At 34.2% G+C, this 72089-nt stretch overlaps 4 protein-coding genes across 17 annotated transcripts in view; 1 reads left to right on the top strand and 3 right to left on the bottom strand.

The window, feature by feature from the left end:
• Positions 1–4662, bottom strand: part of LOC106671088 (protein wingless-like) — a 72698-nt gene extending 68036 nt beyond the window's left edge. Inside the window, exon 1 of one of the 2 annotated variants that reach the window (XM_014401901.2) lies at positions 4578–4662. In XM_014401901.2, the coding sequence (XP_014257387.1) occupies positions 4578–4645 (68 nt within the window). In that variant the 5' untranslated portion in view covers positions 4646–4662. The remainder of the gene's footprint in view (positions 1–4577) is intronic. The other variant, XM_024229502.1, reaches the window with a different exon arrangement.
• A 13891-nt stretch (positions 4663–18553) lies between these two features.
• LOC106671089 lies at positions 18554–46746 on the bottom strand. Of its 7 annotated transcripts, XM_014401904.2 has the most exons (14): positions 46426–46745; positions 37246–37397; positions 35089–35200; positions 28240–28401; positions 27800–27866; positions 26962–27141; positions 26631–26765; positions 25038–25238; positions 24647–24865; positions 24129–24284; positions 23859–24057; positions 23645–23745; positions 22512–22602; positions 18554–22064 (listed from the first exon to the last, which is right to left on the bottom strand). In XM_014401904.2, exons 5-14 carry the CDS (start codon positions 27833–27835, stop codon positions 21814–21816), a joined length of 1569 nt encoding a protein of 522 aa, XP_014257390.1. In that variant the 5' UTR covers positions 27836–27866; positions 28240–28401; positions 35089–35200; positions 37246–37397; positions 46426–46745; the 3' UTR covers positions 18554–21813. The 7 variants fall into 7 exon arrangements, with proteins under 7 accessions (XP_014257390.1, XP_014257394.1, XP_014257392.1 ...); XM_014401908.2 differs by lacking the exon at positions 37246–37397 and having other exon boundaries at positions 23645–23736; positions 46426–46746; XM_014401906.2 differs by lacking the exon at positions 35089–35200.
• Positions 39123–57710, top strand: LOC106671091. Of its 5 annotated transcripts, XR_001341167.2 has the most exons (3): positions 50076–50499; positions 55926–57168; positions 57342–57710. XR_001341167.2 is itself a non-coding variant. In XM_014401909.2 (2 exons), exons 1-2 carry the CDS (start codon positions 39147–39149, stop codon positions 56691–56693), a joined length of 888 nt encoding a protein of 295 aa, XP_014257395.2. In that variant the 5' UTR covers positions 39123–39146; the 3' UTR covers positions 56694–57710. The 5 variants fall into 5 exon arrangements, 1 of the variants encoding a protein (XP_014257395.2); XM_014401909.2 differs by lacking the exon at positions 50076–50499 and adding an exon at positions 39123–39266 and having other exon boundaries at positions 55926–57710; XR_002910777.1 differs by lacking the exon at positions 50076–50499 and adding an exon at positions 49941–50042 and having other exon boundaries at positions 55926–57710.
• An 876-nt stretch (positions 57711–58586) lies between these two features.
• Positions 58587–69638, bottom strand: LOC106671096. 3 transcript variants are annotated; one of them, XM_014401916.2, is made up of 6 exons: positions 69417–69636; positions 60446–60637; positions 60266–60349; positions 59989–60165; positions 59362–59476; positions 58587–58738 (listed from the first exon to the last, which is right to left on the bottom strand). In XM_014401916.2, the coding sequence occupies exons 3-6, from the start codon at positions 60327–60329 to the stop codon at positions 58600–58602; spliced, it is 495 nt and encodes a 164-aa protein (XP_014257402.1). In that variant the 5' UTR covers positions 60330–60349; positions 60446–60637; positions 69417–69636; the 3' UTR covers positions 58587–58599. The 3 variants fall into 3 exon arrangements, with proteins under 3 accessions (XP_014257402.1, XP_024085265.1, XP_024085266.1); XM_024229497.1 differs by lacking the exon at positions 69417–69636 and adding an exon at positions 67717–68221; XM_024229498.1 differs by lacking the exon at positions 58587–58738 and adding an exon at positions 58746–59219 and having other exon boundaries at positions 69417–69638.
• Between the last annotated feature and the right edge of the window lie 2451 nt (positions 69639–72089).

Genomic DNA, 72089 nt, shown 5'->3' with positions numbered 1-72089 from the left:
TACGATAGTTGAAAAGTGGCTGTAATGTTCGTCGTGCAGACCCAGAAAATTTCCCGATCGTCTCGAGTGAACCAGAAAACATTTATTTAGTCGCGGATCCATCGAGAAACCGGTAATTTCGTCAAGGTTCTGTAGATTTTATGGTATGTTTTCAAAAATCCAAACTCCTCTGTCCAAAATACAGGACTTTGTGGACTTCATGCAGACCTGTGATTCTATTAAGAAAACGTCGCTTTACATATCAATAGACAGGCTGGGCATTCCAAGAATAGTGACCGGCCAATTGCGAATCCCTAACAGACAGTGTCGAGTAAAAGTGGAAAATGGACTCTCGAGAGACTTCGTAGTAAGTCAGGGACCTCAGATTAGGGGATGCGCTGTCCACAACCCTGTTCAATTTGACTCTCGAAACGGTGATGAGAAAGGAGGATCACAGTAACCCAGGAGTGACTTTAATAATCCGAACCACTCCAAACCTGGCATATGCAGGTGATATTGACCTGGTTGCCAAGAAACTTAGAGAGCTTGGGGAAGTTGAAGCTGGACGCGGGTAGATTGGGTTTGGCCATTAGCCGTACCAAGACGATTTACGTGCATTCAACAGAAGGTCAAGGACAAGCCAATTCCGTTCCATTGCACTGAACGGCGAAGCTTATTAACGCTGTAGGATCTTTAAATATCTGGAAGTCCTGCTTACCAGGATAACAATATGGAGAGGATAACAGTATGAAAGAAGAAATCCCGGCAAGAGTTGCCGCAGTAAACAGGTGCTATTTTGCCTTGGGGAAGATCTTCAAGTCCCGATCTCTAGCCACAACTTGAAATTGAGAGTCTATCGAACGGTAGTGAGGACAATGGTACTTTATGATTCTGAAACGTGGACCATGATGAGCGCGCAAGAAGATTTTTTGAAACGTTCCTGAAGATCTTCGGCGCAGTTCGCCTGGGAGGACACTGCCAAATTCGTACAAACATGGAGTTGAAAGCTTTGTACAAGACTGTAAACAAAGTTTACTCGGATAAGCGAGGTGTTAGACGGCAGCTAGGAAGCGTAAAAAAAGATAATTGGTCGAAGTCGAGGACGACCTCAGAAAGATGCAGATCGGACGATGGAGGAGACGCACAGAGAAGACAAGATAAGAAAAGACTGGGCCTGCATTGCAAAAGAGGACAGTGCCCTTCAAGGGCTGTAGCGCCGAGGAGTAGTAGTTCAAGTACTCACAGTTTTTGGGTTTTTCGAGGAACGAAATTAAAGGTGTACTCCTTACAATTTTAAGACGTATCTCTCTCCTCTGCCCCATGGTATTCGGGGGTCTATGCGTTTCGTAAATGTCGATTTGGAGCACAGAAGAAAAAATTCTACACCACTGTGGACTAGAAATCAAAGTTTTTAAACGTATACTGGATAGGAATTTTCGAACGTGGGCAGAGGAAAATCACCGAATTGCATACGAAGCGGTACAAAGCATCAACGTTTTGGACTTCTAGGAAATAAATTAGTTGGTTCTTATTTTTACCGAAATAATTTCAATTTTCATGAGAGAAGATTTACCTACTTTACTAGAGGAAGTTTCTATGCAACAACGACGAAGACAACTTCAACTTCAGCTTGATGGGTGCTCCATAAGGATAAAGAGAGCCAATCTTTGAGCCTTAAGCCTGGGGAGGCAGTGCGAACATGAAATGTATGTTGGTAGTGGTTGACAAACTTAAATTTTGATAAAAGACTGCGGCATTGATTTCAGCGTATAAAATCTTTTATGTGTCGGAAGGTCGAATTTGAAATTTAAAAGTTGTACTGATCACTAACACTTGATGTCAACGCGGGACCCCGAAGTACACATGCCATAAGAAATCAGCCAATGCTGGCATACAGTGTGAGGGGCAAGGAGGTCTCGAGGATATCGGTGCTCAGGATGGGAATGTATAGAGAGTGCTCGAGCAGTATGATTTGTATGTATCGAGAGGTTGGCGTTAAACCTTACGAATCGAGGAACGGTCGGTTCCTTGACAAAAGGAATGTTGAGGTAGTTGTGGATAGTGAGGTTGGTGACTTAGAACGATTTGTCTGAGGTCTTTCGATTGGAAGGTTGCTGGATGTTGGATGTCTTGGCAGAACCATTTCGGTTCCATTCCGTATGTCCAAAGTGGTCACAGTAAATTCTTGGTTAGTTTACTGTTGACGGTTAAGATTGATTTCTACAAGTCTTCGCAGTTGTGAATTCCACCTCTGTCTGCTGTTTAGGTATAGTCTTAAGTATTTGACTTGAATGGAATCTATATCTCTTTGTTGTTGATGTACAGTGGAGTGCAAGACTGTTCTTTTTTTCGATATGAACACTGAGCATATTTTTCTTGATTCAGTGTCTTCCACTATTTGTACCAGTCTTCGATTAACTCAAGGTGTTCTTCGATGTTGGAGGTATGTTGGAGGATAAGCTTCGAGTCAGAGGATAAAATTGCGTTATCGTCGTAGGTGGTCAAGATGGTATTGGGTGTACAGATAGGTCAGTAGTATATGTCATATAAAGGTTGAGCCAGGAAGTCGTCTAGTATCCGTCTGATTTCCGAGAACTAATACCGCACCTCACTCTGAAGCAGCGGTCTTTCAAGATAAAATAATAAACAGTGGGCAGGAATATATAGTAGGCGTTTCAGTTTATAAATCATGACCGGGCACCAATAAAAAGCCTGTGCTACATCTAGGAATACACCCAAGACAAACTTTTTGTTCTATAGAGCTGAGGAGAATGTGTATATAGTGTAAAGGATAGGTCCAAGAATGTTCCCTTGTGGGACGCATACCCATGTCAATACGTACATTATTGTAATTTATAAGTATATTCCAACTCACTCATTCAATCCACTATTCGGCCGAGTGAGACCAGACTCAGACTCCGGTCATTAATATATAAATTTTTAAATATTAAAAAGAATATGAGAACCTCGAATCATTCACCATAATTCACCAAAAAAATTAATAAAAGAACCCCACGATTCGATAACAAGACGTCCATTCCACTTTGAATAAGTCGCGTTTGTGCATATAATTAATATAAATAAAATTTTATGTATAAAAACAGTGAAAATAGTATTTTAGGTGATTATTTTCGAAAACGGCAGTAGATATCAGGCCAGTTATATGCATCTTATGCCAGTCCAAGCTGAATGGACTGGATAAGCTTACTCCCGCCTCCTTAAAAACGGTTCGTCGTAATTTCCATTTCCATTAATATATAACGAACCCATTTAATATCCATCATATCCATCCAGGATATTTACAAAAAAAAACGCGCGCCCATAAAAAGGAATCAAGTTTGAAAACCGGTGTACAATTTTCCCGATAGGGAGGTAAGCCCAACGTTGAAATCTCCCGGTCGGTTTTATAGCCCCATTTTACAGCCCTTTCTCCCCTCAAAACTGAATCCATTCACAAAATTAAAATGATTCCAACTGTAACTCGTTCAAACGTGGAGGGAGGGAAATTAATTTAAAAGAGTGGAGAGAGAGAGAGAGAGAGAGAGAAACTGAGAAATGCAGTGATATTGGCAAACAATTGGGCCAATTTTGTATAAATGTTGACAAGGAACCGGTGACGGTACACAAATGGCCAAACGTTTGTTTGACTGAGGAAGGCGGAAAGGTTTACTAATAATTAAATTACTTTAGCCAGATTATGTTTGGTCAGGGCCCAAACTGTTCAATCGGTATTTCACTCGATTCAAAACCACTACATCGTCGAGTGTCAGTCAGTCAGTCATACACCGGTCGAATTTCTTTTTTCTTTGTATGGTTATGATTTTCAATTATTTAGTTATAATTCGATTTTTCCAAATGTGGAATAGTTTGTCCCTTTTGTAAAAATAAAGCAACAATGAAGCCAAAAACGAGGAGGGGAAAAAAGACATCTTGAGGACATGACAATTCTCCGCCTATTGACTTTAAAAGGCGTAAATAAACAAGTTTAAAATTTAAAGTGACTGTTTAAATATTTGTCGCCGGCTAACCTTTCTTTGGTGGGCGATGCTTTGTACCTCGATAGAGATAACATCTGCCCCTTTTAATGCGAGGATGTGAGAATTTCAAATAAGTCCGAATAACGGCCATTTTTAAGCTCGTCCCATCTTTCAAAAGGGCCCAATTTGCGATGATACGCCGAGTGACGGATTGGAGCTTTGTGCTCGTCCGACCCCCGATCATAAAACTGTCACCCGGTCCCTTAAATATATTTTTTCCCCTTTTTTTGTCTTTTATTGTGTTTTTGAGCCGGCAGAACATCGTCATTTCACACCTACGTGCCATCAGTCGAAATTTTAGAAAGGCAGGAGGTAAATTTTGAAAACTGTCAACTATGGGGGTGTGACGTATGTAATTAAACCCAACCTTCTATTAAAAAAAAATTGTGCCCCACTAGAAAGCCTATTGCAATTTTTCATATTACAAAAAAAAATCAAATTTTTTTTGAAAAATGCAAAAGACGCAATAATTAACAACAAAAAGAAGAAAAAAGTCTCATCATTGCAGCTGTCGAAAAGGAAAAATAAATTGAAATAGTTTGTAAAAGCTCGTCGACTCACCACCAGTTGGCTTGAACGATGTGTAGAGGGAAAAGAAAAATAATGAAAGCTCTCCTGTTGGGCTTCATGTCTTCCGACTCCCGTGCTTAGGGCACGACTGAACCCGTGTCAGCCCCTCCAAGCATCCAAGCACAACCCCCTTCCCGCATCCCCTCCTCGCCATCAAGACTTTATTACTCCACAGCTTTATTATACGTACCAATGGTGAGCTTTTTGCTTTATTGCAGCCAACTGGCTAGACGCTTTATAAGAAAATTTCACAGTAAAACTGAAGCCCCTCTTCCCCAACGATTTTTGATTAAATCTGCACCCTTCTTGCCAAAACTGCAACAGACTTTACAACCCTCTTCTCTTCCTCTTTATCTCTCTTGTTAAAGCCCCTTCGATCTTTTTCAACTATATTTATTTTAATTTTTGTGTGTTCATGTGCCGATAGTTGGCCCTAGGAGGATCTGAATAATAGAAGAAGGGTCATCCTCAACCGAATTCCTGTGAAGGTCCACCAGATGTTCTCGCTGTGCCTTTCGTCAGGACAGATACCACGAGCTGAAGCGTCTCGGCAAAAATGTTGGATGTATGGAGGGTGACGAAAAGGCGGATGAAGCGTGTAAGGTTGGGACGTCTCAACCTCCTGACTTAACCACCGCGATCCGGCCCCCTGACGCTAAAAATGGAATAAAAATATGATTAAAAGCAAGTGGCAGGCGTCAGTTGGCTGGATCGGCAGACAAGCTCCCGCGTATCAAGCGCACTGTGATAAGTGGCCCTCTGAAGACCTAACTCGAAGGTCACTGTCGCCCGATTAAGAATAGGCCATGCGAGGTTGATACAAAACCCGATGTGCCCCACGTAATTGTAGGGTGCAATTGGCTCCATATAGAGAGCGCGTAGGTATGCCGCCCGATATGAGAATTGTACTTAAGCAGGCAGCATATGACCACGTTTAAGATCTGTTTTTCCTATAGGTTGTTCACTTAGGTTTAATTGAAAAATTAAACCATCTCAGGTCAACGTATCAATAATTTAAAAAACAGTAAGGTATTGTTAATAATTGATGTTTAAAAAAAGTAGGTAATCAGATGCCATCATCGAGATGAACACTCAAAAATCGTGATATGCAAGGTGACTTTTTTACCAACTAGTTAGACCTATTCTTGATGATGGCACTCTCGGAAGTCGGTGTTTTAAGTTCCCCAAGCACAGCCTTCTGGCTTAATGTACGGTTCCTTCCTTAGGTCAGTTTGTCTCGATCCTTCTTTTACGATGATATGGTTGGCTGTTTCCTCCTCCTCATTGAAAAACCTGCAATGGGTCTTTATGTGGGTCACCCATCGTTTTGTTGGTGTTTACCCAAATGATAGTCACTGACCCAGAAAATATTGGTTACAGTTTCTTCCGCCTCATTACATACCTATAAATGAGGTCATCAGTGAATACAACCACGTGTGTAGGTCTTTGCCCAGATGCTCGTGACCGGTATATATGCCTATCGCTCCCCTGAATCATCACAGTAGCCTAGGTAATGTCTCCGTTGACCTATATTCGCATTCAAATATGAGTTGTGGTTTCTTCCTCCTCATAGCTAGGTCGTTTAACCCTTTCAGCCCGATGTTGACTCAGAGCCACACCAACTTAGTAGATGCAAATAACTCATCATGACCAATTCTTCACAAACGTGGCTCTTTATCAACAGACTTCAGAATCAGAATTCAGATCATCAGACCACCAATCTCTTTTTATGTGGGCTGATGTTGATGATTATAGTGGTGTGAGAACGATAAGAAGCAGGTGGTATCCCCCAAGCACTGAAACTTTTTGGCTTATTGTACTTTTCCTAGTTCCTGAGTTCAGTTCAGTAACTCGTTCATTCTTTTAAGAAGTAGTAGGCCGTTGACTGTCAATGCAATTCTTTTTGCCGGTTCTTTTTGGTCTCTAGGTTATGTCTCTAATCGAGAAAATATGGTTGTCACTTTCTTCCTTTTTATTGGATAACCTACAAATGGGGTCATCATTGAGCATGTTAAATTTTTCTCAGATGCCAGTGACCGGTATAATAGCATTATAACTCGGTTAGTTTTATCCTGTCTAACTGTAGCAATGTGCCAGTTTTGGTGAGGGTTCTTTCTTTAATCATGAGTTGACAGTGTCTGTAACGTCTGGAATTCGTCCACTTCTTTTATATTTTCTGGAACCATTCTGAGATGGAGGCGTCTGTTTGATCTTGCTATCCCAAGTATAGGTTCAGGGCCTACATTTGGTCTTGCAGATCCTTCTCTGACCTGACCTCTTCATTACCTAGCCTTTGTGCCTTGGCACCTAAAATATCATCAGGTTTACCAGATTTTAGATGCATTCACTGATTATTGTAAGTATGACCGTTTTACAAGTGTGCTTTAATAGGTGTTTCATTGCTGATTTCACCCCTACAGTTTATCTACTTCTCTGGGATTCTGAAATGGATGATTCTATATTTGTTTTTGTCATCCTATAATATATGGTCTTATATATCCTCCTCTGGCCAGTTTGTCTTCCTTTTCTTTACCCAAAAGCCCTTTGGGTCCTGGTTCCCAAGATATCATCAGGTTGTTGCGTTTTCCCAGGTTTTAAAGATTTTGGATGCATTCGCTGGCTATTTTTGATGAGATTGTTTTACTTTAACAGCTGCTTGGCTCTGATCTCGTGAAGATTGTTTTTTGTCAGTGTAACTTCCTTTTAGGTTTTCTAAAGCACAAGCATTGATGTAATGTACATCAGCTTGAAAAACCGAGTTGTACTTCCCTAATGAGTTGGATTGCTCATATTTTGTGCTTGTACAAAACACAACTGATCCGGTTCCTTCATTTGTTTTGGAGCCATCTATATACCATACCAATGTACATAATGTTCTCCTCAATTCTTCTCTTATGTAGGCAGTTGAGACTTTATAAGATGATGTAAAGAATGTGTAGGTTTAATTACACTAATACGTTGCACGCAAATTATAAATTCAAAATAATATTTAATCACTGACAATCACACTCGTATATCGTAAGCCTAACTGACAGATAATTTGTTTTTACAGCTGTTAAATTAGATATTTAAAGTGGATTTTTAAGAAGATCCAACAGTTGCTGGGTCTAGTGGACACGTGCTACAATACTCTCCCCCTTTTCAAGAAAGGAATTTAGCCGGGGTGCGTACTCTTCGTCAGGTAGGGAAGGTGGTGGCTGCTGGAGTTGCGATGATGGAGGTTTTAGGAGATGCTAGAGCTGTTGTTTCTACGGCTGGCGAACATTGAGGACCAGGTTCGGTACTGCTATTAGGATGAAGATGAGTCGCTTGAAGACTGTGGCAAGCATTAATACAATCCACAGAAACAGTAACCGATCTTCCCCGTACTTCAAGGGTATAAGTTCCTCTGACCTGCTTAGAATCTTGAATCCTTCATAGGGTGGAGTGAGAGGTGGTCGAACAGTACCTACTCGTAAGAAAGCTGTTTTTAATCCTTTATCCACAAAACAATTCTTTCAGCTGGCCGCTCGTGATGGGATTGGACGGCAAAAGGAAAAGAAATTGCGGAGGTGGTTGGCTGTTTCTATGAAGAATTCTCCTGGTAGCCGCAATGTTTGTCCGTAAACTAGTTCACAGGGAGCCATAGTGTACTTATCAATTATTGTCAAAAGGTAACGCCTACCTTGCGAAGGCAGAAAAGGTCCAACAATATCAATATGTCTAAATCTATTCGGGTTGCGAAAACTGCCCAAAGGAGTTGTATTAAGCCGTGAAACCTTCTACGCTGGCAAGATATACATCTCTTCGACAATAAACGAACGCCTCTCCTCAGTGATGGCCAAATATATTTAGCGGCCACTGACTGTAGACCTGATGCTAGGATACGCGCGATCGTACAACTACCGTAAAATGTCCTTTCGCAAAGTAGGAGAGGTGTGGACGGTCGGCCGGAGTAGATCTGTCACACCAAAGGGTGAGCGATGTCCAAAGGGACCTACTATAATATCAGGGTGATAAGATTAGTTGTTTAAGCTCAGCGTCTTTTCTTGTGATGTCGTGAGTTCTTGGACAGAGATTCAGCAGCAAGTCGGGAAAGTGTGTCTGCCACTACATTCTGTTCATCCGGTTCGTATCTAATGGCGGTTGTATATTGCGATATGAAATCGAGATGGCGATATGTTGCTTAAAACTATTTACAAGTAGTCAGTCGTTGATCCGTAAAGATTTTGAATTGCCGTCCTTCCAACATTAAGCAAAAATATTTCTCTTCTGAGTAAGTTGACAGCAACTCTCTATCATATGTTGAAATATTTTTGTCGTGTATGTGTGAGTGCTTTTGAATAAAATCCTAACGGAACGACGGCTGAGTCTTGCTTTTGTTGTAATGCTGCCTCGATCTCGGTTTGCGATGCGTCTACTGTAAGAAAGAATGGAAGGGTGATGTGGGTGTGCGAGGAGCGTTGCGTTTTCTAACGATATTTGAAGTGAAGTTTCATCTGACCATACTATTTCTCCGTTGTTTTTCTTAATATTGTCAGGATTTAAGACGAACAAAACGTTGTGGGTCTCGGCGGAAATGGGCAAACATCGTCGATAGAAATTCACTAGGCCCAAAAAACGACACAGCTCCTGTCGGGTAAGGGGAAATCTTCAATGGCCTTAACTCTGACTACCCGTGAACGGATTCTTTCTGGTGAAACGGTGTAGCCAAGGAAATCTATTTCTTTAACTCTGAACTCTGATTTGTATGCGTTTACGTTAGGGTTGAATCATCCATGACCAAATATTCTTCACGTATGTGTAACCGATGAGACTTTTCGTCTTCTGATCCTATCAAAACATCATCGAGGTATGACAAAGCAAAAGAAAACCAAAATGTAGTCGCATGAATTCAAAATAGCCAAACGATGAAGTAATAACCGTTTTAGATATATCATCTTCTGCCACCAGTATGTTTTAGTAGGCCTTACCAAATCAATTTTAGAGAAAATTCGTTTCCGTGCCAATTCCGAGTGAAAATCCGAGAGATGTCGAATTGGGTAGCGATCTGGTACTATATTTACTATATTGGAGTTAAGAGAGCGGTTGTTTTACCAGGACGCCATCTTTCTTTGTAACGATGTGTAATGGTGAAGACCATGGGCTGCTAGAAGATCGGCAGATCCCTAAGTTGAAGAATAGTTTGAATTCCGTACGTGCTGCACCTAACTTTTCAGGTGGCAGACTAGGTTTTGCAAAGACTGGAGCTCCGCGGCTAACTACGCTGTGGGTCACAGATGATTCCTTGAACAGGTTGGGAAATTCTTACAATATGCCACTGAATTTGTTTTTCGGTGGAATGACACTAGCTGAACCTATCGCCATTTCAAGAACAATACCACCATAAGATGTGAATCCAATGGTCCTGTCGATGAGCCAGTGATTTTTAGGTCTACTATTATATTAAAAGCTTTTAAAAAATCGGCCCCCAAGGTTGGAGAAGTGATGTCGGCCACTATAAAAAAAAACCATGTCATGTTTCTTCGCAATCCAATTGCCATTCGTGAGCCAGTAGTAATCGGAGAACCAGTTGCGGCGTAGAGAAGTTGTTGAGCCTGGTCACGTCTAGCATCACACTAAACGGTAATACAGACACGGCTGCACCTGGGTCGACAAAGTAAGGTATGCTGGATGAACGGTCTGTAACATATAACCGTTACCGCCCTTATTGATGGAGATGAGAGTTTTCCGTCTGCTAAGTGGAAGTATAGGAGCAAGGCGTAAAGCATTTGCGTTCAGTCTCTCCGTATCGCCAGTGGTATCAACATAAACTGTGTTCCTCCGGCTTATACGAGAGTCAGAGCGGGTTTATGAGCGATTCTTAGGGCTGTTAGTATCTCCAGTGACGATCGTACTTGAGGCAGTGCTGCGATTGACATATGCATCTCGTTTAGTTAACGTTGTATATCGGATTTTGTGATTATTTTGTCAGAGTCCACTTGTTGGACGCTGCAAACTATAGGAGGTGACTTACAAAACATGCCTGGCCAACAGAGCCAAGTGCGGTAGTATATGTCGCTGTCTGCTAAAACCGCTTGACCGTTGGTGGGTAACCGCTGAAGCCATAAACTTAAGCGTCCTCTGAAAGTGCTCCTTTTGTCAAATCCGTCATGGTACGTAACAAATCGGACGGTTTTTTGTCCCCTACATGCTTATCCATCAAGAAGGCTCGAAGTTTCTTTCTTGTCCCTACTGTCGGATAAACGCTGGATCAAAGTTGTTTTTAGGGTCTTATCGGTTCGGTACCGGGGACCGTTTCCAGAACGTTGTATATTAATACCACGTGTCCATATCCAAAGCCGTAATGACATAATTGAATTTTACTAGTTCCTGATTCATTCCTTTCATGAAGAATATGACTTACACTCTTCGGAACCATTTTAAAAGTGAGGGTTAATTCGACTCATGCTCGCAAGGTCTCGGAAAAAGAAGGGACATTACCCGGGATTTTAGGGTCTTCTCGTCATCCTTTCTGCATTATGTAAGTCGAACTTATTTATTCACTATGTATGTAGAACTTAATAACTGGTCAAATATTATATAAAATTAAACTATTACAATTAAATGAGTTACAATAATTCTAAGTAAGTTACTAACTCAAAATATGGAATAAAAATGAATCGAAAACAAAACAATCATGGACTTAACTAATAACAAGAGTTAATATAATATAAAAATTTAATATTTATATGTATAAGCTTAAATTTGTTTGAATAAAGAAAGTAACATACAAAGGTGTAAATTACAATGCAATGCATGCTAAAGGTGCAAAATAAACGACGAAATGTCTTAATCTTAAAGACCTAATCTTAAAATTATAAAAGAAAAATTCTTACAATAGAGGTCACCAATGTACGTTTAACTACACTAATAAGTTTCACACAAATTATCATTGCAAAGTAATATTTAATCTCGTACATCGTAAGCCTAACTGTTTTTACATGCTTTTCCTAGTTTTTGAAAAGTGGAAACAAAGTATAGTAACTATCATCCTCTTTCTATTCTTTCTCAAATTCCTAAACTTTTTGAAAAAATCATTACTTATAACATATCATCTACTTTCTAAAATTTCTTACATCACTCTCCACATGCTTATCTAAACATCGCTCCACTTTAACATATCTTCTCATTTTTACTAGTTTCTTATCAACACAACTTGAACATGGTAATCAGGTAGATGTCATCTGCACAGATTTTTCTAAAGAATTTGGTAGAGTTGGCCATAACCAGTTATTGTTAAAACCGGAATCTGTTGGGATTTCAGGACTATTTTTATCCTGGATTTCTTGTTATCTAATTAACCATGAACAAAACACTAGGCAGCTACCAATCTCAATAAAGTTTCTTCTGGTGTTCCCCAATGGGCTCATCTTTCTCCACTCTTATTTAATATTTTCATCAACAATCTTCCTTCTATTTAAAATACTCAACTCCCCAACTGCTGATGAGTTAAAATTTTCCATGCCTATTACCTCTAAGGATAACCACTTACTACTTTAAGCTATCTTGAATGATCTTCATCACTGGTCTTTAAAGAACCACCCATTTCTTAATCTCATAACATTTATACATGCTATTCTATGAGCTTTTACCGGGCTGAACTAATTACGTCTTCACTTACTTTATTGATAATACTGTTCTCCCTTTTAAAACTACTTCTAAAGACCTCGGTGTATATTTTTTACTACAAATTAAATTTTACTACCCACATTAATCATATTAAATCCTCTAGTTTAAAAAATGTAAGAAATTCCTTCTAGAAAATGAGGAAAGACTTGACAAACCGGGATTTACCTATCAGGCTTCGTACTCGAATACTTCGATCCTATGTATTCAGTATACTTCTCTATGGGGTTGAAACTTGGACCCTTACAGACACATTATGCCGGAAGCTGGAAGCATTTACAGACAAATTCTGAAGATACCTTGGACAGCCAGAATCACTCATTTGGCTGTATTACAGCACATGAATAAAAAGCTAGAAATCCTCAATACCATAAAGGGGAGAAAATTACAATATTTTGGACACAATGCACAATGAGAAATATCATCTGCTGCAGGTTATCCTTCAAGGAAAAATAGATGGGAAGCGTGGCCCAGGGCATAGAAGAGCATTCTGGCTTAAGAACTTAAGCCAATGGTCCGCAGTGAACACAGTTGATCTATTTAGAATAGCTTTTGATCGAAATCAGTTCAGGCTACTGATCGCCAACATTCTACGAGTACATGGCACTTGAAGAAGAAGAAGAAGTTTAAAATGCTCAGTTTCTTATTTTCATTGTTCTTCTGATCTCAACCTAAATGCCTCAATAATTATTTTCATTTCACTTGTAAGATCAGTACTTGAATACTGTTTCCTGTTTGGAATTCCTACACGCAAAATAGATTTACGAACTTCAAACTGTACAATTTAAAGTTCTCAGAATTCTTGCTTATAAAATAGGAGTAAATATTACTACACTTTGAACAGTACTTAAATTTACTTCGCCTAGAGACATATAGACTTTGCTCTAATTTACTTACTCTTTTCAAAATAATTAACTATTATATTGACTGTCCTTTTTTACTTAATATTAACTTTTTTGTACCGAGCTACTTGACCAGGCATAATAAACTTTTTCATATTTCCTACCATTCTACTAACTATAGTAAAAATACTCCTATTGACAGAATGATGCATTCTGCCAATAACTTTCCACTTTTATTAGTTTTAATTGTACTGTTTTTTTCCCATTCTACTATCAAGTATGCAGACATGATAAATCTTGAATTATTATGTACATTTTAATTTAAATTATCTTTCATTACTTTTATAACAATAAAATATATTTCATGTAAATTATTTAAGATGCACTTCTGTATATTTCCATAATTATCTTTATATTATTTCTAAATAAAAATTTTAACTGAATATAATTCAACTAAGTATGTACAAAATACTCCTACTTTTACTCACTAGATATTTAAATAGGATACTTAGGAGGCTCCAACAGTTGCTGCATCTAATGGACAGGTAGTGTTGTAGTTTTAGATTGACGCTACAAATGTTTCTAGGACAATGTAGCCAATTGACATTTCTAGGAATGGATATCCCAATTTGTCATCCAATCTATTCCTGAGTATTGTTCTTCTTTTGTAGTAGTCTCTTGAGTAATTTAACTATCTTTTGAGGTGAATATGGGGTTTTCAATGTGAAGTTCCAATTAGTGGACATTGGTTGCTCAGAGAGGAAGACTCTATTCAAGAAAGTTTGGTTAGTTTCTTCCACTTCATTGCATAACCTATACATGGAGTCATCATTGAATATAACCACATTTTAGGTCTTTGCCCAGATGCCTGTGACTCGTATATAGCCCTGTCCCTCCCCTGAGTCATCACAGTACCCTAAGTTATGATTCCATATAGCCATATTTTCGCATTCAAAGATATGAGTGGCAGTTTATTTAAATGGGGGTATAATTTAACCGTATTGGTTAGCCCTTCATTTTAAATAACCACTGCAAGTCACCCAAATTCAGCAGAAGAAAAAAGCAAAACAGTCTGAAAGCAGTCTCTAGCACCCAAGAAAACACCTACACAAGGGCAGATTCAATGACCCCCATTTATAGGTTATGCAATGAGGAGCAGAATACTCCCCACATAACTTCAAATGCAAAGCAACTGCTCAATGGAGACATAACCTGGGCTACAAAGAAAGCCTTAGGAAAGGAATTGCAGCAACGACACTCAATGATCTAATACTTCTTAAAAGAAGGCGGCAGTGTTTGGGGAACATAAAATAAGCAATCAAGCTCTAATTAAAGCATTAGCATGAGAAAAAAAATCATATCAAAAATAGTAAGTGAATGCATCCAAAATCTCCAAAACCTGGGGAAATGCAATAAGCTGATATCTTGAGTGCCAGGACATAAAGGGCATGGGTAAAGAAATGGGATACAAACTGGCCAGAGGAGGATCTCCAAGACCAAATGTAGGCCCTGAACTTAGGATAACAAGACGAAACTGACTTCTCCGTCTCAGATGGTTCCAGAAAATACAAAAGAAGTGTATGAATTCCAGAAGTTACTAACAGTAAACTGAAAATTGAATGGCTAAAGAAAGAACTTTATTTACAAGAAAATACAATATAATAATAAATAAAAAGTTCTTAATACAGCATTAATTGTAAACTGTCTGCTGGAAGTGGTCGGGGAATTCACTTGAAAGCAAGGATATATACATACAAAAAATCAATATAAAACTAAGACAAATAAAACAAAAGAAAAAAAGTAAGAGAAAAAGGAAATCCTGGTAGTGCGCACTACATAGAATGAAAATAGGGCTCCTCAATGTAAAACTAAAATTAAAATAAATTAATAATTAAATTGTTCCCGAGCAGTATCCAAATGCAACCTTAGTAAAACCAATCAGGTCTGTACAATTTGGAGAGGAGGTTTTCGATGAGAAAGGTCTTCTCGAAACTGTTAGTACCCAAAAAGAGAATCCAGAACTCAGCGAGGATGGGACACTCAATACTCAGGCAATAGAAAGAGTTTGTTAAGGTGATCAAACAAGCAGAATCGAAATGGCTATTCTCTAACTCAAGGAAGGGAATTAGGAGGCTGACAGGTATCCTGGCGGGCCACTGCCCACTGAGAAGACACCTCTCCGTAATGGGTATTCTACCAGATCCCTTTTGCCGTTTTTGCGAAATAAAAGAAGAAACATCAAGTGCAGAGTGTGATAGGTATGCTAGGTCTAGATTTGAAATCTTTGAAGGAGAGGTCATCACTAAATTAAATGGTCCAAAACCTTGGGGTTTGTGAATAGGTCCAAGAGATTTATGCAGGAGGACACGTGAGCCGACCAAGTCCTGGACCTTTTAGGGATGGGGTCTACCCAGGCATTTAACCCCTCAGGTCTTGGTCGCCCACCCTGCATAATACATATGGAACACTCAATCAGAAAATGAAAAAGGTCTTCCCTTGCGAACAAGTTGCAAACTGAAGAGCGATTTACAGAATCATCTCTCAATGAGAGGAAATTAAATTAGATCAGCTAGCACCTAAGCTTGAAGAACACCATATAGTACTTGTGGACATTAGGTTTTTATTGTTTAAGTTAAAAAAAGGGCTTTTGTACGGTTGCGTTCCTTGAATAGCAGAAATTACAGAGCCACTTCTGAACAACCTTCAACACATCTGGAAAACAAAAAATGGAAAATGTTTAAAAAACTGGGAATTTTGAAAACCCTTCTTCATGGTCACTTACAGTAAAAACAAAGTCCAGATTACAATCATGGGCACGAGAATTAAGCATTTTGAACGAGGACAAGTTGGCATTAATCACTTCGACCACAGTAATTTTAGGTAGTCTGTGATCAGGTCCTTCCTAAATAGGAGAAGTGAAGCTTTAGGGTATACAAAAAGAGAGGGTCTGTTGATGTTTCCAAGTAGAGCATGTACTTTGGAGTAAAAGTTGTGAGGTGAAACACTTTTCTATTAAAGAGAATCTAATAAAGAAATGTTGAAAGGATTTAATTAAATCAAAACGTTGTTATCCCCAACCCCAAAGCACGCCACTGACCGGCATATTGCCTTAAATACCATAAACTATAAATTTGGTAGGAATAGAAGGGTTTGAGAGCAGGCTGGACCAAACTGAATTAATCGTAAATTTATACATGTGAACATTATTTTTAAGATCAGGAGTCAAAGAGAGTTTTGGTGTGAAGATGAACCCCACATTAATACTCCTTCACAACTTCAATTCGTTTACCCTGGAAGGACCAGTGATCCCTACATGCCAGCCTTCCTCCCCTACAAAAAACCATGTTTCTTTTTATTTACATAAATTGACAGAAAGGTTCCATTGACAGCAATAATTTTCCAATGCAACAATGTTACTCTGTAAAGCAGCAGAACTAGCCAGGATGGCTACATTATCGGCAAAGAGAAGATATTTAATTAATAAATTAGAGCAGAGAATACCAAAACTCACGATTAAAGAATCCTCACCACAACGGGCCACAGTTAGACAGGGTAGAACTGTAGTTGACCTCAGTTGTAGGTTATGCTGTTAGGAGGAAGAAACTGCCACTCATATCTTAGAATGTGAAGTTACAACTCTATGGAGATATAACCCAGAGTACTACTTTGAGTGAATAGAAATACTTTGATTGAATACAAAAATATTTTTTTTTAATTCACTTTTTTCCTTGAATTCCTTCCTACATGTATTAGAATCATAATGAATTGTTAAATTAAAACAATGTTTGTAAATCCCAGGCCCTCAAGATGGTCTCAATAAAGATCGAAACGTTGGCACGATAAAGAAAATGTTTTTCTGAAACCTACATCACACCAGACAGCATCTCACAATTTCTGAATAATCACTAGAGTACTATGATGACTTAAGGAAGAGATAGGGCTATGTATGGGTCACTGGTATCTGAGAAAACATCTACATAACACAGGTTTATTCAATGATGACCCCATTTATAGGTTATGCAATGAGGAGTTAACAGCCACCCATATCATCTTCGAATACACACAACCTGGGTTGCAAAGAAAACCAGGGAAATAGAAATGATGAATGATAGAGTGAGTGCGGTGTTCAATCCTTTTTTAAAAAAGATAGTTCCTACTCACAGTAAGTTGCTTTCCAACGATCCGGATTCCGAGCCCCTTAGCTCATCATCAGGTTGAAGGAGTTCTACAATCACATCTCTCGACTAAGGACTCTAAACTACGGAATTAAGAAAAGTACATTAAACCAGAAGGCTGCAGTATTTGGAAAACATCAACTCCCACTTCCTAGTCTCCATATTCATCATCATTTTATAATTGTTAAAGTAATTCAATAAATACCAACCAAAATTACCCAATACCCATAAGACATTTCGACAACCGAGAAAAATAATTTAATAGAAAAAGCATGGGATTGATCATTGTTTACAATATTAGAAAATTTATTTCTTGCAGATTGTTCTCTCATAATTTATCTTTGGGAACAGTCCGCAGAAATTTCTTGCAATTGGCAGTTATGCTTGACCGACATGATAAACATTTCATTGAAGGTACTGCATGAGTCAAAACCTGGAAAAGACAACACGATAAACGAACGATTCATTGAACTGCTGTATGTGTCATAAGCCTGGAAAAACCAAAGCAATAAATATTTTGGTCAAAACCATTATGTACGTCATTGGCCTTAGTGTTGTGAAAGGGTAAAAATAATAATAAAAACATTATAATTTATATATAAACTATGTATGGACAAACAATTAGATATAAAATAAATTTAAAAAATGTTTTATTCAACATAAACAAAACTAAATGTTTCATTTGAAAACGTCTACAGAAAATCCTTGTCCATGCACAGAAAACGAAATTGGGTATTTCAGTCTATATCTTACATGCATTATTATTATTATAAATAAAGACTCAATTCTGAAAATGTTTTTTGTGTTTTTATTTTATCTTGTAGTTTTATAGAAAAAATTCACATTAAAATCTTCATTCACAATATAGTATCGAATAATTAACTTTACAATGCTTACAGTCATTTTTTTTTTTTTTTTGTCAAACATATCGTACTAAAAACAAAATTTATACACAAATATGTACATATTATATGCATATAAATATATATACTATTTAATCTAGTTTTCATGGAAAACATTGATTTGTAAAAGTCGGAGAGTACAACGTACTGACAGAAATATCACTAAAGTAAATAGTTCTTCAACATCAGTACCAGTCAGCGAGTTTTTCGTATGCACATTTTAATAAATGCATTAAAATGATATACCATAGTATAATTTAGTCGAGAAATTTAATTTTTTTTCTTACAAAAATTTAATATATAATATACAAAGGATACAGAAGTTTCAGTCATTTGAAATTAAACTGACTAACTATTTAACCATATATTTCGTGCAGTGCAATCACAACTTTTCTATACTGTTGTTTATTTATTTTTTTTTTTTTACAATAATTCTGATGAAGAGTTTCAAAAGTTAATGAAAACATGAAATAACATATAATTTTAAATTGAAATTTGTATCCTTGCCCATATTCTGTACAAATTTATACACATAACTTAAGGCACCATTGCTATTGCTATAAAAAACAGTAATTTGTACCAAATCTATAATTTTTTACTATTAATTTTTAACATTTGTAATATTGTTTTTAAATGTAAACATTTAAAGTCGTGTGAGATGTTTGTACTCTATCCACTATCCGTCCTTAGTAACTTAAAAAGTAACCAAATCAAATATGGTTTTTTTTTTTCTTCTGTTTCGTTCGTTTATATTTAACTAATTTCTAAACATTATAAATAAATAATAAATACACAAATAAAAGGATATACATTATTCAGATGACGGAAATGTGTAATAATCAATTTGTTTCAAAATAATGTATGCACAATTGAATAAAATATAGAATTGTTAACCAATAGTAAAAATACTAACATACCTTAAGCCAATTTGTCATTAATTCAATTTGCTGAACATAGTTAATAGAAATATTTATTAATTAATTATTAAAAAAAATAATTAAATGAGTTATCACAAGATGAGCTCTTAATTATGTCAATGATTATTTTAAATTAAAACATGCGCTTAAAAAAAAAAAGGAAAATGTGCAATCTATCTAATAAAAGGATTTTTAAGTATGATTTATCCCAATCCTTAACCTATATCAACATTGAGACAAGTATTTTGTACTCGAATCAGTTACCCTTTAAAAAGTTTTATCACCTCCAATATGGGGTTACTTAGTAACAAATTTTCTTCAATAATGCACAATTACAATTAAAAAAACCTAATAACAATAAAATAACTTCACTTTTTTTTATATTAAAAAAAGTTTGAAATCTATCCAGTGTATTCAGTAACTCGCCATTCTTCAATTTTATTCCCTTAACATTGCCATTTGTTTAATTTAATATGGTATATCATCTTAATAAAATCCAAACCACATTAGCATTTTTAAACAAGTTTACAAAATTACTCGACAATAATATGAATTTGTATTTACAATAGCTGGAAAAGGCAGGAAGGTGAATTTGGTAAAGGTTCTGTTTATCACTTTTGTACCGCCTTAATATTGCAATACATTCTCACCTAAGCATCACCTTCGTTAGCTGTAAAAATAAAAAAATAATACACTGAAATAAGAATAACTGAGAATGTATTCAGATATAGCTGCAATCGAAATTCCTACTGCCAAGTGGAAATCCGATGAAATTCGATACTTCAAGACCTTCGTTTTTTAATCAGGTGTTAATGGATGTGTTTTATTCTTTGTATTTTGTTGCTTGTCCTCTTTTATCATACCAAAATATGGGTATCTTAAAGAGTCAAGTTTATAATTTAATTTTTAAAAATTATCGTATTTGGCAGTACAAAATTACAGTTACTTTTGATAAAATATAATTGGCAATCTGGAAGTACAACCAAGCACTTAATCAGTTCTCAGTCTTAAGGAGTAAAGACAAAAGGATGTTCAATGACTTTTTTTAAATGTCTAAGAGTCAATATTTAAAATTGACTGGGACAAACTGATAAATGTGTCAAACAAGGAAATTTCAAACAAAATGAACATTTTAAGAGTATAACAGAACTCTCCGTTATTTTAAACCGTCATCTAATTCGGTTGACTCTTGTCAGGTGAATATATAACCTTAGTATCTAGCCATCCAAAACCAAAACATTTAATTCAAAAATCGGCTAACATTAACATTTTTCATATAATAAACATTAAATGCTTCGCCTACCACAATGATGCTAAGATGGCCTGAGGCCTCTATGAAGCAAATGGTTAACATTTATTTTACTTTTTTTTACTTCTACATTTGTATTGCGAAAAATGTTGTTACAGGCAAACTGAATAATTGATTTCAGAACTGAAAAATAAAAGTTATCTTGCATTTAAGTAGACAGGGATTGGAAATCTGTTATATATTATGCATTACTTTAGATAATAAAGGTTTCACAAAATAAAACTGATATTGTTATACGAAATTAAAAACAAACAATTCAGTTCTCTGTGAAAAAAAAAAAATTACTCGTGTATTAACATTAAATTTCCAATAATTACAAACGTAACTTTTTATTTTGCACCTTGTTAAAACATGGTGTTACTTATCCATTTAATAAGAAATAAAAATTTTTCAAGCATAAATTGAAGCCAACGAATTATGAAATACTTCATTTCCAAAGAAATGTGCTAACGTTTTTTAATAAGAAGCAGTCTAAAAAAAATTATCTAATATTAAAATTAAATAAAAAAACAAGACAATCATTTTTAATTTTAAAAATATATAGCCTCATTTCTATTTTTCAATAATTTTAAAAGAATGCAATTTTCGGTGCAACTGAACTAGTTTATACTGTCATTGACACAAAGGAAACCCAATTCATTCAGTTTGAAAATTGAAAAAAAAAAAACTAATTTAATGTGATATGATTAAAATTCTCAATGATCTATTTCAAAATAAAGAGATTTGGCTATATTAAAATTAATGACATTATATATTGTATTATATTAAAAGTATCAACAAACTAAAAATATTAAGCTTGCGACTATGTATTATGACTTTATGTACGATTTTATTTACCTACGAGATTCATACAAATAAAAAAAGATCAATCTTTTGAACTGAAATGTGGCACAAACACTATGTGTCGCGTAATTTTTTGTTTGTTTGCAAAATAAGTTTTTATTTGAATAAAAGTTGAATATGTTTAATTAATCAATTACGATATGGATGGTTAAATTATTAAGCCTATACATACCTGCAACTAGAGCATATTGCAAAGTTGCCCATTTACATTGGCCCTATTTAATAAATATCTAAGGATTTCAATGAGTATCCTTAATCTTTACAAATGTAAATGTCTGAAGAGTTGGCACATTTTATAAATGATGGTGATGCAGCAATATTTGTGATATTAGGATGTACATTTGTGAACTGCCTCGGCTTTTGTGGCTATTCTTTTTTTTTAATAGTTTTTTAAGTTTTTTTGTTAAATTATTATTGGCGGTATTTGCCTGAAAATGTGGAGTGAACATTTGTAGGCTTAGTTTGTTGTACAATTCAATACTGTACTGCGCTATTTCTTGTCACTGTAGTCTCTGTACAACGGATGGTGTAACTAAACCTGTATCCATAAACTAATGGAGCAAGTTTGCAAATAATTTGGTAAAAACAGGTCTCAATCTAGGCTCCACACATTTTTAAGTGTCATTTTCCTAGCTACAATTTTCTGGTGATGCTGATTAATATGATTTATCGTTTGGTTTTGTGCAAAACTTGATTTATTCAACAACGTTAATATTGTACTATTTGTATTGTTAATTGTTGGTGTTAACTCTGTCGAGTTGACTTCAACATTCACAGTTCCATTGGATGTAGCAGTTGCTGCTGCTGCTGCTGCGGCGGCGGCGGCGGCTGCGGCTGCGGCTGCTGAAATAACCAAAGGCCATAATTTAAATAAAAAAATTTTGTAATACATATTTCTAAGACAAACAGCGATAAATTTTTCACTTTAGTCTGGGTTTCCCAAGTCTCACATACTTAGTATTTCACTTTTACTCACTTCAATTATATTAATTTTTTTTTTTTTTTTACTGTCAAATGCATGGGCATATTTGATATTACCGCATCGAAATCCGAGTCAAACTGAAGAAGTACATAAACATATTTACAAAGAAGCATAATCAAAATCTAGGAATTTGAGACAAAGAAATTTAGTTGAAAAAGCTGTTTGCATTTGTTACTGGGAGTGTCTGCTTTGTAGAATATTTTAATGTGAAGAAAGTAATGGGGCATGTAAGAGAATCAGAATATGTCCGTTTAAGGGAAGTTTCACTGTACATAACACAGATATATCTGTATGGTGTTGGTACATACCTGCTACTTGTTGCTGATATTGTTGACCAGAGTTTCTAAAATGGTTCGCTAAAGCTGTGATTTCAGGATTCACAGTAGTTACTTTATTCACCTAAAAATGGTATGGATTATTATTATTAATTGTTATATCTTCTCACTAACAAATTTGCTTAAAAAGTTTCATAATTTTACTAATATATCTAACAATTTGTTGTTGTAGAGATCAACATGAAATTAGAAATGTAAGACCTTTTTAACAGGAAAATGCCGAATCTCATTTGAAACATCAAAAACCCATGAGGGTAGATGGACCCAGTGCCAGTTCAAAATATCAGGCTAAGTTCACACAGAACGGAATTCTAATTTTTAATTTAATTTTTGTGTGTTCATATGTATGTGTCGATAGGTGACCTGTAGGACCTGACTCATAGAAGGATCATCCTCACCCTTCCTTTTAAAAACAGGCTATGTAAGAGACATGGACACTTAATTTGGCCGAAGCCCGCATGTGTCCGGAATAGAGAGAAAGGTTGCTCGATGTGTCCCATCCAAGTAAAGAGTGCAATTCCCTGGCTTCATATTCTCAAGGGAGTTTATTGTAAATTAATAGCTGGAATTGCCGCTAAGTGATAGGCTCTACTCTGTACACATATCTATGTACATGCATGTGCAGATTTGAGCATACATAAATCAGTAGTCAGTAATGGTTGTCTCTTGGGAAAATAATAGGAAAAAATGACCCTGAGTGGACAGTGGCAAGTGTAGCGACCATCGTACATAATAAATAATTTCAAAATGTATCAAACTGTCTATTAAACCCCAAATGGAAGGTTTATGCAGAAAAAAGTACAAAAAAAAAATTTGTAGGTAATTATACAAAGGGTTAAAAACATAACCTCATTTAACTTTTTTCTTAACACATTCTGTATATATATTCTGTAACAGTTCTGCATGAAGCCCTCACTGGTCCAACCCTGACCTATAAAAGTCTTAGGTTTGTTTCTAAGAAAAAAAATTTTTGCGGTCCGGGAGGGAGAAAATTGAAATACCAGGCCGCACTGAACAAATGTAGAACATATTCTTATGAAATACATGTATTACATATGTATATTAACAACTTATAAAAAGTGATTGAGAGATAACAATGAAATTACCTGTGAAATTTGAGACTGTTTATACAATCCTATATTATTTGCCTCATAATGTTGTTTATGCTCACGCGTTACAGGAATACTCTTATTATTTACTTGTTGACCTAAAAAAATTAGTACTTTGAAACCTTATAATAAAAAATTTGTAATCAAATTTAAAATAAATCTGTCATTCACATCTATTGTAACATAACAAACATGCATAACGTATATTTACAAGATATGTTATCACTGAAGTCCCCATTAAGTATTGCCTCCATTAAACACGGTCCTACAAGTTGAGTAGAGTTATTACTAAATTCAGTAACCCTTAAAGATTCGGCCTCGACTGGTTTCTCAGTCGGCTTTATCTGAGGTTTAATAAGACGTTCCAAATCATTTACAATTTGAGTTTTCAACTCTCCTGGATCAGAATCCTGATAACAAGAAAACATATTATTTTAAATTGTCAAAATGTAATTGGTTATTATTTTATTTGAATACTCGCTTTCTGAATCGCAGTGCTAGTGCTTGGAACTGGACATGTCCTACTATGGCGAAACACATCATTATTTTGCACTTTCATTCTTTTCTTACAAATATAATCAAAAAGACTATGAGATTTATCAAAAAATTCACATTTTCTTTTTCTTGCAACTTTCACCTAAAAATTTCGACAATAAAGGTTAGCATTTTATACTCACATGAAATAATGTGAAATCAGATTTAATGTGTTGACAGCCTGTAACACCTTGTACTGAATTGTTTTAAATATTTTAAAATTACCGCGGTCAAATCGACACCCACAATAGGAAATAAGGAGCAGATGTTGACTAAATGTCAACAACCGCAACCAACATGTTAAAAAGTACCAAAAAAGAAATCACGTTATTAGCAAAGTATAAAAGTATCAGTTTATAATTTATTAAAATCATTTATATAAAATGGAACTTTAATCAACGGCTGATTCGAATGAGCGGAAAACTATTTCTTTTATTTTTTAGACGACACAACAATTTGATATACCTCAGTTGCACGTTCGACCACTGCATTTAGATCTTCTGTGTTAAATACATTTTGTTCATTAAATGCTCTGATCCTTCTAAATCCAACTTTTGGATTAGGATCTAGACATATAGGAGGTTGTAATGAATTAACAAGAGCTCGTTCGGCTGCTATTCTCTCTTCTTTAGTCCAATTTACACCATCATCCAATATAAGACACATAACATCATTAACCACACTCTAAAATTGAAAAGAAAAAATATATTTGGTGTAATTGGCTACTTATTATCTTTGTAGAGACTTATATTTAGGTATTACATAAATTCCAATTAAATAGGGAAAAAATACTTAAAAAATCCACAAAAGCTGGAAGTATTTTAAGAAATTATGGAAAGCATAAATGTTTACTTACCTCTGTATGTGGTTTCAATAATAAGTGATACACATAAGGTTTATTATTTGTCATCCTATAATCTTTAATCTCAACAATAACACAGCCATTGTAAAAAAGATCTGGAAACATTTGCTCCCAATCATCCGCCACTGTAGGTGGCAGCTCTTCTTTATTAATATATTCAAAAAATCCATCTTGAATATATTCCTGCCTAGATTCCTATAACAAATTTACATTTATTATAATTGACATCATCAAATTCAACATTAACACTTTTTTTAAAATCTATAGTTTGGTTGTTTTTGATGAAGCTGTAAACCAGTCCCCGGTCATAGTATAAGTTAGGAATATTTAGAAATGGTTGTAAAGAATTTTAAACATATGTTTCCTATGGGTCCATAAATCTGACAGGTCGCCCACTCAGTAGGGAGCGAAGAAACGTTTCCCAATAACCTGGAAGGCATAGAAACAAAACAGGCGAATAGTTCCAAATAAATAACAAAAGTGTTATTTAGTATGGGGGTGGGCTTGTACCCTCTTTGTGGGAGGTCCATAGATAAGGTCCCAGGGGGCTATGTAATGGAAACTCCTGAAAATTACTAGTTGTTTTGCGGCCGAACAGGACATGACCAACCCTTGTAAGGTAGTTGACAATCTGCCGTTTCAGGTTTGCTTTTCCTTTCCTCCTCCAACAATGTTGGAAAACATATTACAAAAGAGGAGGATTTGAAAAACAGTCAGTCAAAGTCAACGAGAGGACGCAGCCAAGACATGATATTGACTGTACCAGGCCAACAGTCGACTGTTGAGTGTCTTGGAAGCAGTGGAAAGGGCAGACTCATTCAGCCAGAGGGAACGAGAGAACCTAGCCATTGCAACAAGTTGATTAGTCGACTGTCGAAGATCCAGTAAGCTGTGGAAAGAAGATCCTGGAAGACGCTTAAGGATGTGGAAGCTATTAGTGAGCATCGGGGTAAATTCTCTTGTAAATATGAGTTAAAATTGAGGCTGACTTGTTTGTTCGACTTATTGTTTGTTTATTACAATATTAAGATGGTCCAGTGTAAAAATAAATGTATATGAATATTATCCCTCAGGTTTGTTGGATTTTTGCACCTTACCTTCCATCCACACAAAAAGTAAAAGTGCGTACTCTAAACTTTCTCGTAAGGCATAGCGATAAGTGTATAGAGCATCAGCACCCGCTTACAAAGCATACACTGCTGAAAATAGGCCAGAATGATTAGAAACGACTTTACTACAGTTTCAACAAGACTTTTCTAAATACTTATTATATTCTAACATGAATATATGCAATAAAAAGTAAAACAAAGGAAGAGGTTATAAATTTTAATAAAACACCCATCACATGATGGTTTTTTGACATGGCTCCATTTATTGTTACTGGTATCATGCTAGTCTAAAGACACATTGATTGTGAAGTGTCAGATAGTAAAATGTTGCCTGAGTCTTAATTATTTGAAATGCATAGGGTCTCACACGTGTGAGTGCTCTATAGTCAATGTCTTATCTAACATTTATAATTTTTTAAATTAAAATGGTACAAATAATTGAATGTTAAGGTAAATATGTTACTATATGACTATTTACCTGGACAACTGTTCCATTTGAAGTGCACAAGGAGACACTGTATCCCTGTGGTAACGGGTAGAGACTAATCACTACCATGTTTAGTTTGAATCTTTCTACAAAATTGTCCAATAGTTCTATTCTTGGTCGCACGTGCTTTAAAAAAGAAAATAAAATAAATTTATAAATCATGAATATAGTTCAACAACAGGACATTTCATTTAGATATATTATTGTGTAATGTAGTATTATTCATGCAGTATCGTTCATTATAAATAGTATTATACATGTTAAATTTATGCTTGTGTAAAAAACAATGAATGAAAAAGTAAAATGCAAACATCCTACTTACAAGTGGGTAACGATATATATCTGGAACTCGTGCAGCTCCACGGATTTCTTTAAATAAGTCCTTTAGCAATTCAAATACAGAAACAATTTTGTCAGCTTTTGATGAGCTATTACATACTATTTCACCGTCTTTGCCCTCCCCCTGTTTGGCTGTCACCTCAGCAAGATTGAAATGGACATTCTAAAAAAAAAAAAAATTTTTTTTTAATGTAACTCATTAGTACATATTGCAATTGTGATCATAATGTTTTTTCACATGGTCACAGCACTAACACTGTGCCATGTGCTGCACCCAGAGGACATATGCCATAAGACACTAGCCAACGCTGGCACTCAGTGTGAGGGTTTAAGGGGCAATAAGGTCTTGAGGCTATTGTCGAATAAGGCGACCTTATGGGGAGGAGAAGGTTCAAACAATAGGATTAGGATGGATAGGATTCAAGTTAGAGGATAAAATTGCAGTTTTGTTCATGAAGATGTATTCTAGTTTTATTTTTTTCTAATAATTAGTCCTTATACAATATTATACAATATATCCATTGATTGTTTAAGGGACCATTCAAATAAAAGTCCATTCTTTACGTTAATTTGATACTGTTAAATTCCGCTTGACAGAAGTGTTACATTCCTAAAATCATGCTTTTTTTACTGACTAATACTATGTTATTCAGATTTCCTCGTTTGTCCAAGGTTGCATGTCGAATTTAATTCGATGATGCCTTGTTCTCCCATGAATTCTTCATAATAGCAAATTCTTATTATGTGGGGTCGTGCAAGTTATTTTCAAATCGTCATATAGGGTAAATGGACGAGTTAGTATTGCGCAACAGTACACTTACATTACGCTCATCATTTGCCAGTTGGAGGCTTTGCATGGTAAAGTTGACGAGTCATCAAGTTTTTAGCCTAAAACATAATTTTGAATTAATACATGACACAAATATTATAATAGACGTACATGTCTTTGGGTTTGGTCTGCCGGGCAGCATGGAGAAATGATGAAACGCGTCTGGAGGCCCAACCAAACATTTCACAATAACCAATTACAACCAATCAATAATAACTTAATTTCAAGTCCATCATTATGCATATGACTCGTAGAAATATCAAAAACAAATATGTTAAGTAACGGTATCCAAACATTTTAAATATGACCGAATTCTTCAGAGACATTAACAGAACATTTAAATGCAAAATTAAATTAATCGTAGAGAAGCAGCATAAAAATTAAATGTGTAGTGGGATAAAAGACTGAAAATAGTACAAAATTCAAACTTACATAAAGATGAAAGAGATGGGATATTTTACGCGAGATCAACATCATACAGCAATATATGTTCCACTTGCATTTTTCTTGAGAATATACCGAATTCATTTAAACTGGAGAATAGCACTTTACAGTACTAAGGATCATCGCAATCCCAAACTTAGCATAAAGATCCTGAAACAAAAATACATCAATGATTATTGACAGCTAGTAAAAAGATTGACCATTTTTTCAATGTAATTATGATTGTGTGTATAAATGGAAAACAAAATGATGTAGATTAAGTTATAGCTGGGTTCTTTCTGATCATTTTGGCCTACCTTACTTTTAACAGCTTTAGCCATATTCAATGTTGGTTTTTAGTGTTGCTTTTTGCATGTTTAAACTGCAACAGGCCAAAAAGTAAGTACAGGCAGACCACAATCACAGGGCACAATGACAGGAAACAATCAACCTTTCATCACATTCAAGAAGACAATATTCAAGACTAAGGAAAGTAATGCAAACAAAAATTTACTGTTTTGTCAAAGAACCTTTGTTATTGCTTTTCCTCTATCTTAGCACACCCTAATATGTTAACCTTTCAGTTCTTGGACTTGAATGATATCATTCATTGCCTAGTCATGAAAAACTCAGAAGAAAAAAAAAAAGAGATAAGGTATTTTGCAATCCCAAAAGCAAGCAAAATTGTATGTTGATAATAATAATATAAACATCCCATGGTAAATTAATTAATAGTACCGACAATACAATGTTTTATCAAGATAAAACTGTATGTTTAATATTCTTTCTTCAAAAAAATTTCATCTCATAGATATTTCAACTGTAAGGCTTAGTACACATGTATTGTTTTCTAATATGTGTTTATGAATGCATTTAGTGAAAGTTCAAAGTAGAGCATACACATAGTAACGCACGATTAAGCCCAACACGCATATGAACAAGTGATTTGAAATTCTCCTCATTACGCGTGTATCAGCCCGAGTTGAGATACAAGATAACTGATCCGTCTGTTCAGATCAACGCGCGTTTTACCAGAGAATATATATATATATATTTTATAATCATGACGGAAATGTAACTTTTTGACACCGATCTCCTGATCGACGAAATTGAAAAAAAAGACCTGCATTGTGGTACGTGGAGTACTTCCATCATAAAATTACTCTTTTATCCAAGAGATCCATGTGTTCACCACAAGCGCCTGTTTACACGCAGTCAATCGTGTGATTCAACCCCAATTCCCCATGTGTACTAAGCCTAATAGTTAGCTGGAAATTTCTGTACACATTTGAACTTTTAGTAGATTTAATAAGAGAATATTATTCACAGTAAACAACGATCCTGACGAACTTAAATGCAAGTGAAATTGTATATAATTTTTTAAAACTTTAATATGATGAGTTAAAGTAACCAGAAATAGCGTTTAAAAATTTGTATGGTGTTTAGTGAACATTAGTTAATTATTATTTGGAGTTTGTGAGATGCGGTCTGGTGTCTCCAAATAATCATTAAAAATTTGTTTTAACACTCTTACACCCCGACCAATACATCTACATCTAACACTCTAATACGGTTAAGGGTGACATGTCCCAACCTCCAGACCAAACCAAACCATCGACCCTCTGACACTAAAAATGCAATAAAGAACATGAATAAAAGGAAATGGCAATGTTGGTGGGCCAGATCGAGAATGAAACTTTTAAGTATAAGGAGCATGGTAGATAGGTGACCCTTGGAAGATCTGAATGAAAGAAGAGTGATCATATTCACCCGACTAATAGGCTATATAAGGTTGGCACACGGACACTTATTTTTGGGCCAAAGCCCTCATAGGTTGAACAGCATGGTGAAAAGATTGCTCAATGTGTCTCACTTAATCGAAGAGTGTCCTTGCCTCTATAAGAAAGCAAGTCACCTGATATGAGAATTGTGCTACATTTTGACATATTGAGTAAGATAATGTATTTATTAGACAGAATGTGTAGTGCGCGTGGGCTGATGATGGCATATTGAATACCCCGTAGACCCTAAATTAGATTAATTATATATGTCTAAAGGGAGAGAAATATCAAGTACTGCATCATACTACTTGAGCGATGGTCCTATGGTAAATGGGGAAGAATTAATTTATGAGTGAGTGTGACTAGGTTTACAAACTGCATGAACTGGGGATTGGAATGTTGTTGAGCTGGTTATGGAGTCCAACTTCAGCAGTGGGATAGATAAGACCAAGGGTGACCCCTCAAAAACTCGAGTTTAAATAAATCAATTCATTCCTAAAGACAAAAGGAAGAAAAAAGAAAAAGAATAAAATTATGTAGCATTTGAAAATTGTTTTTAATGTTTTTGTTCTGGCCAATTGACATAAAAATGACTTAATTTGATTTATGTCAAGGACAAGTAACAACAGTACCAGTCATACTCCTCAAAAGTGACTATTGCATTCTTCCTGACTACGTAACATTTTATGTTTCTATCTCTATCATGCAATACACAAAAAATTTGTTACCAACTACCAACTGAATCAGGGATGTTGGGTGGAAACCCTGCTTTGGATGTACACCATGATGGTAAGACCTATTCTTGCATATAGAGCCATAGCCTAGGTCGATAAAGTAAAACAGATAAAACGAAAATACTCACTAAAAATACAGAGACTTGCAAGCATCATTATAATGGGAGCGATGACAACATTTCCCACCAGTTGATATGAAAAGGATACTGGGATTAATTCCCCTACACCACATGATAATGAGGACAGCACAGACAATGTTAGTATTATTAAAGAGAAACCATCAAAAGGAATAAAACTAAAATGGAGAGATAGCAACAAAATAATGCATGACCATCCAATACTCAAGGCTTCAAGAGACAACATGAACAGGATGTTTGAATTTAATCAAAACTTTCAAATAAACTTAGGTACCAAAAGAGAATGGGAACAAGAGGAAAACACCTCCTTGAAGAACGGCACTATCTATTGGTACACAGATGGATCTAGAACACAAGAAGGTACAGGAGCAGGAGTATTTGGACCTGGACTCAGAACCCATGGGAAAATACACCAGCATCTTCCAAGCTGAGGTCTATGCAATCGAGAGATGTACTTAATTCAAGTTGAATAAAGAGTACAAAAACAAGACTAATGCATCTACATCTGTACCAACTGAATCATAGAGGGAGGGGATTAAATCAAGTAACTTTTGTAGTTTTTACTATAATTATATTTGTTTCCAGTTGCATAGTTTGCCGTTTTACTCCTCCCCTATTGGTGAAAAGTCCCACACGTCTCAGGTCAAGATATACTGGATCAGTATAAAATAATAGTTCATAAGCGCATATAGGAAAACCCTGTACATTTGCCACTATTTTCAAAATCTTTACAAAAATATTCTGAACATAGGAGGAATGTAAGTCCCTGCACATGTGGTCATGTGAAAGTGCCGAGTGTTCAGTGATAAACAATTAAAATTTCAACTGGATCGCTCACAGTTCCACCCAAAAATGTTAAGTTTCCCCCTAGAGGGGAAATTACTAACAAACACCTGCTGAATGGGCGGTGATGACAGGTCGCAGCTTCAATCTATTGAAAATGGCCAGGCAGACTGCGTTATTTGATTAATTCAACATTTAAAATAATCCACAACAAAGTTGACACATTCAGGAGTGATGTTCTTCCAAAAGATAACAACCAATCCAATTTTAATTTATACACACATCAACCATGGCACTTTTTTTTTAATTTTAACAAACTAAAACAACACTAAAAAAAGAATCAAAACAGTTATTCAAAGTTTCACCATCAAACAAAACAATGTTTTAAGGCTGTTTTTCAAAATAATAAGTATAAACAGAACCTGGTTGACCTAAATAAACTGATTATGTGTACAAATGATTTATGATAATTTAGTAAATAGGAAATACATTTCTAAACAGGTGAAGATCAAAATAAACCGTAAATTTTCATTTTAGTCACAGAACAATGCCACTTGTGCCAAGCAATATTGAATGAAACTATTATTAACACACTAACAAATCGACAGAAGTATTTATTATTAAATTGATGGAACATTTATCATTAAACATATTTTACTTAAATTATCTCTGATCAAAGTGTCCATAAATCACTTGAGGTGAGCGGTGTCGCCACAAGAGAAGTATGCTGTTATCATAGCAACAGATCAGCACCCCTGCACATTATCATCATCGATTTATATAATTATTTAATTTCAGTTAAAGTATCTCAGATCAATGTGTCCATAAATCACTTGAGGAGAGCGGTATCGCCACAAGAGAAGTATGCTGTTATCATAGCAACAGATCAGCACCCCTGCACATTATCATCATCGATTTATATATATCGAAGTGAACATAAAAACACATCTGAAAGGACAAAGGATTTGGTTCAAATTTAGACATGATATGTTGTATTATTTATCTTTTCTATATGAGTTAATAGTGAAATTAGAAACCCGGTGAAGGTTTATAATTAAATTATTATCAATTACATGACATTATTTTTCTATTAGGGGAAAATAGTAGCTTAAAAACCCCAGTTATTATGGTTGTAAAACAGCATTTTTTATTCTCCTTTACATGTGCCTGTCATCCAAACAATAATTACCAATTTAGCCACAGATTGTACTAGTACTAATTTCTTACTACTATCTACTTACTACCTTAAACTTGGTTTATTCTATGATGTTTAATATTTTGAATTCTATTAGGTCTAACCTGTCTGTTCCAAAGAGGCCGCATTGCATTTGCCGGTAATCCGAGGCAATACAATACAAATACGAGATTTGGTGTGCTTTCAACGACAGTTTTAAGAAGTGAAGTAAATAAAAATGTACATCCGTGGTGAATTTTGTGACAATGCACCACTAGCTTGAATGGAATATCAAGTCATTTGTATCTAACACAACATCATAACAACAATATTTGCTTGCTGCCTTGATTTGGCCACCACCGAAAAAAGATATGACACACTGGTTTTCGCTTACTCTTTGCTTGAAGTGACTTCCTCTACGAACAAATTTCACATCCCAACTATATTCTAAGCTGTTAATCACTCTAATGGACCTATGGTGAGGAGCTAGCCACCAATTCAATTTTAGCTGCTAAGCTGTGTAAACAAACTATTGTAACATTGTGAGATTTTTTCCTGTGGTTGGGATGATTAACTGCAATTTGGACATTTTGGTCTGCCTATCACAGAAATCACACAGACATGATGAAGATGGTGAAATGACGAAACATGTCTGACAGACCAAACCAGAATGTAGGTCGACTAAACGATTGATAACAACCAAATTACACCCAACTATTGCGTTACTCATTACTGATGCAAATTTAAATACAGAATTAATTTAGCATTTACAAAGAAATTTGTTTAGATACAATTAGAAAATTGTAACAGATATAATTTAAACAAGTGTTGCATTGTTTTTTTATTGATTAAATCTCTCTTTACAGAACACCACCTGAAAAGTAATTACGCCACAATTGCCTTATTAAGAGGGTATTTCACCGTATTTACCAAGAAATTTCCCCTGAGTCTGATTTAAAAAAAAAAGCTGGTGCTCCTATTTTTTTTTTTCTTCTAGGGTTTTAACAACATTGCATCAGAGCCCATTTATGCAGGTGGAGCAGTTTTACTGTGGTTTTAGCTATGCATTATGAGATGTCAAAATCTCGCATTAGAGAACACTTCCTGAAAGAAGACAAAAGTACATCCATGACCATCCCTAGGCAAGAAGTTTCTCTGTATTTACCAAAACATTTGTTATAACTAAAAATTGCTCCAGAGTCCATTTAAGCAGATGGAGCAGTTTTATTGTGGTTTTAGCTAAGCATTATGAGATGTTAAAATCTCTCATTAGTGGACACCTCCTGAAAGAGGACAAAAGTACATCCATGTCCGTCCCTAATTTGAGGTTTCCCTGTATTTACCAAAAAATTTGGTTTAATTAAAAAACTGCACCAGAATCCCTTTTAGCTGGTGATCAGTTTTTCTATGGTATTAGCTATGCTTTATATGATGATAAAATCTTTCTTTAAAGAACACCACCCGAAAAATGGTTACACCACTCTCTCCCTTATTAAAAGGGCATTTCATTCACCGTATTTATGAAGAAATTAATTTTAATCAGAAAACTGCGCCTGAGTTGATTAAAAAGCTGGTGCTTCTATATTTTGTATGGTTTTAACTAAGTGTTATCAAATGATAAATATCACTTTTAGATAATTCCTCTTGAAAGAGGACAAAAGCCCTTAGCAAGAGGTTTTCCTGTATTTACCAAGAAATTTGTTTTAATTAAAAAATTGCAACAGATTCCATTTAAGCAGGTGGGGCAGTTTTACTGTGGTTTTAGCTATGCATTATGATATGTCATGTTTAGAGGACGCCTCCTGAAAATGTTATCCATGTAGTGTGTCATAGGTGTCATTGTATACTTATGCATTAACGTTAAATAAGGAGTATACAATCTAGAAATGTGTTTTATTACAAAAAAGTTATTAAAACTTGGTAACTTTCGATTTAAGGAATCAGTCCAGGACCGAATAAAATAAAACTCGAAATTGGCAGAATAGTTAAAAATTAAAGTTTTTATCCGCGAAAATTAATAAACGGGTGCTCACCACTTGACAAAGAGGTTAGGAAAATTTCGCACAATAAGAAAATTTATACATTATCGGCATGTAAATAAATGCCCGAAGGTGAAAAAATTAAATTAAAAAAAAAGAAAAAAGAAAGAAAAGGAATTTCGAAGAATAAAAACGAGCTCGTTAAGCACGCGGCTGTAAAAAACTCACAGACGGTCGGTCAGAAGAAATTGTCAAAAGCCATTGAATTACCTAGTGAATTTAGAGTCCGATTTCTTGTCATTCGATGGATATTTTGTTCGTAAAATGATATATAGAGCTTAAGCTGAGTACGTCGTACACATGCATGAGACCCCTCATCATACTGAAAATAAAAAGCAACATAAACAAACTAAAAAAAATATATATATACATCTAACACAAAACAAATAAAAACAAGAGAAAACATTTATACAGTGGTGATGATAATAATAAAGAAAGAAAAAGGAAAAGTTGGGCGTCGTAGAAATAAATGAAAGCCGACTTCCCGTTTTGAAAAATTGTTAGTCGGCCTTCTGCGTTTTCCATTTTCCGTCCGGTCTCGAATTTTCTTCATTTCACGGAAACGGCAAGAAAACGCACACGACCCGCTGCAAAGGGACAAATTNCTTAGAAGCATAACAACTGAATAACAGTTTCTTACGCTACCTCACTCAATAAAGAAGGTTATAAATTGTTTGTGGCACGAGTGACTTCTCTCCGCTCTGTCTCGATGGACGTGTCGAAGCCACTCTATGACGTCACACTACAAACCAATTCACCAATTTCTCTCCAAAATGCCCAAAACACTCTTTATAAAATATCTGGTAGAAATTTGTAACACCAGCTAAAAAAGAAAAAATAGCCTAAACTGTAATTTTCAATTTCAAACCGTTTTAAATATATATATTTTTTACTACTTTTTGTTTCTCTTATATGACAAATAATTTTTTTTTATTGGTAGTCTAGTAAACATAAAAGGGAATTTCAGTGGTGAAGTGGTTAGGACATAAGACTCGTATTTGCCTCGCTAGAGGTCCTGGATTTAAATCCCAGCTTACCACCCTTTGGAATTTTATTTTAGGTTAACTGAAGAAAAAAAATTGTAAAGTGGTTCTGACACCTCGTCCGCAACATCCAAGCAGGAAGTTAGTCTTTAAGACCTCCCGTTTAAGGATTACTTTACTTTTAATTAAACGAAACATAAACACTGAACATCCGGTTGGCTTTACCAAAAATCAACAACCATGGCTTCAAAAGTACACACGCTATGGTATTTACAAATGTAGTTCATACTTTAAAAGAAGACGAACAATTATTTTTCTGAAATAATAACTGTTTACAGTAAAAAAAATTTTTTTTTAAAGGTTTTTTCTCGTAGTGCTGACATTTTTTAAAAAAGCTCATTTGTAAGTATGTCTGCCCCTCATGTCTTTTATAAGGATCAAACAAAAGGTCTTGCCTTTTAATAACCTCAACCTTCATTTTTAAAACTTCTTTTTTTAAATTAGGTTTGGACTACACAAAGCCAAATTACTGTATACTGTTATGGTTTAACCATGATTAAAACTAAACGTCAGTTGTTAACAAAATAGTTAACTATTTAAGAAGTTAAAGAGAATCGAAAGGTCAACTTATACACCTATATTATGCCAAGCATTCAATGTATATTACGCCATCACCACGGACGTTAAACCCTCCTGTTTAAGGATTACTTTACTTTTAATTACTACAAAACACAAAAACTAAAAAATCTGGATGGTTTTACCAAAAATGAAACAGAAGTAAAAGAGTACAATTGAAAATTTGATCAAATGGTCCTTTTAAAAGCTAGAATAAGAAATGAGTAGTACATTGATTATTGTGGGTGAAATATTTTTGGAATATTATAAATGTTAAAAAAGTTGTAACATAAGAAATGGAACCCCTATTAGAAAAACATTGTCATACCTTTCTAATGATATTGCCTGATGGTTACCTACCTTCCTGGTCTATCCTCACTGATTTTTATTGATTCGGGCATGTTTCAGCATTTCGCCATCTTCAGTATTTAAGTGATTGTTTTCTAAAATTTAAAAATCACCTTTACAATGAAAATGGCGAAATGTTTCTAGACCAACAAAATTTAGTGAGCATAGACCAGGATGATAGGTATCTATCAGGCAATAAGTTTATCACTCATTAGACAACAAGAGAAAATTTCTAATAATAGATTAAACATTAGAACAATTTTGTGAGTCGCAGTAAATAAAATGTGAAAAATATGTAACATCAAGCAAAGCTTCTTCACAATTAAATCACTCATGCCACACGCATATCAATGGTTTACTGCATATTCATACTTTTATTTAGAAAACTACAAAACTATAGATCATTTCCTTCATAACTTACGTAATGATGAAGCAATTGGGATTATTATACAAGATCGATGTCATGCAGCAATATACGCCTCTCTTCCATTCTACTAGAGAAAATATCTAAATGTGTCTTAGCAATAGATAATGTTAATTATTATTGCAATCCCAAATGTAACATTTAGAATCCTGAAACAAATATTCATATGTAAGCAAAATGTTAAAGTTACGCCTCATTTAAACTTTTAAAAATTACTTGTAGTAATAGATAAAGTGGGTAATTCACTATTTCAAATTTAAAAAAAAAATTTCTAGCCTGCATATTCAATTTAATAAGATTTCAATGCTCTACAAAATTTACAGCATTGACATACCTATACATCCTATAGTCAGACAGAAGGACAAAAAGAAAATGAGCGAACTTTGGAATTCACTTATTGGACATAGACAATCCGAGAATCTTCTAACCAATTTTGGCAAGAAAGAAATCACAGAATGTGTCAAAGGAAGCAGGAATAGACTGCGAATCCTAACAGGATTCCTGACAGGACACTGTAGATTAAATGGACATCTAAAGAAAATTGGAATAATCCAAGATGGCACATGTAGATTCTGCAAAGAAGCAGAAGAGACGCCAACACACTTACTAACAAACTGCGGAGCTACACTAGCCCGCAGGAGGAAGTGTTTTGGGATGTACAATGTGACCATAGAAGAACTACAACTGCTGAAACCGGGCCTATTAATCAAGTTTCTTGATGAAATAGGACTCACCGATGTGCTTTAGGCAGAGCACAGGGGATACAATAGCTCTTAAAGGGCGCAGTATACCATACCCTGAAATATTATATCTATCTATACATCCTAACATCCGTATCACAACCGTCATGGACAACACGGCAATTCTCTCCCTATCCTTAAAGTAAGTAAAAGCAACTCAATCTAACCTACACCTCATTACTGATCGGTGGTGCATCAAGCTAAATGAGCAAAAGAGCCAGCACATGACATTCACACTCAGAAGACCTACCTCCCCGCCAATGCACATGTAGGTAATCACTCCCTCCAACCCAACCAAATCCTACTAGGTTCTACTTGGACAGCAACTTTAAAAAAAAAAAAAAAAAAAAAAAAAAAAGTGATCTGTCGCATCCTCAACGCTCCATTCCATTTCAATAAAAAAACCATTCACAAAGACGTAGACATCCCATTCGTGATGGACATGATCCATACAAACTCTCCTTCCAACAATCCATGAGCTCCCTCTTTTCAACTTCCCACCCTAACAATCCACCTCGCCATCTAATAAGACAGTGGTTTTGCAGCTTCCTAACACAACTCTATACCAGCAATCCTAAACATTGAAAATTCCAGCAATGGCTCCCTCCCTCATCCCTGTGATCTGACAGGTTCTTTCCAGTCGTTATTTTAGTGATCACTACCTTCAGATTGTTAAATGTATAAATTCTGTGCAGAAAGCAATAAATAAAAAATAAACAAATAAGAAAAAAAGACGTGCCACTAAATTCAAAATATTTACAAACAAACTCGGAACATATGCAGAATGTAGCGTCCCCTCACACGTGATCTTAGGAAAGTGCAGACTGTCTAAACAATTAAAATACATATTTGGGTCCCAGGTTTGCACTGGTCCACCCAAAAATGCCGAATTTCTCTAGCTGAAGAGTTGAAACTATCGACAAAAGGCATTTCACAATTAGTAGGGAAGTGGAGCCACCAACTGAACGGGCGATGACGACACGTTTTCGGTCTGTTGAAAATGGCCGTGCGGGTCGCGTTATTTTTTATTAATTCTGATACAGAAAAAAATGAAAATATTCATTAAAAAAAAACTCAAACAAAACCCTGAACACTTATTTATAAATGTATTCGTTAATACCCTTTGGTAACTCAAATTTGATTTCCACTGCCTTTCCAATGACAAATTCAAAATTCAAATCCCCTGAATCGATTATCGACGGTTGGCCATTTGAACTCCAGCAACCAAACACTTGGCGAGTCGACAGATCTTGCACGATGTCGTTCTTAACGGTTAAGGTAGGAAGTTCACACTATTATATTTACGTATTTACAACAAATTTAGATTTCTTGTATATTCAAAAAAGTCGTGGATCAATTGCGAAATTTTGTTTTAAACTTTTACGAGCACGTGTTCAAAAATCACACTAGCTATGGTATGTTTCTATAAATGTAGTTCACTGCTTAAAAGAACGATGAACGTTGGTTTTTCTGAAATAACAACTATTAACAGTATAAAAAAAAAAGCTTTGAGCTCTGGGCAACTTCCCTTTTGTAAGGATTAAACAAACTTTTTTTTCTTTTAATAACCTCAACCTTCATTTTTAAAACCTCTTTTAAATTATGTTTGGACTAACACAAAACCAAATAATTGGATACTGTTATAGTTTAACCGTAATTTATAACTAACCGTTATTTGTTAAAAAGGTTAACTATTTAAGTCGAGGATCGGAAGGAGGTCAACTTATACACCTAAGTTATACTGAGCTTTCAACGTACATAGCGGCTTAACTGATGAACTTAAATGATCGATTAGATGTTTGATTCAAAATAAAATTTAACAAATTGCCACAAATCGTTAATTAGCCTTAATATTCCGGCTGTCACTCGGAAAAACCTTTAGTGCCTGTAGATTACATTAAACGTAAACCATTATCATTGCTAAATGAAACAATAATTAATACCTGATGATGGCGTGTAATATACGTTGAAGTGGCATAATTATAGTCTGGTGACCTAGTTGACCTTCTTTCGATCCTCTTTAACTTAATTATTAATTTTTATGTAAGGTATTGGTTGAGATAAAAAAACTCAGTGTCACGAGCGGGATTCGAACCCACGACGTTCGGCTAAATACGCCGCTGCTCTACCACTTGAGCATCGTGACTTCGAGCCACTTGAAAAACGTCACTGATTAATTGTGACTTTTTACAATATAACGTTGCAGTTTACGTTGTCCAATGTGCTGAGCTGAGTTCGTTATCCAGCCTTACTGTATGTTTAAATTTGAGAAAACACTGCACCAATCTCGTCTGACTCACGTCTTTCACTAATATGAACTGTCTGAAAAAAACAGGAAAAACCATTACGTGTTCTTCACACAGGTAATTTAGGTGAGAAGTCGTGGCTTTGTCTTGCTTACATATACATGTGAATTTGGTCTCTTCTGCTTTTATGGTGTAGTTTAGTTTGTATACGCGCGTTTTGGGTATTATTTTCATAGCCGTTATTGCATTTAATGACTTTTATTCTTTTTTTGTTGTTTTGGTTAATTTATTTTTTGTCAGTGGTACTGTCATTGTATTGTAATACTGCAATTTTGTAGTGTACTTCTCACAATTTGTGACGGTGGTATTGATTGTATGATATTGTAGGTTAGTGTTCGTCTTTTTGTATATGACGAATTGTTGTTTGCTGGAAGTTTCAGTTAGTGTTAGCTCAAGGAAATATATACTGTCACGTGAATTTTACGTAACAGGTTTCGGTCAGTAGTACGTGAGTTATGTTGTTGTTGATATGTATTATGAACGTATTCTCATATGTGTGTGATGCTCTTACCATAATTTCAGGGAATTATTTCTCTTAAAAAATTTGTAAGTACGCTTTTATCCTGTTTGTTACCCTGCTTCACTGTATGAGAAAAAATCAAAATATTTACTTCACACAAGTTGTTACTTAGGCTCCTTGCTGTTTTTGTTTGTAAGGAATTATTTCGTTAAGTCAGTGAGGTGTCTTTCTTGTTAGTGTCGTCTGTTTTTTTGAGGTGCAGTTTAATTTTTGTGTGTGCGTTTTGTTGCTCGTGCTTATGTTGTACCCGATATTTCCATTATTTTTATATGTTGTCATGATGTGGGCCTCCATTTTATATTACTACTGAGCAAATAGTGTAGGTATAAATAAATCTGCCAGACCAGGAGGCTGTGGGGGAGAGAAAGCATTCACTGCTGGAACTCTTTTTACTTAACTTTAACTTTTATTTATTTTGGAGGGTTAAGATAAGAGGTCACGAAGCCATCGTCGTTTTAAACGGCGTGTAGGATTATAAGGGTGGGACGTTGAGGAAAGAGCTTTAGGGTGGAGGGATAGTGTGGAAATTGAGGAAGCGTGTTCGGATAAGATCCCTCACGAATGGGATTTTAAGGTCTTTATTGGTGACGTAAAAGGGGGCGTTGAGGGTACGGCAGTTAACTTTGGATTGAAAGGATTGTCGAAATAGATCTGAAGAGTATTTTGAAAGTGGTTAGGTTAGTTTATTATGTTTGCTTAGAGGTGTTGATTTTGGTATCTGAGTATCTTTTATTAAGTTCTTGTCGAGTTAATCTTGTATTTGGGTTCCACATAAGTCTGTTATCTAAATGAAGCTCAAGATAGCTGACTTGGTTGGACGGAGGTATTACCTGGTTGTTTATGTGCACTGGTCGAGCCAATCGGTAATTTTGTTTTGATTACTTCTGTGACTAGGATAGGATTGAAAGAGGTAAATAGGATTACGGAGTCGTCTGCATAGGTTGTGAGTTGTTTTTAGATATGTAGGTATGTCAGCACTGTAGGATCTAGGATATTTCCTTGTGGAACGCCAGCTTTGATTGGCGTGATGGGTGATAAATTGGTGCCGATTCTCAGTTATGAAAAATAAGCGCAATACGGTTTCTTTATATATATAAAAAAAACGGGCTCTGAACACTCAACGAAAAAATGTTGGATGACGGAATGAAGATATATGCAGGACTGCGTGTATGAACGGAGATTTTTTTATTATTGCAGCAAAAAGGTTACCCCTTCGCCCTTCGATTGCTAGGTGTTGATAGTCAATTTATTAAAAATGACGGATTTAGCTGAAGCTTTCGCCTAAGTTTTTGGAAAAAAAATTCAAAGTTAACCCGTTGTGCCGATTGTTCATTCCTCTGTAACCCTTTCGGACTTTGATATTCATGAAGACAGATCTGGTTTAGTGGATAAGTCGGTTGACCAATAATGGTGCCCTTAGAATGTTCTCAGGTCGATGTTAACAAGTATATGCCAATGTGGCTCGACCATACGAAATTATTATTTATGTTGAGTTGTCTGGGTATTCGAGGAAATCGTTCTTATTTACGTGACTGAAAAATGAACTGTCTTCAGTTCTCCAGCGTTCCCACCTTGGCCCAAGAGTGCTTATATCAGTAATGACACATCTATATAGCAAACAAACACTATGAGCCCTGAAGATGATCTCAATAAAGATCATCAAAACATACCAATGAACCCGAAAGAACATAAATATACCTAACAACTGTGTTTTAATGTCATTTGTGTTACTAATTTATTTACTGATTTCCCTGTTAAAGAATGTACTAAAGTAATAAAACAAAACTATTAACGAATTTGTAAAAAATGATATAATAGACTTCTTAAATATATACTATCTAATTATTGTAAATTTAATAATAAATTTTATAAAATGAAAGGATTACCAATGGGGTCTCCATTATCCCGCTCGGTGCGGAAATATTCATGGATAACTTGATTTTTTTTCCAAAATCATTCAACAAATTAATTAAACCTGGAAACATTATGTAGACGATATTTTATATATATGGTTGGGAACACTAGAGGATCTAAAAGAATTCCTCCAACCTATTAATTCTTTACACCCTAGTATAAATTTTGCATTGGAAATAAATAAAGATCGTTCTTTATACTTTTTAGACTTAAAACTGTCCATAATAAATAACCTAATTGTAATAGACATTTATACAAAATCCATAACTACAGGCACTATGAAACCAGCAGACTGATCTCGCCCATGGAGCCAAAAAGCTGCTGGATTCATTTGGCTCATAGACGTATGCTGAACCTCCCACGAACACCTGCTAATTATAAAAAAGAATTACTAACAAACCTTAGCTAAAAACAATGGATATCAAGAAATATTTATCGATAGGCTGCTCGTAAAATGAATAAAAAAATTAACTTTAAAAGAAACAACAATCGGACTCACCCACCCCACCAAAAATGAATGTTTAGGTTTTCATTGCATACCGTAACTTAGGTAGAAAAAGTAGGTAAAATTCTTAAACGGGAAGGTTTTAGAGTAGCTTTTAGAGGTGTGTGTTTACTTTGAAACTTCCTCTCAACACCTAAAGACAAGGTTGAAAACTTGTCAAAAAGCTGAGTTTAAAAGTTTAATTGTAATGATTGCGATGTTAAATATATACGACAAAACGGCAGAGAAATTAAAACGAGAGACAAAGAACACTTGTCTAAATCAAAATTTTTTTCTGAATTTAAGGACAATTTAATTGAAACAAAGCACAATTTAAATTTAAATACAACGGTGTTACACAGTTTCAACGCAGGGAACAAGGTTGGAAAAGGAACAAGGGGGAGGGAACTAGGTTGGTTTCAGAAATTTCTAATAAAAAATGTAAAATGGAGATAAATGCTTAAATAATTAGATTTTTATTAACCTCCTATTTTAAACATGTACCTAAATAATATTTAACGTACAAATTAATCATATTAATTATTTTTATTAATATGTTATAATTTATTATTTTAATTTTATTAATTAATTACTAAAAATATATACAAATTAATCACTAATTTAAAATTATTTTAATTTAGTTATTTTAATTTATTAGGATAATATTAGTTGGGTTGTAATTCGCATTTTTTGCACGTTCAAAATTGAGCGGCATCGAAAACGATTGGAACATCGCATTGGTGGGTTCACTCTCTTGTCGAGAGACGTGTTTGTAATTCCTTCAATCTGATGATGAGCTTTAAAGGTTGAAATCAAAATTATTGAAAACAACAAACTGTGAGTAAGAATTAGTTTATTAAGAGAATAATTCAGTCGAGTTAAACACGGTCGGGACGGTGCCCAAACGGCCAGAAACATAAATGATGCGATCTGGGCGATCGCAGTGTGAGTAACAGCACCGTTCAGACAAGGTTTAAAAATTTTCTTGAAGGGAGACCTTAGCTTTGAAGACAAAGGTCGTGGAAGGATTTCTTCCCTAGATGATGATATTCTGTGAGCTTTAGTTGAAGAAAATCACAGAACAACTGTTCGAGAACTTGCAGAAAATCTTTCAGTTAGCAAATCGACCGTCCCTCACCGCCTTAAGGCAATTGGAAAGGTGAAAAAAGCTCGAAAGTTGAATTCCTCATGCATTAAACGACCGCTAAAAAAAGCATCCTTATTGGTCAATGGGAAAAGTCCGATTCTGTTACACGACAATGCTCGATCCCATGTCTCTCACACGTGACAACACGAAAACTGTTGAATCTTGATTATGAGGTTATGCCTCATCCTCCCTTTTCTCCAGACCTCTCGTCTACAGACTACCATTTTTTCAATCACCTCGACAACGTTTTACAACTTATAAAATTTATCGATAAAAAGACGTTTGAAAATGCGTTTACAGTTGTTTATAATTTTCATTGAGTATAGATGCCGCAAGTTGGAGAAGTATATGGAGAGTGATGGAGGGTATTTTAATTAGTAAAAAATGTTTAAAATCTTTTACTCAATTATCTTTATTTTATAACCATAAACCTGCATTATTTTCCGGACAGCCCAATAGTTTTACCGTTCGGTTGTTATCAATCTTCTTCAAATTACCATTCAGTCGTTAGGTAGTTAGTTCATTATTTTTCCCTGCTTCCTTTGATGCCTTCAGTTGTTTCATTCTTTCTGTTTTCACTTTCACCATACCTTCTTGTCTAAGATCTATGTTAAATAAGCACGCTAATTAAAGTTAGTCTGCTGCGTACCAGGACATGTGCAGTAAAGGGAAACGAGAAAGCGGACGCACTCGCAACGAAATCTTCCTGAGCCATTCTGTGCCATAGGGATTCACACTATGCGTACTGCGTACTGTAGTATGAAAGTGGAATTCACACATTTGGCTTAATCCAATACCCAGTGAGTGTGGAAAGGAGACTGCATAACAGAATGCATCAAAGGGAAGCATAAGCACTGCGGACTGAACCCTTGAGGAAGATTTGTATAATCCAAGACGGCATAGATTCTGCAAGGAATCAGAGGAGACACCAAAGTACTACCGACTGTAGTACAGTGCAGTAGGAAGTGCCTTGGTGGAAGAAATTCAACCAGTAAAACCGGACCTACAATCAAATTGAACACTCAGCGATGCGCTACTACACTTTCAACTATCCCAGTTACATATTAAATAATTTATAAAACCTAAAAATATTCTTCTTTCTATTTATCTTCTGCTTCAAAATCGTGCCAATTATAACACAACCACTAATGAGTTATAAACGGCTTCAAGCACGTTCCAATGTGACAGCTTAAGTCGTACTACTGTCGTAGTCCGTTAGTCAGTTACAAAATGAGACAAACCCAAGAGTTTCGTAGTGTTTATTTCGCACTATTACAGATAAAGCTTGGTCTATCCTTACTTTAATAAAATACTGGAATTTGTTTATTTAGAACTTAGTTTCGGTCAGTGGTGTTGATGATTATATAGTAATTCCATGGTTTATCGTTTTTCATCATTGCCTCAAGAGTACAGGATGAATCATTTCTCCTTGGTTTAGTTTGGAATTTGTTGAACAAAAAAAGTTTTTGTCCAGGACTATTAGAATTAGTAGGTGGCCTTACTTGACAGTAGGACCAGGTGGCCACTTAACAGAGCAGTTTACGGACAAATATAACATTTTTATTCGTTAGCAGAGGACACTTTTGTTTGATACAAAACAGATAAAAATAAGAGAAAACATTTATGGAGTGATAATAATAAAGAAAAGGAGGAAAAGTTGGGCGTCGTAGAATTAAATGAAAGCCGACTTCCCGTTTTGAAAAATTGTTAGTCGGCCTTCTGCGTTTTCCATTCTCCGTCCGGTCTTGAATTTTCTTCATTTCACGGAAACGGCAAGAAAACGCACACGACCCGCTGCAAAGGGACAAATTACAGAGTCTGTTTTGAAGGTGACCTCGTTGATCATTTTTTTTCTTTCTCTCTCTCTCTCTTTACTTAGAGACTGGATAAAGGAAGAAAATGGTCCAAATTAAAATAAATACCGTGACTAACAAAAACGTGTTCCGAAGTGAAACAGAAAATCTGCCACATTCGCAATCAAAAAAAAAAAAAAAGAGATGAAAGACTTTTCTTTTTCTAAATAGGCATTTTCCAAAGGCCCCTGATGATCAGAAAACTTTACTTACGGATATATCGGATCGGGGAGGAAACCCGTGTACGTTGAAAACACTTTTATCGCCAGATACGATCTGAGTCATAAGCGGTGTCGAGGATTTCCCATTCGGTTTGCCTTGTTATTTTTCGTTTTGCGGGCCGCTTTCAGTCCGAGACGTGTGAAATAGGCATTAGAAAGGGACTCCCGATTGTTCAATTTCACTTTTCACCCTTGGCCCGACTTTACATTTTTCTTTTTTAATCAAATTCGATATTTTCTTAGAAACATAACAACTGAATAACAGTTTCTTACGCTACCTCACTCAATAAAGAAGGTTATAAATTGTTTGTGGCACGAGTGACTTCTCTCCGCTCTGCCTCAATGGACGTGTCGAAGCCACTCTATGACGTCACACTACAAACCAATTCACCAATTTCCCTCCAAAATGCACAAAACACCCTTTATAAAATATCTGGTAGAAATTTGTAACACCGACTAGAAAAAGAAAAAATAGTTTAAACTGTAGTTTTCAATTTCAAACAGTTTTAAATATATTAGTTTAAATATTAGCTATATTGACGACTTTTCAACAGACGTATATTATATGATATATATATGTATATATGTTTCTCTTATATGATGAATAAGAAGGTGTATCGACCACTTTTCAACAAATGAATAAGGATGAAGAAACAAGTTCAGTTGTTTGCCCCTGATGATGACTTTAAAATAGGTCGAAAGCTGGGCAGTAACAATATTGAATTTGTTTTTACTACATCTGGATCATTCCATTTTATTCGTGGTTAAATACATTAATAAAGAACAATATATAATATAATCTTTCCTCAAATGTCACAAGACTTATTTTACAAAGCGTTTCAAATGTCACTTAATACGAAAGTGATATTTGTGGTGTTTAGTGACCGTTAGTCAATGATTATTCGGACATCGTGAGATGCGGACTGGTATGACGTAGGTTTATAAAAACATTTTCTTTATGATGCCAACGTTTCGATCTTTGTTGAGATCATCTTCAGGGCCTGGGATTTATAAACATTGTTTAAATTTTACAAATACATATAGGAGGTGAGAAAAAATGAATTTATGCAATGATAGAACATTTAAGATTTAAAAAAAAATGTCGGCTCCTTTCACCTCAATGAAGCCGACTTCTCATATAAAAATGTCTTTCTATTCCCGACTTCCCTCCCCACCCCTTCAAAATCCAACGATTAAATAAACATAAAACATCAATATCTCACTGGCACTCTCAACACGACACACAAGAAAGACACATCTACATGGAAAACAAACACTGAGTGAGTACAAATATTTTAATTGAGTCTAAAATTTTCTAGCATTGTATAAATTTGTTTTTTGAATCTAAAATTTTCTAGCATTGTATAAATTCATTTTTTTTCTCACCTCCTACATGCATTTGTAAAATTTAAACAATGTTTATAAATCCCAGGCCCTGAAGATGATCTCAATAAAGATCGAAATGTTGGCACGATAAAGAAAATGTTTTTCTAAAACTTACGTCACACTAGACCGCATCTCAGGTTCTCCGAATAATAATTAACGAAATTGAAAGTTGAATTTTTCATACAATTTTGAAAATAAAAATAGTCAAAAGAACCTATGCAACAAACTGCAATTCATTGTCATCTTGATATTGCACACCCACAAGAAAAGTGACACAACTCAAACAAAAGTACATTTTACAGGAGAGACAAATGGAAGTTTCCTTTTTTGACTTATGTATTAAGTACACGCCATTACGGTTGTTGACAATAAAACTGTCATGACCCATCAATATTGTCTTTCATTTCTCCTAAACTTAAGCGAAAACACAAAACTTTAAAAATCCAGCTGTACTACCCATAAAAAACTACCCCTTTTTGAGTTGTGACACTTTTCTTGCATATATGCTCTCAGTAATTTATGTTTGTTTGCTCTAACGATAATGGTGGTCAATGAATGACTGTAAGGGTATTCATTTTTTTTGTGATAGTAGCAGACAATATACAAACCAAACAAACAAGCATAAATATCCATGATCCATTTACTAAGATTATATTTGGCTCAAATATGCTTTCCTCTTGGAGTCAGGGCTAATTAATTATTTAAAATGCAAAATTAATTATTGAAATAAAGGTTTTATTGATATTAAAAATATTATAATTAAAACATTAAAAAAATCGTTGAAACTATAAAATAATGTAAAAGTTAAAAGACAACATTGTTGAAAAATTATGTAAAAACAACAAATTAAGAATATTATTAAAATAAAAGAAATGAAACTAAAATAATTCCCGAACACTATATCAAGGTGTGGTCTTGAAGAAAAAAGCAAATTCAGTTCTTACTGCTCAGTTTTCGACCTATTCTAAGATAATCATCAAGGCCTATATTAATTTTCCATTATGAAAAACATTTGTACAATTGATTTAATAATTGTTTTTCAAATGTGAAAATGTGATTCCGATACAGCATAAATCCTTCAATAAACAGAAAAAACTGACCTAACTCGAAATGTGCCACTTTTCCTGATGAATACTCAAACCGATCCTATAAAGCTTGACACAGAACTAAGAAGTCCACCTACAGTTGTCATTTTTCCTGCAGTATCACACACCTGAGTACTTCCAAAAAATTAAATAATCCAGTTTTTATCATTTTTCTACTTGTGTCTGTGTGAATTTCTTGTGGATGTGTGATATTTGTTCGTAAATTTTAATTAAAGTTATTTTAGTAAAAACTTAAAATTAAATTTTCCATCACATTTGTAGATTCATTGTCAACGAAACACAATATACCAAACTGCATTATGGCACTACACTCGATCTCTACAAATCCACTTCATACAATAGATTTCTTGAAATTAAAAATATAGAGAGAAATAAATATAGAAATACTGTCAAAGATAGTAAATGATAATCTCATCAATAAAGCAATCAATCAACAAAAAGCAATGGGCTCTATTACGAATAATAAAACTACTACTATTACACCTACTATATGTTTAATTAGACACAACATGAGTAAGTTAGTTTTACATTGTTGCTCAATCATTAAAATAGAATCATGCGGAAAATAAATCAGCCAAAAATTTGTTTCTGCAACTTACAACATATCGCTCATAGGTTAAAAAGTTAAACTTTTTAATATTTAATCATTAGGACTTTGTCATAAGTCTATTTTTTATTATTTTGCAATTCCTTGGCTCGATGTAGAGAACGTGTAGGAATGCCACCCGATATGAGAATTGGGCTTGCCATTTTGGCCCTCCTCTCTTTTGAATTCTTGGAGGAAAAAGAATTTATTGTACATAGAAATGATAGATTTGTTTTCCCTAACGTGTGGTTAAGAGTGAATTTATTGGCGTAAATGTGTAGTTCGAGAGGGCCTATAGTAGAATATTGTGTACCCGGAATTAAGTAATAGGTGTAAAGGGTGATGGAGGAATGTCAAGCACTTGCTAACTGAGTGAATGGTATGTAAATAGGAAAGAATGTATTTAAGAGTGTGAGTGTGTGAATGCATTTCAGAACTGATTGCGTTGAGGACTGAAATGACCTAGCTGTCGGCAGTATCCAGAGCCCAACCGTGCTGGACCGAGGTTTGTCCCAACTGCCAACACCTGTGGTGGGTAATTTATTGTAAAATTTGAATTGACGGTGTACTGGGGGAAGCGATAGGCTCAACTCTGTACATGAATGTATATGTCATGTACATAAATGAATGTAAATCAGTAATAAGTAATTTGCGGGAGAGAAAAAGGGAAACACGTGGCATTCCGGGCGTCGAACGAAAACGTGGTCCAATTTTGGAAATAATTCAAAATGAGAATATAGTTGTGTTGTTGACCTTTAAAGGAAGTATTTAAAAGCGGCGCGCGTCGTTCACCTGTTTACCTTCCTATTTTCTGCCTTCTTAGTTCTTACTCGTTCTGCTTCTGCTCCGCGGGGAGTAGGTAACAATAAATATAACAGACAGCAGGAACAGAGACCGAGACGCGAGACGCATTGAAGATTCGATCGCAGAACGTAGTGCGTCTAGCTGTTCACTTTGCCGCCGATCCGGCTTCTTCAATTTATTACAAGTAAATTTATAAATTTCTTTCTCATTAGTTTTATTTTATTTTTATATTTATATTTATATTCTGCGTCGCTCGTAATCGCGCCTTGTTTATTTTTTAACTGATACAACACATTCTAATAAGATTTTATTTTAGTAATAGTACTTTATTTACTAATTACAGATACCCGTAGAGAATCCACTTTTCATCACAAGTGATAGTTCTATCCAGAAAAGGCCTCCACTCTTGTATTTAAAAACTTTTTGATACAGAAGTTAATTTCCCCTGCCCGTGTAGTTTTACTTCTACCCCAGTCTCCAGACCACAATCCTGAGGTTGGTTATCACAAAAGGCTGAATTATTCCTCCAAGTAACAAAATGCTACTGAGGTAAACATTTTTGCTTGAGAGAGGATTAAAAGGTCTTGAAATTTGTACACAAGATTAATCTATCAAATATAAACACTTTATTATATAGAAGGGTAATTGAAAGAAAACATGAAAACGCATTATTTTCCAGACTACCCAATAAAACAGATTTATTTTTTGAAAACCAACTTTAACAAGGTCAATAAGAGTTATGAGCTGTAATATAAATTATTTAATTATGACGGTTTAAAAGAAAATTTACCAAACACATGAACACATAGAATGACTATGATAAATAAAATTTATGATTTATGATAAAAAAAAAACCTAATTTTCCCCTTAATGCATTATCTCTACTGGCCTCACGGAGGGCCTTAAGTCTCCTAGGCATCGAGTAAATAAGCCATTGCATTTTGAACCTGTTCAAAGCTGGAAGTAGCGAACAATGTCTAACCTGTCTCTTTACCATGTCACATAAGTTTTCTATGGGGTTCATGTAAAATGAACAGGCCAATTCATTGTGCTAATCTCTACATCCTCCAAGTAATGGGTGACAACTTGAGCTATATGTGGTTGAGCAATTAACACGAAGTTAAGCTAAAGGTACCACAGCTTCCAGAAGAACTTCCTCAATGTACCTTAGTGCAGTCAAAGATCCATTCTGTATGATAATCAGTTCGGCACAAGCATGGATGTTGATTTCACCCCATACTGAAACTGTCTTTGAAAAGGGTGTGACTCACACATGGCACATGAAGCAAAGCCTTCTCCATACTCGGTCCACATTGCCATAAACCAAACCGGCACTCATCTGTGAAGAGAACAGCCATTGTGTCCAGGCGACATGCTGATTTACGAAAATTATTTCTATGATTGATCTCTCTCCAGTAGTAAAGAACTTGATGGGAGACATCTAGAGCCTAGGCTATTCTTAAAATTACTGTTTTAGAGCTTACCCTTATATTACATGCTGTTTGGAGTTGACTGCCTATCAGGAGGTGTTAAATGATGGTTATGTAATGCGATAAGAGCAATAAACCAATCATCCCTAGCACATCGTCAACTACTACCTTCTCTTCGATCAACATTTCCATTTGCCTTAAACTGCTGTAGACCATTCTGGATGGTACAGGGCAGCATACCTTTGACTTGGGCTATGTAACGGACACTATGTCAATGGCCACAGCAAATGCCCATGCGAGATCTTTTAGCCTTAAAACCATGCTTTAAAAAAACATGTTAAGTTTTAAGTCACTATTAATCTATACCTGCAGTTATTTGGAAATAAACAAATAAATGCAAGTGTCCAGTTTTTGTTTGAGTGTATTTCAAGGTGATTTAGGATGACAGTGATTTTGTAATTTTTGCATACTCGTTTATCTACTTTTCCTCCTGGTTTTATTTATTTAATATAAAATGAAATATTTTTGTTTCTTATTAACAGCTGGCGTTAAATTTGATTAGATTTGGGCCATTTTTCCTAGACCACTGAAAACAATGAAAATAAAATAATGGTTTACTAGTTAACTACCTAATTTGAAATTTTATTTAGGCTATAATTAATTATTTTCTTGTGTTACTTCACTATTACTTTTTGGTAACAATGTGAGATGTACAAAAAAAGATGTGTGCCATATTTTTTAATAATATACACAATTTTAAGGACTTTTGCTTTTTACCATGATTTCTCTGTTAATTTAAAAGAAATCTTGGCATATTTGGTAACAAAAAATTAAGAAACACCTATGATATCTTTTGATTATAAATTATTATTAATTTGAGCTTTTAAACAAAAGAAATTAGGTATTGAGAAAAAAGAATTTGAGGCAAACCTGCCCAAACTAAAAAGTTACTGGAAGAATCCTACTTAAAAACAGTACCAAAAATATGAAAATCCAATAGTGAGGGGTGAGGAGCTAGGAGGGAGTGAACTTAAACAAACCAAGCTGGTTGATGTGCGGGAGAAAATGCAAACATGTTTTTACTTTCATCGCCTATAACTCTGCAACCCCCAGTTGATTTGGCAGAAAAACAATCCCAACCATCCCTATAGGATTCTTTACCACCCTGTCAAATTTTATTGCACAGCGATCTAAATTCGACCATTAGAGAGCGCTATATTTTTGAAAAAATATACCTAAAATTAAACATCAACTTACAGGTTTCTTGATATAAAATCGTGTGATTGAAGTATCTAACAAAGCCAAAGCGTGACCAGTTAAGAGGAAACTGATTTAATTTAGGTAGCGTTTATCAGAGGTAACAGATCATGGTTTATATAATTCTGAAATATAAGCCTCTTTTGCTTAATTAAGGCTCAACTAAGACATATTACATATAACAGATAACATCTTCACTCGGTTCCAAGGGATAATTCCCCTTTTACACCCCCCCTGGATCCGTCACTGCTTCAATTAAAAGAAAGGCACATCAAGTACCTCCCAAGGTTGCCTCAGACAAGTGGTGTGAATATGAAATGGCGAAATGTAGTAAAAAGTTGCGGGAAAAAAAATAAGAAGAAAAGTTGTCTCGATTGAAAAGAAAAAAAGATGAAATGAACTTAAGAAGAAAAAAGCTAAAGAAACTAAAAATTGCGGCAAATAAGAAAAAGCGGAAGAAGAAGAGTAACCTGTCCAAGTTTTTTCAGAAGATCCTGAGTCATGGATAATGTCAGGTGACAGTCTTGATGACTGCAGCGTTGGTCTCAGTATATAGCAGTGATGATGCCTATGGATGCAAGTGATTGTGAAAATAGCAAAAAAAAAAAAAAGAATATATCAACTTCAAGTAGAAATAAAGCTAGTGTGACAGACTGGGGTACGGGCCTACCTAGGCTTTTAACCCCTTGGGTCCTGGTCACCCGCCCTGCGTAATATATAGTGTGACAGAAGAAAAAAAGCAATTCACGGGTCAACACAAGGTAAGAGATGAATCATCACATGTAAAACAGGAGAACAGAACCATGTATGATGAATCTGTGATGGACGAGGTAAAAATGATGGACAACAAGAAGCTGTGATAGATGTTGGCAAAGAAGGAACCTTTAATAATAAAGGGGCATGGAGTTCATAAGGAAGGATATTTTGTCTTGGCTTCTTTTTCACCAGAAACAAAAAAGTAAAAACTGTATGCCTTGTTTGCGAAATACTTGATGATTATGTAGGTCCTCTTAAAGTCATGCAATGGCATGAGAAATGTTTTTGTAATCAGTCCAAAAAACAGAAGAGGATTGCCTCTTGGCAACTAAAAATGAAGAGATTGCCACATCCTTTAATCTTTGGAAAAGGAGAGAATGTGCGTTACCAGTTGCCTGAACCTGTTAACATCCCATCGCCAACAACATAAGATTGACTTTGGTACTCCAACTACTTAATAATGAAAAAATTATTAGTTTAATATTTGTTTATCATTTAAGAATTGCTTCACTGTTTTATTTTTACAAAAACAAGCTATAACTTTTTGCAACAATACATTTATTTCATACTTTTTACTAATGTCATAATTTAATTCAAGTTAAAACCTTTTTCCCATTCTCCACATCAATTTCTCCAACTAGAGGCATGTGTCCACTACTGACGCAAACCACTGTCCACTACTGAAACAAAAAACTTTTTTAAATTAAATAGTTAAAAATACAAATCTTGTTCAAAAAGTGTATATTGACCTAAAAACCCTACTGGGAAAACCTTAGAGCCAAAGCTTGAGAGTGGAGGCAGCGAAAACTGCGACCATTTTCTTAAGGTATCCACTGCTGGTACTGTTACCTTAATTGCTCTTGGAACAACACTAGTATAACTAGTCATGTTTTCAAAAGTAATTCAATATGTATATGTCGCTATGATTTTTACAATTAATTATTTATATTTTGTATATGTATTAATTGAATTTAATTTTAGTTTTTTAAATAATTTTAGCATTTGTATTTTCACATAATTAGTGTTTTATTTGTATCAACTTTTGTTTATTTGTCAGTTTTGCAATGATTTGGGCATAACTTTAGATTAAGTAACACCTTCAAAGAAAAGTCCTGTTGAAAAGAAATAATTTTTCGAGAAAACCTATAAAAACTGACAATATCTATATCAATAAAAGGAGGTAGAGATAACCATACAGCTATACACCAATTAGCGAAAGGGTCAAAACAGGGAATAAGAAGGGTCCGTTGCAGGTAAAGAACAGTTACCGACTCCACGCTGAATGTGTTAAAAAGTACAGGTACAGAAATTGGAGTCACTTGAAGCGACCAAATTCAGGCTGCCCCAGAATCACCAATACATAGGCAACCATTTTATTAAGAAAGCTGGATGCACAATTCAAAAGCTTCTTGCATTAAAAACTACACCATCAACTGTTAAAGAAGACAGTCATCAAGAAGGGCATGAAAGGTGTAGGAAGAACACTGTAGTGAGAGACTAAGATTTGAAGCTATAAATGAATGGAAAAAAAGTCCTATTCACCGATGAGACTAAAGTGACCCTTAACAGTCCAGATGGAAGATACTGGACAATACAGTTGATGGTGTTGTTTTGCATGTTGGAAATGGTGGCATTTATATGCGGGCAAATCATGTTCTTGATGCGGCATTTCTTAGGAGAGGTATTGAGTTGATACCTGGCAATAGAGGATGATCGAATAAAACGATGCCTACCATCAAAAATCTGAAATAAGGTTGCAGAAATTATGAAATATATTTTACAAAATATACATAAATAATTAAAACACCAATCTAAATCATTTCAACAGAATCTTAATAAACTTTTGTAAAAATTTACAATCTGTTTCTATCAGATCTCTGATAGAATCGACCAAAACCATACATATAAATAATAATAATGGCTTGAAATAAATTAGAAACTTTTTAACTGTTCAAAATGAGTTATGCATGACAACAGTAAAATTTTCCTATCACTAGGCTCACAGCAAACCAAATAAGGGTAAATATTATGGACTATAAAAATTTATTATATGATTATTTACTAATAATAATAATAGGATAGTGACACTTTGAAAGATCTGATTGAACAGTTAAGCCCATTCTCAAACGTTTTAATCTATGGTTTTTTTTTTTTTTTTTTGTTTCAGATTATGAACAGTAATAAGAGATATTACATTGATATTACTGGTATCACACCGATTATACTTCCTATCACGAGTAACAGCTTGTACAATGTCATAGTGTCTAATGTCTATAACAAAGCTACAGATCATCAAGAGCTGTACAGCCAGTATTCTTCATTTGGAGATCCACAGTGTATAGTTATTGAAAAAAGCAGTCACCTGTTAACATTTCGATCTGCCCGGGAGGCTATCAAATTTTATAAGAACATTAAAAGAACAGAAAAGTCTGTGCAGTTGGTAGGAATGTTACCGTCGACTATTTTATTGAACCATTCCAGGCCACCGAGACGTTTAGTGGAAAATCTCAAACTTTTGAACTATGTTGTCCAAGCGTTAATTTACGATGATAACGATGCTTTGCAGTCTGCCATTTTCGACTTTCAAGACTTTCCCATTCCACAGATTCTACCTGTTGTCGATCTGTGCCTAATGCAAAAATTAAGAAAATTTAACTTGATTGATGTTCTTGTAGCGGACTTCCCAGTTTTCTTTAACCACAACGATTTGATAGAACTGATTGAAAGTATTTTGCCTAAAAATAGTTACTTTGATTTTCAATCCTATAATTTTAATTCACAATCACATTGTCCTTTATTTTGTATAATATATGTTAGTACGCATGAAGATGCTATGTTACTTATTAAAAAATTGAGTAAAAAAAAATTATCACATAAACGTTTAAAAGTTTTTATGGTAGGGGCTTTAGAAAAATTATTAGAAATTCCGAAATAGTTAATAAGTTCCAAAATATTGACGTTATACATTAAGCACATTTTTCTTATTTTATTTTATTAAAAAACTTTTAATCTTTGTTATACTTTAACTTAATTTTTTCAATCACTAAGTTGTTATTTAATATCATTGTAATAAATAGAACTGATTGCAATACAATATAAAAGTTTCATGAATTAGATGTCAGAAAAAGGCACAGTAGATTCTCATTATCTGTGCTTTTGTTATCCACTCCGTCACACATCTGCAGTTGTTCCGTTAGTTGAGTTCTAGAGAAGAGTGGGAACATGGTAAATCACAGAAAAACAAAGGAGCCTAATTAAATTCTATTGAAAAAATTTGAGATAAGTTAATACATACATAACATTATAGGCACTCTTGATACAGAAAGTGGCCACTTGGCATGAAGATGGAAGAAAATTCTTTAAAGCCTGAAATTCAAGGTGTTTCCTGTTGTTCATGGTTATGTTTGTTGGTATGTAACCATCACAGATAATGAGAATACTGTTGTAAAAATAACCTATACAATCTTTCCTTTCCTTAGAATTAGTCGTGTGGTACTAGTACAAACAGTAGTAACTAGTACAGTAGTAGTTGCTATTATGAAATTGAATAAATAATTTTATTTATCTATTTATATTTTATCAGGTTTTTATGGCTGTGTTAATAGTTGGAATATCCATTTAAAGAAAGGAGTGCAACAGACCAACACTGAAGATTGAAAAACAAGGAGAGATCTGATTGACCGACTCAGTGAGAATGGCAGACCTGGGGCAATGGGAGATGATCATGTAACATTCACATAAAACTTCAGTTTTAAGTTTTATATGCGCAACAACAAAGTTTACCAAAACAACTCTACTTTTGTTCCATTGATTCATAATCGGATTAATGTAGTTAGAAATGAAGATGAACCAATTAGTTTTATGTTGAAGGATCATGTGTGGCAAAAGAAAGTGCCAACGGTTTGCAGAGCTTTTGCTATATTTATATACACATTATATTTTCTTAATTGATTGATTGTTTTATTTGTATTCCCCAGTTATATTAGTTCTATTTAATTAGTTAACGTAAGTTAAAACTACTTATATTAATCTCCATTGTATTCCTCTACATGGCTTACATTAGGTCAGGGTACTGGGTGGTTAGGGTAATTTAGGTTTAAGTTAGGAAGTTACCAATTTTTATTATTTTTTATCAAGCTATAAAAATTGCTTACCAATTTTATATCTTATAAATAAACATAATACTTGTAGTATAAGTGTATTACAATATAATAAATAATACAATTAATTAAGGTTTTTAGTTGAGATAAAAAAGTCAATGGCACGAGCGGGATTCGAACTCAACTAAAAAATTGTAATATATTAATTGGTCAAGCGGACCACGAAATTAGTGAATATAATAATATTTATTATGTATAAATAATACATATACTCAATTCATTTTGAAAAAATTATGTATAATTACTTGAGTAAGTCAGGAATGTGTAGCTTAAGTTAAAAATGTTTAGCTTAAGTTGGGAACGATTATGAACGGTAAGGGATATTTAAAATAAATACAAAAAAATATTTCTATTTATTTCCATTGTATTCTTCCATACATGGCTCCTGTGGAACTGGCAGGCAGGCATTTTCTTGGCCTAAAAATGGTCATACACCTGATCCGTTCTTCAACATTGTTTATTATTATTAGCCATTTAAACATAACAAGTTTCATATTATAATATATAATTTGGAGAAAAATCATGTACTGTGTTTTGAATATTAAAGGCATTGGCAAACCAAATAGACTTGAGCATAGAATTTTTAAAAGTGTTAAAATTTATTTAAATATAGTAATTTACAAAAGAAAAGAATTATAACTTTTGTTTTAATATAAATTTACTTTCAATTTATGTTCATTTTTAATTGGTATTATTTACAAATATTGCAAGAATGTGAAAACTGATAATTGATAAAATAACTGTTTGCATATCAGATTCACTTGTCGCTCTATTGCAAGCATCAGCATCATCACAGCTCTGGAGGCATCCTCGAACATATCTGCAAGAACGGTAACTTCATTTTATATAGTTCTGATGAGATTTTCATAATTTATGTTGTTCAGTGTGTCAAGTATGTTTATCATTGTTCAAGGAGCAATGTAATAAATATTAATGTAGATTTTTGTGGCCTGCATACGCATTTTTTTTGCATAATTGAGTTTGCATTTCTGAGGAGTGCTTGGGATATGTTATGTCAGGAACATTAAGGTTAGGCGTCAGGGTAATGGATGTTTGGTTAAGTTAGGAATGTTTAGGTTAGTTTAGAGATTGTTGAGTTAGTGTTATGGATGATTGGGGATATTTCGGTTAAGTTGAGAATATATGAGAATGATATTCATTTTAATTACCTTGAGTTTCTTATTTTTGTGTTTTTCCAATTAAAAAGTCTTACACCCCTTAGTGGTCGAAGGTCTAACCTCAAGAATACCTGAGCTTCTATCTGGGCGTTAGGGGATAATACATGCAAAAATGTGGCCTATCTGTCATTTGTGTGAACAGATGAAGGTTAAAAGAGTGCTTCAAAAGTGTAGCATAATTCATACGTACAAGTTTTACAAAGGTAATGTCATTGAGCATGAGACTCTTAGGAATAGGAAACTGTTGAAGCAGATTAACACTTACCTATCCTCAAAATAAAATCCACCACAGTGGGACATTCTAATAATTTCTGTGTCAGTAGTCAGTGTCCCGCTATCCAGTGCACATCCTCGAATTGTTATTGTGTCTCCATTGTCATCTAAACAAAACCCAACTTGTATAATTTGCATTCATTAAAAACAAATATTGTAATATGTTGTAAGTATATGTTTGCAATTCATTCAATAGAATTAAATGTAAAGGGGTTGTGGAGACCATATTAAAATGTAACGTAGCATCACATGAATTTTTTATTTCCTCGGCCTGTCATGCTTTTGTTCCTTCACTGAGATATTCATATTCTTTATAACTATAAATCTATTTTTATCCTTCATGCAAAGCACGTCAACTACAATTTTAAACTAAAAGTAAATTTCAACGTACGAGAGTAACGGGGCTAACTAACTCAAAGGGGTGATAGGGGAAAAATACCTCTGTAAGTGCAGTGTGTACCTGAACGAAATAAGTGCCAGAGGCTCAATGGTACTTGTAACAGTTAGTTGTTGGCTGCTATGACCTAAATGTCTTTTGAAACATTTTCATATAAAATTATCCCCAGATTATAAAATAAAATTGTTCACACATTACTTATATTACTTAGCTTTGACTCACCATAAACTCCACTCAGTTTTATACAAGCTGTAGCTGGGAAAAGTCCATTCCTTCCTTTCCTCCCTCCTAAACATGGTGATTCAAGAATCTCTAGCGTGTAATTGTTGTGAAACGGATCATCGCAGGCCTTATAATTTCCGTTGAGCGAGACACATTTGAAGCATTCTATCGCCACACCTGAAAACAAGTGGCTTGTTTATTATAAAATCCTTCCCTCACTTGAAAAGAATTTGTAACTTTATAAATGTGTTTAAAAAAAATAAATTGAGAATTATACCTGGATCGAGGTTTGTAGCCAATACAAATATTAAGATTCCAAACAACAAAAATTGTTTGTGCATATTGTTTTGTATAATGAAAACTGCAATAGAAAGAAAGAATTCACAAATATTTTCTTTAAACATATAACGTCATTTCTTAATATAAAATTTAAATTAATTATTTCTGAAATACACACCTTTAATTTGGTCCTTTCAGTTTTAAAACTGCCTTCATTCATTTGATTTTTTCTATCATTTCAATGTTTATTTTAGAATGAATTTGCCATTTATGTCTAACTGAATATTAATAGAAAATGGCCATATTTTCGAAATTGGTACTCTACTCGAAAAGTGCATTTACTTAAGTTCTAATTTATGCATGTACTATCCTAAAACAAAATTATAATTAAAAATTAACCTTTGAACTAAGTTTAGTGATTAATAGTTGTCAGCGTTTACAAAATATTAGCCCCTACTTTCCATTATTTTCTGTTTAGTCTACAAATTTTGATTGCTCGGATTAGGTTAGGTTAGTGATGAGTGGTTAGGTTGTGAGGGTTGTTAGGAACAAATAGATTGTCCCATCTTTTTGTGTTATTTTCTGTTTGGCCTACAAATTGAACATTTGTACACTGCCCCATTATTACTCATTTCTAGATTTTTCTTGTGTATTTTGATCTTGCTTGCTCATTGCTTAACATTTCTTTGTGCCCATGTTAAGTTATACTTTCCCATATTTCAGATGCAATCATTGATTAATGTATGTTATACTTGTACATGTTAATGCTTTTAGTGGCAGTGACCAGTATAGAGCCTTATCACCCTAATTTTATAAAATTTAGACCTATTTCCAAGAAGGTTCAGTTAAAAAAACACCTATATTGTGATAGTATAAAACGATAATCTGTGGAACAGGTTAAGTCATTTGATTGTTGTATTTATCAATTGCCCTGGTTTTGATTCTTAATGTTACACTTTGAGCCCTTCAATAATTTATTGTAGGATGTAAAGCCTGTTTTAAATACAACTTCACTTAGCAGGTATCAAAAATGAAAATATTGATAATAATGCATAGTTCACTATGGAAAGTATCAACTTTACTAGTCAAACTGCCAAAATGAGTTCTAAACTTAATTTTTTATGTACACAAAATCATTGTGCCATTGTAATTTTCTGTTCTTTCAGCTGGATTGATTTGACATTCTGGCTGTTAAATTTGTAGTTATATACGAAAGGCAAAAAAGTGGCCACCCTTAATATTTTTAATTAAATCTTAGACACTCCAACATTCCATCTCACAACAATATTTGGTCCGTTTGAAAGGATTAGAGTTCAATAAAACACAGAGAAAATTTCCCATCTGTGTTTACAATTAGATTTTGTTAATAAATCTTTAAATAGTTTTCTTCTTTGTTGGTTTTTCTGTAAAGTTTCTTTCTAACATTCCGGTGGTTTGATTTTTTGACCATTTTTAAGTTTCAAATTTATGTAGTGGTTTTAAGTGATACAGATTCGGCTAGAATCATAGCATTGTTGGAAGATGGACGAAATCAAGCGTATATGACCAAGGTGCTTAACATTCTCAGAACAACTAGCCCGAGGGCCTTCCTTTGCTATCAAGATACTGGAGTAAAAATAATTATATATAGGTAAATAAATATATAATATAAAATAATTAAAACCTACACCAATTTAACTTACATTCTGCATTAACAATTCTTTATAATTGATAAAAGAGTTAAAGAACATAAATATTCTTAACAACTGTTTTAGTGTTGTTTGATTAAAGTGGGTAAAGAATGTATTAAATTAATAAAACAAAATGGAGTATGTACTATTAACGAATTTGTAAAAACTGATATAATAGACCTCTTAAATATACATCTACTACCTAATTATTCTAAATTTAATATTAAATTTTATGAAATGAAAGGGTTACCAATGTGGTCTCTATTATACCCACTTTGTGCGGAAATATTCATGGACAACTGAAAAAATCCTTTTCAAATCAAATAACAAATTCATTAAAATTGTCCTTGTTTGGAAACGCTTTGTAGACGATTTTATGTAATGGTAGGGAACACTAGAGGATCTAAAAGAATTCCTGCGATTAATTAATTATTTACACCTTAGTATAAATTTTACATTGGAAATTAATATAGATGGTTGTTTAAATTTTTTAGACTTAAAACTGTCCATAATAAATAACCAAATTGTAATAGACTTATATAGAAAACCCACATCTACAAACACTATGATTCCTTCACCTTCCTATTCATGTACCCAAAAAACTGCTGGATTCATTTGGCTGATAGACCATTTGTTGAAACTTCCATTAACACCTGCTAATTATAAAAAATAATTACAAACAATTAAAACCTTAGCTAAAAACAATGGATATCAAGAAATATTTATCAATAGGTTGCTAGTAAAAAGAATTCAAAAATTAAAAAGAAACGACAATCAGACTCAGCCACCCCACCTAAAATGAATCTTTGTTTTCGTTGCTTGCAGCATTGGGGAACTATCAGAAAAAGTAGGTAAAATTCCTAAATAAGAGTAACTTTGTGGTGTGTGTCCACTTTGAAACTTCCTCTTAAAACCTAAAGACAAGATTGAAAACTTGTCAAAAAGTGGAGTTTAAAAACTTAATTGTAATGATTGTTATATTAAATATATAGGACAAAGTGCCAGAAAAATTAAAAAAGGAGTGAAAGAACATTTGTCTAAATTGAACAAATTTTCTGAATTTGAATTCAACTTGAGTTGAAGGACCATCTAAATGAAACTAAACACAATTTCAATTCAAATTTAAATATATTGTTATACAATTTCAACAAAGGGAGGGAACTAGATTTGTTTAAGAAATTTGAAATTAAAAAATGTAAAATTAAACATGGAGATAAATGCATAAATAATATAACAGATTTTGATTTACCTCCTATTTTAAACAAGTACCCAAATAATATTTCACATAAAAATTAATCACTAATTTAAAATTATTTTCTTACAGTATTTATTATGACAATATTTAGTTGTGTTATAATTCGCATTTTTTGTATGCTCAAAATTAAGCTGCATCAAAAACCAGCTTCTCATTGGAATGTCACGTTGGCAGTGGATCGGCGGCGGGTTCACTCTTACAATTCATATTGTGAGACATGCTTGTAACTCCTTCAAACTTATGATGAGAATTTAATGCTCAAAATTCAGATCAATGTAAACAACAAATTTGTGAGTAGAACTATCATTTACAAAAAGGGAATCTACATATTCAACCCACCTTCATCATTTCTATTTTCTTCCCTTCATTGAAAAACAGAGAATTGTAACCTAACCTAATCCTAACAGTATATAGCTAAATCTAACTTATTCCTAACCCTACCTGACTGATTTGTCCTTAACTCCATTCCAACTTAACTTAACCTATTTCTAACTCTACCTAATCTAACAGTAACCGAAAATAACACAACTTGGCACCAAAGGTTTTTATTTGTCCTTATTTAAAAAACATGGACCAAAAAAACTTTTTAGTTGTTTTCTTTGTTGCATAAAGAGAGAGGAGATAAGTCATTATGCAAACGGATTGTTTAAATTAGGCAGACTTATATGAAAATCCAGTGTAATTACCCATTTTCTTACTTGCTTAATTATTCGTTATTACATTAAATTTTATAATGCATATCGCTGCATCATGGCATTATTAGTCTAATTTACTGACCTCGTAGACTCAGGTCTTCTCACTATTATTCATATATTGCCAATTTTCAAATTCCTTACCTTCGGATACATTAATGTAGAATTAATATTAATGGATTAAATAAGTGACACACCTGATAATGAAGTCTAGACAAGCCCTTCACAAATAATCGTATAATCTGTGCCACCTCATCAACCGACATTCATGAAGTTTGATTGAACTGTGAATATTTAAAAACCAATTTGAACATTGAATTTCAACATTTCACATATGTTAATGTGGTAGTTTTCTGTAATTTTCAATCATTAATTAATAAAAGCTGGTGCCTTAGTCTCACTTACTTAAACATTTTCTAATATGGCCAGTTTATTATTGTATGCATTTTTTAAATGGAAGTTTTTAAACACTTCACAGCTCAAAACTCTATAAAATTCAATTTTTAATAGATTAATTCAATTGTGGAGAAGTGTATTCATTCTGTTTTCTTTTGTCACTAAACTTTAAAATTTATATTACACAGAGTACCAACGTACTAGTAAAGTTTCTCAAAAACTACTAAACCTAGAAAAAAAATTAAAATTTCTTTTTATAGCATATGCTCTACTTTAAATTGTATAAATGGATCAGCGATGTGGACTGCAGAATGGATTAATGGTAATCCACTATTGTTTTTGTTTGATAAAGAGGTATTTTTTTAAAACATTGTCTAAGTCCTAAATTTTTTTTTAATACATCGTTAGATTATAGTTTCATAACTAAGGACTTTTAACAGAGAGTCCATGTGAACTCCAGAACCCTTATATATATATATAGATATATATTTTTTTTTTTTTTGTAAGTTTGCCTTAAGGAAGGCAAAATATATATGCCGAAAGCTTGGCAAACTTATAAAAGTTTTGTTCATTGAACCAGCTCATCCACTTTTACAAGTCACAATTGTTGGTCGATAACTGCCTCTACTTCAAATGGCAACCTTCATTTTCATTTGCAGATTCGTCTAAGTTCAGAAAAAATTAAATAACCCAAAAATAACAGTAAAATTAGATACTGCAAAAACTTCACAATTATTTTTTTAATCAAGAATGAATTGTTGTTTAGCTTTTTAATGTTGTTTTTTTCTATGGTTCCGTTAGGTTAGTTAGGGTTAGGGTTATCAAAAGGATTAGGTTTGGTAGGTAGGGTTAAGTTTATAAAACATAGTGCATATAAATTTCTTTCAAGTTTGTCATTGGTATAAAATTTTCATAAACTTAATTTTTTAAGTATGATTAAGGAAAATTTTCTAATGGGAAGTTTCAGGAGTATAGTCCAAATAGAAAAGCTAAATGAAAATGCATTGCATATAAAAGATCAGGGATGAGATAAACTGATTTACACAGTTAATAAATTTAAACATCTACTGACAATATTAAAAATTATGGTTTCAACCTACCTAAATGAATTTATGATTGGATTTGTGGTAGATCTCATTTAAGAGAAATTAATTTTTAATATTGCATTTAATATTGTTTAATATAATAGATGTTTAAATTTATTAATCATGTAAATCATTAGAAATAATTTCAAAGTCCTGTTGACTTCCTCGAAAACTTGATGAAACAACTGAGTATTTTTTATTCTTTCAAATTCACCTTAGACCTGATTGTTTATATACAATTATAATATTACGGCTGATCAATCAAATTTTTTTTAGTATATGATTTAACAGTTAGTTTCATACATCGTAACGAAACATTTAACTATTTTTTTAATAAAAAAATTTGTTTTCTATGTTGAATGGTTTTTGAGAAAAACAAGTAGATAGATAAAACAACCAGCAGCTTAGGATCAACAACGCTTTTTTACTAATACATACTAATAATTTGGGATTCTTTGATTATTTTTTTCTTCAATTAAAGGTACTGAAACATTTTTATATATTTTTACTCAATGAACTCATTAACTGGCTGAACTCACTAACATTATATCACTGTATGAAAAGAGCAGTTCCTCTGTGTTTTTTTTCCCACAAAATCAGTTTTTGGTTACTTTGAGTTAGGGACAGGTAAGGTTAAGTAGGGATATGTTAGGATTATTTTGTGAATCGGTTTTCGCTGTTTCAAAAATCGAATGTACTTGATAAATCTTCAAACGAAAATGTCGGTTAGGGATTGAAAAAACAAACTAATCATTGAAGTTCTTAGAATAGAGCTTATGTTAAAAAAAAACTTTATTTATTTATTTTATTTATTTTTTTTATTTAAAGGCTGAGTAGTTAACAGGCAATACATTTTTGTTCTTTTGTTATTTTTTTCTCTTCAATCACAGTCACTGAAATATTTACGAACCAATAATATACTAACGAATTATTATTCCAACTAACCAATTATATTATCATATGAAGAGGGCGTTTTCTCATAGTGTTTTTTTTTAAGCCAAAATCGATTTTCAGTCAAAATGGGTTAGGTTAGGTAGGGTTAGGATTAGGAACAGATCAGGCAGACAGTTTTTACCATGCCGTAAATTGTTCATATCAGTTTTTTGTGTTTTTTACTAAATAATTATTATTAAATATTATATCTTAAGTCTTCTCACAGTGTTTTTTATTTTATTAAAAGAACGGTAACGCTGGGCTAGGGACGATAATTACGAGCCAGGTTAGGTCATACACAATTAATTGGTCTCCTGTGCAGCGTAGAAAATATGCATTTCACTCTCCCTAGAAATTTTCCAAAACTAATAGATTTGATGAATCTTCAAATTAAAATGTGTGCTACCATTTGAAAAAACAAATATTCCCTTTTTTTATTTTTTGAGAAATTGAGAAAAAAACTGTTATTAATTGCAGTGTTAAAAGTAGAGCATTGCTTCAAAAATATTTTTAATTTTTTTTAGGTTTAGTTTTTGAGAAAATCATGGTGATACTATCAAGACACCCTCCATGTCGAATGAATGAATGAAAATTAAACTTTATTCTGGGACCCCCCCCCCTTATATAATTAATTATGAACACAACGTATTTACAAAATTTACAAAGATTCAAGCCTGATAAGACTATACACATATGTCTATTTATAAAATTATATACTTACAAAATGAGTCTTTCCTATTGGAATTAAACTAAAAAAAGGAAATTAAAAATCTTCGGTGCCAAGTAAGGTAATCAAAGAAACAGGACAAATGTGGATAGTGATAGGTCATTCCTTGAAAACGCTGACCTCAATAGTTTTGTGTTTAAGAAGATAAAGGTAAGTGTATAAAGGAGATATATAAAGGAGCTGAGGGGAATTGGAATATACATTCGGCTCTTGTTAATTAGAAACCTGACAATTCGAATTTCTTCATAATACAAACAACTCAGCAGGTCACTAAGGTAAAGCGAAAAAATTCTGTATATTTTGATACACTCGACAGTACGAAATATATTTCGTAACAAGAGGGGGGAAAAAAGCATTCTATAAATCGAAATGGAGCCACTTCCACTTTTATAATTCAAATTTTTCTTTGTCATATTTCTCTAAATTCCACGTATTGTTTACTCCCTTGCTTTGTAAAGTTACTTCTAATTTTCTCTACTTTGTATATTCGCCGATCAGTGTTTTGTCAATGTGTTCTCAGAATTGGTCAGTGGTTACTTGGAAAAATCAGATAAAGGACGCCAGGTCACATTGAAACATAAACCGATTCATGAATTTTTTAATAATAACAATGTTGATCTATTTCAGCTTTTTCATTATTTTACGAGGTTTTATAGATGCACAATAATTCACATGAAAAATGCATATGAACTTTTAATCTTTTTTCCCCTTCCTCTTGATAATTCGAACTGCTGAAAATTCGAATTATTTTTGTGGTCCCTTGGGTTCCGAATTATCGAGAATCGACTAGAACCTCCTCGCCAAGGAAGTATTGGCTGCTGTAGTAAGGGCCACCGCTTCAAGACTTTAGTCAGTCACTACTAAATTAGTCACCTGGGAAATTTTTATGAAACCACGTACAAAACAATTCTTTAGACGTTTAAACTTATCTTTTAAGCTCCCCCGTTGAGTACAAAATCAAAAACGGGGTTGAACAAGGGAGGAAATTAAGAGCACGTGCTTTAGAGGGGAAGGTGGCACGATGAAACTGAAGAATCGTCGGGAATTCTGTGACCTTTAGGACTTCCAGGATCAAGGAAAATCCAGCCGATCGGAAATAAGTGATTGTTGCAAGGATGAAAGGAATGAAGGAAGAATCCAAATCGTACAGGGCAAAGGTCTCATGAACGCATATTTACATAATAATATTCCAGATTTATGTCAAAAACAAATCATCATATGTCACATCAAACAGTGTCGGAACAAACATGTAATTGATCCTATTTAGAGTTTATTATATACATTTTTCAAATTTATATTGTATAAAAAGACCAATCAACTTAAAAACCTGCAAAGATATAATACACATGAGAACAGTCTGTCATGGTCAGAAAATTTGTCAGACAAATTTATTTCCAAGATTTTGGAAACTATATATACATATTTACAGGTAATCTTTGCTTGTACAAAGCTGTATGTACAATATTTGTGACATGATACAAAAGCGATTGCTGATTTTAAAATCAAGTTTTAATCAGTGGAGGGGGTGAAAAGCCAAAAAGCTTAAACATTTTTTGTGAAACTTATAAACAAGTTGAACAAAACAAAAAAGGTTTATAACTGAAAATTGTTTAAGTTTCAAGTTGGTTTTGAAAGATTACGGTACAACTGATGAATGAAGCGAAAATCATCATAGAATTTATTTTAATCGCTATGATTCTATGTTTTTGCTTGTGTTTGTAAAAGCTGGGTCTGAAATTAGCTTTAAGTCGCACGCGATATCGAACCGCGAATCGATAAACAGTATTCAGCATGTGGTAGAGGTAAAATCAATAAAACAAGAAAAACAAGACAGAGAAAATAGAAAGCAGTCTGTCTTAGCTTTGCTGTTAAAGTTAAGGTTTTCAAAACTTTGTTGTCTGTTAATCAGACAAATAAAATATAATAAAAAAAAAAAATAAAATTAAAAAAAGAAGCGGTGGGTTGGGCAGGAAAATAGTAACAAATGTGTCAATATGGATCAAATTAAACTAGCGTTTCCAGGTAGAAAACATTTATTGTTTTATTCTTATAAAAAAAATTAGATTACATAATTTTTAAAAAAGTAAAAAGCGAGAAAAAACATAGATTAAAAAATCATGTCAGGATCACAATGATATTGATATCTTTGAATATTTAAGGCTGTTCAGGAATATAATATACAATTTTAATAATGGTCAATGTACAAAACAGCCGCATTCTATTTTTAATTTTAATATTGATTTATAATCTACATTATCATGCTTTTTAAATGGTTAAAAATTAAAAAAAAAAAAAAACTACTGTTCTGTGTGTGTTATAATCGTGTATTGGCAAGACAGTGCTCATCTGTGCTCTTAATTTTTTTGTCTTTTCACCCCAACGGCTACTTACCGAAGAACAACAATATCCCATATTTTAAGACGATTGAAACAAATTTAAAAAAACAAAGAAAAGAGAAAAGGATCGAGGTTGATAACAAGGCCTAACATTCGTTGTCCGTATACGGAAAGGCACAGATATAAGACACTTCGAGTTGAGACCCTACAGACGAAGGGGTTGTTCTAACGGCATTGGAGATGTCACTCCCGTGGGGGTGGAATATATATGCGCTTGCGTTAATCCTTTTCCACCTCTTCCCAACCCCCGAAACCAGATCAAATGAGTTCACCTCACAAGATTATGAGGTCACACCCAACCCTTTTCTATTGATTGATACTACACTTTGTTACATCTTTTTTACCCCCTGAGATCTCTTTTCAAACAATACTCCCGTATACACGGACGTCAATACCGCTTTTCTTCTTCGTATAAAACTATCGCCACCTTTAATAATAATTGATAACTAAAACATTATAATTTATTATATTTTTATCATGTCATATCACTAGTCTTCCGTCCTCCCGGGGGACACGTCTTGAAAGACCAGGGAGAGCAGGTCTATGGGCCAATGCCGTTTAAGCCGATGTGAATGGTTCATGGTATGGGAGTAGTGGAAAGGTCTTGAGCAATATGGTTAGGAAAGATTGCGGAGGAACATCAAAAAAACGCGAACGAATCAGATCTTCAAGGAAGAGAATTTTTAGTGGGGTGAAAACAGATGAGAAGCAGTTGAGAGCTTGGAAAATTCTTTTGACTACTTTTGCTAAAACGGAATGGATATTGGATGTATCGTGGATGGGCTTACTAAAATTTCTAGCAGACGTCATCTTAAAAAAAATTGCTCTAGTCCATTATAAACCTCGTGCTGGGGAAATCTCCTATAACATGGATTGTAAACACACCCCACCCATCTGACAGAAAGTGTAAACAAAGGTAAGGCAGTTATCTGCGACTTTACCCTGCTTCGATTTTGTTGTTAGTCAATAGACATCTGAACAAAATGGTGGTCAAGCCAATTCTGTTGCATTATCGTGTAGTGACTGCCATTGTATTTCGAAATTTACATCCGGCGTCATCTTAATAAGAAAATGCTCTAGTCCATTATAAACCTCGTGCTGGGGAAATCTCCTATAACATGGATTGTAAACACACCCGACAGAAAGTATAAACAGTGGTAAGACAGTTATCTGCAACTTTTCCCTGCTTCGATTTTGTTTTGATTCAATAAACATCTGAACAAAATGGTGGTCAAACCAAATGTTCCAATCATCGTTTAGTGCCTGCCATTGTCTTTCGAAAGTTTATACCAGGCATCATCTTAATTCAACGATGATTCTGCCTTCCAAACAGCGGCCAATGAGAATGCAACACTATTTAAACATGGGCTCAACTGGCTTATGTGGGACTAGTAGAGTTCTCATCGTTAATAGAAAAAGCAACAAACAGAAGCCACAATCCTGCTGGCAGCGGTAATTCTCAACTTGGCAAAACTAGCAAAAATGTGCAATTGTCTCATAGAGCAGTCAAACTAGACATTCCTCACGATCGAAATAGCATCTTTGAATTATCCAAAGATGAAAAGTAGCCTAATTGGTTTGATGTTGGGTTATCGGCAACACCTCACACTGACTTGGCTCACAGTTGCCTGAGGCTTTACACTTCGTACTTTGACATTTGATCTAGCTTCCATACAATTCTCTGGTTCTCACAACAGCGCACAGCACTGTACAAAGTCAACATGGCGCATCACCTGCCTCGAGAGTCCACTGCACTCAATAGATCCACTACAATACAACCCTGCCAAGAAAAGATGACCTTTTGGTTTCACCAAATGAACACTCGACTGTACATTCACAGACCTACAAAGCAAGAATTTTCCAAAATACATTTAAAAAAATAGTGACTTCACTCTTTCTGACTACTGTTTCTTCAATCAATGGCCCACTCCTTCAGCCCAGAAAATGCTTCCTACATCGGAAGAACAAAAGTAGAAGATTATAAGATTTTATTCCATCAAAATTTAATAATGATGATGAGTATATAGGAAGAGGGCTTTACTACTTTCCTGGTATTTTAGTCTATTCAATTGACCTTATTTTAAGAATTACATAGAAAGTTATTGGCCCTTGGGGAAATTCTTTTCCTGGGCCATCTTGGCACCCTAGGTTATGTATGTCCTACGAGCCTTTTACATCGAAAAAGACAAAATTTTTTTTTGGTGTTTTGTGTTTTTCTTGAAAAATACGTGTCCAACAAGCCTTTGATATCAGAAAAGACTATAAAAAAATTTTCGATTTTTTTTGGTTTTTTGCTTTTTTCTTGAAAAACAAAAAAAAACGTAAAAAACCTGTCCTACGAGCCTTTTACATGGAAAAAGACAATAAAATTTTTTTCGATTTTTTTGGGTTTTCTTGGAAAAAAAAACGTGTCCTATGTGCCTAATTTCTTTTCTAATCGACTCAGCAGGTCGATTTACATCGAAAAAGACAATACTTTTTTTTTCGATTTTTTGGGGAACAGTAGCTCTTAGTGAACGGTAAGTGAATCATGTATCTTAGTGAATTGTGAATTATAAGTGAACATTTAGTGAATCATAGCTTTTAGTGTCTTATAAGTGAACTGTACTTCTTAGTGAATATAAGTGAACCGTAGCTCTTAGTGAACGGTGAGTGAACCATAGCTCTT

The sequence above is a fragment of the Cimex lectularius genome, unplaced genomic scaffold (genome assembly GCF_000648675.2).
Source record: "Cimex lectularius strain Harlan isolate CLEC.00 unplaced genomic scaffold, Clec_2.1 scaffold214, whole genome shotgun sequence".
Taxonomy (NCBI): Eukaryota; Metazoa; Arthropoda; class Insecta; order Hemiptera; family Cimicidae; genus Cimex; species Cimex lectularius.
The sequence above is the reverse complement of the archived record's forward strand: the minus strand, read 5'-3'. Positions and strand labels throughout refer to the sequence as shown.

Coding starts and splice junctions, on each gene's coding strand:
- LOC106671089 (XM_014401904.2), bottom strand. CDS start 27,835: ATGCAAAGCCTCCAACTGGCAAATGATGAGCGTAAT. Junction 25,239..26,630: donor CAAATGGAACAGTTGTCCAG/GTAAATAGTCAT, acceptor AATTTGTTATAG/GAATCTAGGCAGGAATATAT. Junction 24,058..24,128: donor CTAGCACTGCGATTCAGAAA/GCGAGTATTCAA, acceptor TCTTGTTATCAG/GATTCTGATCCAGGAGAGTT.
- LOC106671096 (XM_014401916.2), bottom strand. CDS start 60,329: ATGCACAAACAATTTTTGTTGTTTGGAATCTTAATATTTGTATTGGCT. Junction 60,166..60,265: donor GGCTACAAACCTCGATCCAG/GTATAATTCTCA, acceptor ACTTGTTTTCAG/GTGTGGCGATAGAATGCTTC. Junction 58,739..59,361: donor GGATTTTATTTTGAGGATAG/GTAAGTGTTAAT, acceptor CCGTTCTTGCAG/ATATGTTCGAGGATGCCTCC.
- LOC106671091 (XM_014401909.2), top strand. CDS start 39,147: ATGACAAATTCAAAATTCAAATCCCCTGAATCGATTATCGACGGTTGG. Junction 39,267..55,925: donor TGTCGTTCTTAACGGTTAAG/GTAGGAAGTTCA, acceptor TTTTTGTTTCAG/ATTATGAACAGTAATAAGAG.